Below are 70,479 nucleotides of genomic sequence, written 5' to 3' on the forward strand. Positions count from 1 at the left end.
GTGCTCTCATTACCCTTCCCCTCACAGCAGGTGCAGAAGACACTTACACAATACCAACACCAGTTGCCCTTAACCGCTCACCAGGGGTGGGGTAGCGGTGATCGCCCCCGTCGCCCCGTCCTTTATGTTAAACACACCTTAACACACACTCACCTACTGTATAAGCCTAACCTGGATCTTCCACAAAGACAAAATACCCGTGCCGTGGCTATTTTCGTCCCCGACTAATACCCCAGTGTTTACTCTCCTCCCCCGTCCGGTCACACCTCTCGGCTCCGACCGACCGGCTGATCCCTCCTCCGCCGCGCTCACCCTACTTTCAGTCCCCGACACCTCATTACAAGAGTGACGGCTCACTCTGCCCTCGCCGTCGGGCCACCTGACAGCACGGACGCCATCCTAATCTGCACCGTCCATCTCTCTTGCGAGAAAAAGGAGGGGGCAGCAGCAAAGTAAGAAGTGGGTGATAAGACAGATGGAAATCGAAGCGGTGCAGTTACAGACTGTAACAAACACGCACACATATATATACTGCTCAAAAACATAAAGGGAACACGTAACACAATGTAACTCCAAGTGAATCACACTTCTGTGATATCAAATTGTCCACTTGGGAAGCGACATTGATTCGTTTTCACTTGTTTTAAGGACATTACATCAACGTTCAATCAGCCTGTTGTGTGTTTTTCCACTTGAATTTTGATTGTGACTCCAACTCCAGACCTCCATGTGTTCATACATTTGATTTCCTATGATAATTTTGTTGTGCTTTTTTTAAAGCACATTCAACGATGTAAAGAACAAAGAATTGAATGAGAATATTTCATTTGTTCAGATCCAGGATGTGTTATTTTGCTGTTCCCTTTAATTTTTTGAGCAGTGTATGTATGGTTTTTGAATTGGTGGGGTCATTGGGTTCGCAGCCACTAAATTTTCAAGAATAAAGAAGGAATACTGTAAAAGCATCCAACAATTTGAAATAAAATGACTCTTCTTATGACTGAAACACAAGGTATTAACCATCTAATTTATTCTCTCCAAAGTTTCAAGAAGTTTCAAACTCCCCCCGTGTCTCTCCGTCCTCACACCGCTCCGGCTCTAGCCTAGGAAACCAACAAACCCTGGGAGGCGCACCATCCCCTGCAGATTACAAAGACTAGATACATAGATTTCATCACCCGAGCCGGGGCGAGAGACTGCGGAGCTCGCGGTGTGCTCCGAGGCGTTCACTGCGCCTGTTTTTCCAGGCCGGTAATTGATTTGGAGCTCTGCCTTCCCTCCCTGCATAGTAAGTTTTGATTTTAAGGAGAAATATAAAACTCGTCCTCCCTTTCGTCTCCTGCAAATGATTTAGGGAGGAGGGATGAATAAGCCGGTATTCATCGGTCTGTCGTCGCGAGCCTGAAAGCGGGTTCCTGTTGCACAGCCGAGCCAGATAAAGTGTATGGAGGACAGATCCTTACCCTCCTGATTTCAGCCAACATTATAATTGCTTAAAGAGATGATTCTGATCTGATTTCCCAAGCCATTAATTCCTTAATTTCATCCAGAGTTTGTTACAGCACAGCAGCATTTTTCATCACTACATCTCCCCCGGGGGGAATCTCCATTTCTTTTTCGGTAAAAAAAAACAAAACAAAAGGAGGCAGAGACTGTTTTGTAATTGTGTGTGTTTGTCTGTGTGTGTGTGTGTGTTTGTGTGTTGGCATTGGTGAGCATGTGTGCACGGGTCGGCTCTGCATGGGCTCATGAATCACATGTCTATTTTGGTATCGGTGGAGACGCAGCGCCGATGGATTTAATCTCTGCAGGTTGAGCCCAAATATACGTGTGCGCAACAACAAAAAGAAAACCATTTTTTAAAAGTGCTTTATGCAGTTTTCATGACAATCCGTTCATTTAACTACCCTTTTGTCCAAAAATATTAGTTTTGCAGGGTAACTAATTACATTTTTATTGCAGCTTAAACCCCTTTATAATCGCCTTCTCTCACAATTAGGTCACATAGTAAAGAATAGTCTTTTGGCTTCCGCCGCATTGGCCTTTATCGTTCCCCACCGCCTTCATTTACGGTGAGTTAAGGATGATTAAGTCCTCAGAAGGTCCCCACTTTTTTTTTTTTCTTTTTTAAAAGCCCGGTCACCAGCGGTTTGAAAAAACCTTTCATGTAACGGCTTAGTTTTTCCATCGAGGAGAAGACCACTCGCTTTCGCCCAACACCGAGCGCTACGCGATACATAATGTATGGTCGGGCTCTGAGACCGACTCTTGACGACTGGTAATCCGGAAAACATGACATAGAGCGGTGGAGCCTATAATGTCAAGGGAGGGAAATGTCACAACCTTCTTAGTAGAACCGGCCTCTGTGTCTAGGCAGCCCTGGAAAGGCCAGATCTGGAAATGACAAAATCAGGGATCCTTTCTTGAACCAGCAGTTCAGAAGCTGCCGGACTCGAATCTAAAATCCACACAATCAATTTGATGTCTCTGAGGAAATGTTGGGTTACCTCAGTGAATCACAGTCTGTTGAGGGTTTCAATGTGGCTCAGTACGTACAATACAAAGGATGGGAGTCTGTATTTTAGTTATCTTTCCCCAACTTCTCAATTCCTTATCAACCATTTTCTACCAGGAAGCAATTTGGGGTTCAATGTCTTGCCCAATGCTGACTGGAGGAGCCGGGAATCGAACCGTCAACCTCCAGTTCAGGGGGCGCCCGCTCCGCCAACTGACCCCCCCGATATTTGTCAATATATCTGCCCCACTGAATATCCATCTGGATTTTCAAGATCTCCACTTTCGGATACAAAAGTGTTTCGACCGTGATGCAGAAATTGCCGACAAATACGCTTGTGCGCTTGTCCCATTGATCAATCGCCCTTTTTTCAGCGGGTCGAGAAGAACCCTATTCTTAAAGCACAACGGTGGCGTCACGAAAATCAGCGCCTTGAGAAGCCAAGTAATGATTTCTGGGATGAAAAGGGAGCCGTTTACTGTGACTGAAAAGCTGGTAATCAGACGGTAATAGCTGTTTCCATTATATATCTCCACAGTGTTACGTCTGATGTGAGGTACTGTGAGGTATGTACTCCGTAATTTACCAGTTTCTCCATTTGATTTCTGTCATTTTACGAATTGCACAAAAAAAATTCAACGTTAATGTTCCTTGTTAAATCTGTGTTTTTTAACCGAACTGCTCTGTTGTCAAACATGCTGGTCAGGGGTCACGGTGCTCATGCCTGGAAGGCTACAGAACCGACGTAACAGATTCCTTCTTGATCCTCTCCCTGCTTCCCGAGCTTACGTTCAGCTAAGCACTGTTGCCTTTGGGGATTTTCGCTCAATGTTTTATTCAGTGCAAATCTTGTTCATTTACCGTTGTGAATTGTGCCACATAGACGGAGTTGTCTCTTCTCTTCAGCTGTGAAATTAAACCGTGGAAAAGATAAAGTGACCCAGACGGCTGTCACGGACGGGTGATGACCGACCTTACTTGGCCACGTACGTCTCCGTCTCCTCGTGCATATCCTTATCCACGTCTGCCGAACTCCAAAATTTCTTTCATATTTCATTCTTTTATACTGTATCACGGTGTTTGCATCTGGCGCAATGATACGTTCCGAAAAACTATGCATTTTTGTAGGAGCTAAGTTGAAGACTGTGATTGCGGATATAGTTATATCGTCATCCTGACCTTTATTGGTGGGACCCCCATGGTGAAAGCGGCAGGGGGGCAAACACATTCTGCCTGGAGCCGGTGGCAATGGGGGCAAGGAGGTATAGTTTAGTCGTGATTAGCGCACAGCTAGCCTCAGTTACTACACACAGCTTGCTTCCGAGCCACCGGAGGAACCTGAACTGACGCTCCTTAGATGCAGACATCACATCAGGAGGAGGATTCTGTTCCATTGAACCTGTGATAGAATCTAACATCTTGTGCATTTGGTCAAACAAGACTTAGCAAACACAAACTTCCAATTGCAACATATTATCACTCGTCTCTGTGAGTTCCTGATTCTCCATTCTATTTGTCTGCTCTCGTCTCCTCTCCCCTCTCTTTCAGTCACACTCTCCGGGATGCGAGAGTCAGCGTACAGATTGCAGTATTTGAACAGACCCATTTCCTGGTTGCATAGTCACAGAAAAGCTGTCAGTCTCAGTATGTCGGATGTTATAAAAGCAAACCATCCATTAGAGCAATCAGACATGCACCATCCGCGCAGCTTCGTAAACAGACTCTGCACCGCGCAGGATTTCCTTTGACTTTTTGTCAATATTTGCATGGATCAGCCTTTTGCAATGTGATGCAAACACGTTTGTAAAATGAAAGACATTTTAAATCATCCTCACTCCAGCTCTGACTGTAATGAGGTGATTCTTCAACACAGTTAAATGTATTCACAATGTAAATTGCATGTTAAGTATGTGTGATGTGATTAATGATTGATGTTACAATATGTATTGACTCATACACCTCTCTTTTTTACCGATCTGCTGGTCGGTCCGTCTGGAGGGTTGACAACTAGATAAGACTCCATTGTGACGTACACTTTATAGAACGGGGGCCGAGGGGGTTGTCTGGAAAGAAAATCACAAAAATTGGGATTGCGGATAAGCGAAAGAACATTAAAAAACCCATCCACGTCTGAGTCCTCTAGGATTCCATGTTTAAAATAAGGACAAAAGAAAATCACAGGGAACAGCGCCGGCATTAAATGCAGACGTTTTTTCCACTGAGCCCCTTTAAGACAGAAACAAAGGGATGAAGACAAGCTGGGGAAAAAAAAGAAGAGTTCAGGAGAATTTAAAAAAGAAAAACCATCTTGTCTTTGCTTGCTTTGAGACAACCAGCTACCCCAGTGGGACAGGATGAGTTTTTTTTGCATTTTTTCCCACAACTATTCCTATTTCTTGCAGGAGTTCCAAAATTATTGTTTTTAAGTCAGTAAAACAGTTTTATTTAAGTTTGTCTTTATTCAAAATCCATTGGGTTATAAGCTTTCTATATCTTGAACCAAACATATTCTACATACTAGAAATGTGTTTGCAGTTCGGAAGTGGCTAAAAGAAAGAAGCTGATGTCTTATAATCCATACACAACTCAGACACACATAGAGACACACACACTCTATACACATAGTGTACACGTGCACCTGCTCATACACACACACACACACACTGACAAACAGTACACACATACGCATTTGTGTACATACACGTAATACACAAATACATATTTGTACACACGCACATGCATATACACATGAACATACACAAATACATATTTGTACACACGCACATGCATATACACATGAACATACACAAACACACACATACACATTTGTACACATGTACATGCATATACACATGCGCAAAAATGTACGCACACAGATACACATTTGTGCACATACACGTAAACACACAGAAACATTTGTACACATGTACATGCATATAAAGATGAACATACACGCACACATGCACATTTGTACACATGCACATGCATATACACATGCACAAACACGTACGCACATACATACACATTTGTACACATACACATGTTCATACAGTACACATGCATACACATTTGTACACATATACATGCATATACACATGAACATGCACGCACACACACATTTGTACACATGTAGATCCATATACACATGCACAAACACATACGCACACATACACATTTGTACACATGCACATGTGCATACAGTACACATGCACATACACATACACATTTGTACACATACACAAAGAATCTAATCCCCTTTCCTTCACTCGGGACTAAAGACAACTGGATTAACGCTTGGACTTTAAGGATTCTTCTTCCCACTTTGCAACACCTGCAAATACAGTAAGCGTCATCTTAAATGACCTGGAATATTTCGATGAATTTAAGTCAGCTGGCATTCATCAATGGACAGAAAAACATTTGCACTGACCAAGAGAAACAATGAAATTAGATTCCGTCTCCCTGAGATATCCCCCCCACCTGGTTCCACCACGTACTCGACTTGGATGTGAGCAGAACAGTAAAATCTGCTCCTCAAAGGCGAGTCGCGGGAGATCAAAGCAGGCACATTGCTGCAGGAAAGCAGTAACCAAGGCAGCACAGGATGTTCTGTCTTGACACACATGGAGGCCATTGTCCTAAACACACCAACCCCTCCTCATGCATGTATCTCCTCAAAAGCAGATGCATTCGAGCAGTGCGACTCCAAAAGGGAACGCTGCCCAGTTGTTGCATCTGTTTCCTTGCGTCGCGTGCACATTCTCTTGCAGATGATCTGAGGCTGTTATCGGGCAGATGGCAGAGATTGTGTAGCGACCTTTCGTTTGCGAGATGAAATGACAAATTTGTGCAAAGGTTGCACTCTTTTGTCGGCAGATCTGCGTAATAGCTGGCACCGACACGTAGCAGAGAGCGAAACAGAGAACAGAGAAGACGGAGGTGGGGGAAAGATAGAGATGTGGAGATGCTGTTTATTGGACGAAATGGTGTTTGGCTTCACACTGTGTTTCATTTTAGAGTTACGGCTGCTGTGATCAAGCCGAAGAGCAAAGGTAGAGCTGGTAATATTGCAAAAGCCTTTGTGTTTCCTCTGGAGAAATCCATTCCTAATGAACAACCATGAAGCTCAAACAAGGCTCATTGGCTGCTTTCAAGTCCATCGAAATGAAGCCGGCTTCACAAAGATCTCTCTTTTGTTTTCATCTTATCAGCCCAACCCCACAGTGGCGTGAGCGTGACTCTGAAAAGGGTTAGAGCTGACGGCGCTGGCACCCAGTGCCATCTGGCCTGTCTCCACAAGGGCGACACAGAAATCAGTGAATGACAGCGTGTGAACAGCCTCTGGTGGATTTAGAGGGATTGCGCATCGACAATAGGCCGCCGCAGACACAGGACATCTAATCAGGCCAGGCTCACCGTGAGTTTGTTTTTGCACAAGGAGAGAATAATGTGAGGAGGGCACTTAAGGACATTCTGTTCCCTGGTCTTTGACTTCAGCGATTCGCAGGGATCCGTCTCCCACTCCCGAGGAGAAAAGATATATGACTCTGAGGGGCAGAGTGGCTCAGCTGGAATCTCCGGCTAAGCAATCAGCTGTGTGATTAAAAACATACGCATCTTTGCCGACTTGTAATCCAGGGCTTCCCAAAATGGAGCTCCGGGGGTCACAGATGGGGGAGATCGTCTCCACAGATCAGGTCGAATAGGTGAGCACGGATCTGGCCGATGACACAGAGGAGAGCCGTCACAACAGGAGAGAAAAAGCTAACTCACAAACAGTAGGTGACACGCAGGCCATCACTGAGGGTGATGAGGAGATCAGAAAAATACCAGAGGGAAGAGTGTTTTTCAGACACTGTTGGTGAGTTTGGATTGATGAGGAGCAGATAAGCCAGCCTGCAGCTGCAGTGAGGAACCAGGGGGTCCTATCAAACAAACAAGGATCCAGACACGCCACACAACTCAGTGGAGAAAGGATGGGAAAGTCAAAGTTGTAGCAGACAAAGGAGAAAGGGGAGGGGGAGTATAGTAATCCCAACGTTTGCACTGTATTTCACAAGATAGTCACACAAAAAAAAAAAAAAACGTCAGGAGCTATCACAGAACTTGGTCTATTAAAGGCTGCACTGTCCTTTCAAACAGAAGTATTCTGCCTCCTGCCTTCTACATCTATGATTTGCAAATGTAGATGATAATGGGTGCAGAGCTGGATGTCATTTCCCTCGTGATGCTTAAAATTCTTATTTCGGGTCCCAAAGCCCACTGGATGCACGAGGAGGGAGATTTCAGGCAAATTTTTGTCTCCAAAAAAAAAAAAAAAAAAACAAGGAGAGATGTTGGTTATGGATTTCAAGGAACACAAGCAACTACAAAATATTCTAAATCTTCTCTTTTGGACTGTTTCCCTCAGGGTTCACCACAGCCAGTCATCTGCCTCCCATCTGCATCCTCTTTTCCTACACCATCTAACTTCATTAGTCTTCCCATTCATCTCTGGTCTTCCTCTAGTCCTCCTGCAACTTCAAACTCAGCATCTTCACCATCCCTCCTCTGTCAATGTCCAAATCATCATAGTCTGACTTTATCTCCAGAACATCTGCCATGTGCTGTGACTCTGATGGACTCCTTCTCCTCCCCACTCCCAAAGAGAGCCTCAATAACGTAGCATTTTTTGCCGGGGAAAAACACGGTTGACGGTAAAACGTCTGTTTGATGAGCAATAGCTGCTGTTAGCCACAGCCAGGTCACAGAGCCTGCAATATAACTAACTTTTCCCGCTCAATTCCGGGTTAAAAAAAAACAGAATTCACTGCACCCCAAACTGCACCCACATCATTCCCAGCAACCGCAACATCACACAGAAAACAACCATCAACATAAACACCAACATTCGGGGCTCAATACAATTGTGCAATATTTGCTATAATATTTTCATCTCTTCTTCCCGCGTTTTCCACAGTGTCGCTGTCTGTATGCCAGAAAATGGACCGTTTTGTTGCAAAGAAAGAATAAAATTGGTTAAAATTACATTTTTTTTTATTGTCATGAGTCTTCCGGGTATTTTATTTTGAAAAATCGTCACTTCCGCTTCCGACTCACTCCGGCGATTGACTCAAGCATTGGTTTTGGTTTTCAAGCTAACCCTCGTCTAAATGGACCTCGAACAAATGTCACCGGTTAGCTTATTTATAAAAGAGAGAAAGAGACAATAATGAAACATCAGAGGGGTCATAGAGAGCCGGGAGATGAATATTTGAAATAAATTACCAAGAATCCCTACTTAAAACTACGGGTCCATCGCAACGGGTGATTCCCCTGCGCTGCGCCACACACGGGATACAGCTAAATGATCAAACTATGAAACCCTCAAAATTACTTACGTTAAAAGACAAGGCCTTGGATTTATTTCGAAAGATAATAAAACGTGAACACGAGGGACTTAAACAAGTGTAATGGGCCAAAACTAAGTTTATAATTGTTTCTTCAGGTGTCACCGTGTATTTGCGCTCATTGATTCAGCCTTATGGTGAGTGGATATTGGTGTGATAATCCTTTAATTGTTGTTAATATTGAATAATATAAGGTGTAGTGGTAGCATTTAGATTCCTTTTTTTTTTTTAATGACACCTGTTGTCTGTGTAAATGAGCATTGTCACTAAAAGCTATCTGACCTGGTTTCTCAAAAAATCTGAAATTGTTAAATGTGTCTAGTACAAAAAGAAAAACACATTCACAATGATTGATTTTGCGACAAACAACATATATGCTGTGGTTATAGGTGTCATTCATAAGGAGGGAGAACATCAATTTTATTCCAAGGTTGGACTCACAGAGAAAATACTATTAATAATCATTTAGGCCTAATTTTTCATTGTTTCAGTTGTTGAAGTTTCGTTGGATGGAAAAGTGCTGGATGCATCATTGAGAAACACCGAGATGTTGCATTTCTTGGATGTCTAGATGACATTTAACTGCAGAACGTAGCTGTCACATTTTAGTTTCCCTTTGCCTGGATGTTTTTTCTTTTTTAGCTGCTGGATAATCAGAGCAGGTAACACAAAGTAAAGAAATAGGTGACTTGCTGTGGCGACCTGTGAAGTGAACAGCCAGGGGGAAAATAAGCAGACCGCGGTGATGTCACTCTATCATCTCCAGGTACAAAAACAAATAAACACATATCTTCTCGCTCTTTTAGCTCTTAAACTGACTTGGCCTCAGTCAGTGTTTCTGCCTTTCCATTACTGGTTCAGTGCCGCACACGGTTTGAGGAGTCCTATTCTGTGGCGAGTACAGCCGATGGCCTTAGCTCCCCTCTATTTTACTTTGCAATCTCATTTTCCCCTCGCCTCCCGCTGGAACAGTTTGATCTGAATGCAGAACCGAAGCTTTCTCAGTCTCAGCCTAACTGCAGGCCATCTTTTAGATCAAGGCCTTTTGCTTTTTCATCTTTAGACAAGGCTTCTTGACTGAATGGTGCTCGGAGCTGCCCCTACTCTCCCCCCACCGGTTTCACCCGGCACATCATCAACAGATAATGAAAAGGAAAAGGATCAAGAAATACTGTCGAGTGAAAGACAGAGACTGGATGGAGGTCCCGGCGGAGGCCGGCGCTCTTATTTGTTCCACGCTGATGAGTCACAGAAAAGATTTGGGAGCTATCCCTGTATCAAAACCTTGCAGAACTGCTCAGTCACCTGTGAGACCGCATCCGCATTCACATCATTTTCTGTGAATAAATTCATGAGTCATGAACTTCGTGAAACATAAATAGTTTTCTCTTGATCCCAGGTGTTAAGAGCGTGGTCTTGAAGTTTAATAACTCGTCACAATGTTCCTCACATTTTCCTCTGGTGGTTTTGAATAAGCATAAAATCCAACATCTCAATGCTAATTGCTCCTCACCCTGGTCACCCTTGCAGAGATATCTGAGAAATAAACTTACTAAGTCAGAATTTATTTACATGGCACTGATTCACAACACAGTTTTGTTTTGACACTTTGTATGTAGGACAAGTCTGGACCACACTGCCTTTGACCAAGGGGCAGAAACTCGGGACGGATTCCAGCTCGATGTGGGGCGGCCTTCTGCCTCAAACCGCTTGGGATTGAAAGAGTGAGTGACAGAGTGATAGTCAGCTTCATTGTCAATATTGCCATATGTTTCAAACATACTCTGAAGTAGCATTTCTCTAAGACCCACATTGCAAGTACAAAAATTATAAATATCACAGACAGCAGCAAGTTGTGACGAGGCTGCAAGGTTATGGCGACGTCCAAAAAAAGTTAGAGTGCAAGTGGTTTTTGAAGTCACAGCAGTAAAAAAGTGCTGGTTCAAGGAGGGGAGGCATGAGAAGTCAGTTGAAATGGGTGGAGGAAATGATTGAAGTGGATCATGAGATATCCTTCCACAAAACCATAACCAGCCCCTAGTTATGGTGGTTTAAGAACCACTTGCACCCTAACTTTTTTTTGGACTTCGCCGTAACCTTGCAGCCTCGTCACAACTTGCTGTTGTCTGTGATATTTATAATTTTTGTGGGCTAGCCTAGCCCTAACTGTAACCTCTCTCAAAAACGCCTTTAAATTTTTTTTCTAGCCGTTGTCCCTCTTTATATGTCTCAATCTGACATTTAATGTCAGTGTTTGTAAATTGCTTGGTGCAAAAAAATAAAGACAAATACAAAATTTTTAATGTTTAATGTATACCACAGGATAAATGCTTTTGTCATGTTGCTTTAGCCTGTTTTGGTCCCAGTCAAAACATTTGCTATATATTCAACGCATACCCTGTATTGAATATTTTGTTGCGAGAAGTTCCATCAGCAGATGTCCTCTCAAAGTCGGCTTCCTTTTGAAGTGACTTTTTCTCCTTGTCCCAGACAGTTTAAAAGTTGTGGAACCATGGAACCTGTAAAGCGGAATGACAACCAAAGGTCTTTTGAGGTAAGAGACCTCTTGTTAGTAGCGATCCAAAACGTGGAATGGAAAATATTTGTATGTTCAGGTATTCAGTGAGGGAGAAAGAATATATGGTTTTATCAACGCATCTAAGTATTTATTTAAAAAAAGAAACATGATTAGATCAAAAACCTTTATGTCTCGTACTAGTGTGGTCTATAGAATTAAAATGTGTAAATTAATATTCCATCAAAACTCCTTATGAGTCACCGTAGCGCAACGTAAAAATCACTTGTGTTTTCCTGCTCTGCTGCAAAGAGGATGATGACTAAGAGGATGATTGAAATATGTAAGTCCAATACCTCGCGCCTAAAAATAGATTAACTTAACTCACCCAAGTCTCATTAAGCTGCTTGCCTTAGTTAAGCATATTGCAGAGAGCAACAAACACTCATCCTCTTTCATCTTATTTGGCCTGCACACTCCTCAGGCAGTGTCCCCCCGGTGCCTCTTCAGTTGATAGTTTGCAAACACGTATCAGGAAGATATGAAACTTTAGACATAAATTCTGCGTTATGTTCATTGTAAAAACATTGAGAAACAGCGCTGGGAGGAAACGGGCTCTAAACACTGGTGGGGTGTCGAGCAGCGTTCGCTGTAGTTCAGCACATCTGTTATTTGTCAAAAGCGCCACCCATAAGGGGCAAGAGGAATTTTTCAGATTATGCAGAATGCTGCCTTTTTAAACACCAACCACTGGTTGAATGTGCTTTCTAAGATAAATGATGGCCCTCAAAGAGTTGGGATGTAGACCATCAACTCTGAATGGACAAAAAAAAGAATTTGGTTTTAAGCATGGTGATCAACAGATAAAATGGAAGCAAGATTGAGGACTGTGTCCATCTAGTGTTCAGACATGGTAAGTGAAAGACCATTCGAGGGAATCAAAGTGAACCACTCAGTATTTAGTGCACATATGGGACCACAGATTGTTCTGAGGCTTGTTATGACTTCATTTCACTAAAGCTCTGCGTGCTCAGCAGACTCAAAACAAACACATCGTTCTCACAAGCGAGCTCGGTTTCGACCATTTTATTTGGCATAATTTAAAATCATCTCACTGTTAGTTCATTTATACAAATATGCTTTTGTTATATATAAAACAATTACAAACAGATTTCTACAAATCAAGTTCCCAGTGTAAAAGCGTAGTACCACGCAAAAGGCAGCATACAGCTCTGGGACACAGACACAGAGAGCCCACAGTTGTATGTTCCACTTCAATAGCATTATCTGAGTGAACGAAGGACATGGCAAGGAAAAAACATAAAACAGAAGCTCACCACAGTTGACAGCCTGTCGTGCTGTGCACTTACATTCAACCCTCGACACATCATCTGGGAAATTATTTTCACACTTTTCGCAGATCTCAAACCACATTATTGTTATCACATGAAACCCTCCACTCGTAGAACTTAAGGTTATGCTGGACTTCACACAGGTGACTCACGTCCCACTTTAATGCGCAATGACTATTATAAAAGGGTTGAAAGCACAAACAAGCGACCGGTAATCACTAGAAAAATATTTTATAAAATGTGTACAATTCCTCAAGACTTGACAAGGCACCTTTCCGTCAATGATGATCTTGCTGGGTGCACGCGCAAGTTGTGCTAAAGCCTTACCCTCATTGCACCATGCAATGAAGTGCTATAAACCACAGTCTGAACTGTGGGCTGTGAGCGCTTCTGCACAGATGCACAGACTGGCTGAGTAAGGCATGAGTTAAGCACCTGTCTCTCCACAGAGTGTGTGCTTACTGGCAGCGACTAAGGCAGAACCAAAAAAAAAAAAATCAATCAAAAAAAAAAAAAAAACATACTTGACACCCAGAGGTGCTCCAACCTGTATTCAAAAGTTCTCATGGCATTACGCAGAGAACCTTTCGGAGCACAGCTATGGTCTTTGGTTCGTATAAGGCACCTGACCAAATTTAAGGCTCCTTTTATTTTGTAGAATAACTGCTGTTGTATGATAGAGAAATGCAGGGCAGTTATGTAACTCGTTCTGCAAGGATGAAAAGATATTCAATTAAATCAAACAATATAGTAAAAGAAAATATATAGCCTAGCACAAGCCAGTAAAAACATTTCTGGTATTCTAAGATATACTGGTCAATTATGCAGTGGTCATAGTCTGTTGACCTTAAATGCAAGGCAGTAATGAAATAAGGGTGCTATGGAGTTCTGGTTTAACAAGTGAGTATAAACTACAACACAAACATTTTACTGATCAAAAAAACATAGGCTAGTACAAAAAATATATTCCACTTTGGCCATAACCGCACTTGTACGTTAAAAACATTTGAGGATTAAATTTACAGAGTAAATTCAACACAATTAGACTGTACAGTCTGTCACTCCACCTGTCAAAAGTCATTTTAGGCATGGTTTTAATTGTAGAGGAGCTGCACAACCTGATTTTCTGACTGAGCTTGAGAAGTCAAGTACCAGTGTGGTTTTTAATTAGGCAGATACCTCATGCCACCTGCTACTCTTTTACTCAAGAGGGTAAACGGTTGGCTGCTTTTAGCTGGTCCAACTATTCTTCAGCGACCTTCTGGCTCTTCTATGCACGGCCATGAAAGAACAGTGGGCAGGCTGGAGGGACAGCCTGACAGGCAGCTCGAACGCGCCCATCTGGGCACCAGGAGGCCAAAGCGCTTGAGTTTAAACCCTAAATTGTTTGCACTGGTTTAAGGGGCCTGTCGCTTGTCCGGGAGTCGCTGCACCTTTTCAGCAAACGAGCTGCTTTCAAATACAACTTGCTCACCCTCTAATTTATTGTGAATTTCCTCGTAGTAAGTATCATCATGTTGAAGTTGCTTGAGACCCATGAGATGCAACCTAGGTGAGAAGTGTGAGGTAGCCATTATTTCTCCACCTAAACATTGGTAGATCTCCTCTCTCCAGTCAAACAGGGCAGCTGGCTTTGTTGGTTTAGATGGTATTATGGCTTATGATAACCGTGATCAGCGTTTTTTTTTTTTTAAGGCAAAGCTATAAATCTAGAGAAGATGTGAAATTGGAAGAATGTGTAAATATCAAAAAAAGTTAAAATGTAAGAAAAATAGCGAGATCCGATCTGTTTGCCCTCATTCTGACATAGTCACTTTGGCGATGATGGCAACGGAGTGAAGTCCTCCAGGAGATGAAAAAGGAGGGGAAGAATCACCGAAGAGCTGGAACAAGAAGTCTTAAACTGCTGGAGGTGGTACAGAGGCAGACAGCTAATGATCTTCGTTACTTCCTTTACACCCGTGGATCTCCATCATCCCTCTCCGCAGTCCAACCTTGTGAACCATTCATTACAAAAGCACACACTTCTTGGTGTTCTTTTTCGTAACTGGATACAACACTGCTCTCACGGCCTCAGCAAAGACCTCCCTAACACCTTCCTGAAGCAGAGCAGAACACTCCATGTATTTAACAGCCCCAATTTGTTTGGCAAGGGCATTCCCTTGCTGTTGGGTCGTTGGAGCCAAACCTTGCTCCTTCAGCTTCTTCACTGTTTCAGCATCACCCCTCAGGTCTCTCTTGGTGCCGACCAGCAGGATGGGCACATTGGGGCAATGGTGGGACACCTCGGGATGCCACTTGTGTCGGACGTTGGCGTGGGAGGAGGGGCTACCAATGGAAAAGCAGATGATGAAGACATTGGTCTGGGGGTAAGACAGGGTGCGCAGGCGGTCGTACTCTTCCTGGCCAGCTGTATCCCACAAGTTGAGGCTGACAGTGCGACCATCCACACTCATCTGGGCACTGTAATTGTCAAATACTGTAGGGATGTATTCTTCAGGGAATGCATTGGTGGTGTAAGATATGAGAAGGCAGGTTTTCCCCACCGCCCCATCACCCACTACCACACACTTTATGGTCTGCATCCTACCTACGACCACTAGGGCTGCAGCACCTGGGGACACAAAAGGATACCTGGGGTCACCACCGACCGCAAAAGGCTACACTCCTGAGATGCTAAAATAGGTTGCGAACGACATGCGACGTTATTCTACTTTGAACGGCATGCGTTGAAGTTCCAAAGTTAACTTTATGCTTTGCATCCAGTTAGCAGACGAGCTAGCCGCCGCCAGCTTTAGCGCATCGTCGTATAAACTTCACATTGCTTTTCTTCCGTTCCAGTAGGCGCCTTCTGAGTGAGTTTTGGAAATATCCGAATACCGGGAGTGGACTAGAGGGGAACGAGTCAAACGAGGACGTAAAAGTAATCTAGCGCGGTTTATTACCTTTCACTGATCACAAACTAGGCGTTCCCCACTGGCTACCAGCAGGCTAAGGAACTAGCGCGTTTTAGCTAACAAGCTATCCAGTTAGCAAACAAGTTTAAAGTACATTTTCAAGCCACTTCTCAAAGATGTCGGGTACTGAGCTGACGACTTCCGGTCACATATTCAATTACTCATATTACATTCTACTATATATGAAGTTGTAATTTACTGTGACAATTAAATTTAAAGGGTTTTGTGACTTACCGCCACTTGGCTTGCGAGCTCTTTTTGCCTGATACCGTCAATCACAGCCGTATCCGGGGAGCTGTCCATTACGTAGTCGTCACGCTCGGAAGCAGTGCATGCTGGGAATTGTAGTTTGTTTGGGGAATTTTTACCTCAGTGACACTACAGATGGCGACGTTGAGTTGCGCATAATTCTGGGAAGGTTAAACTCACCTCTAGTGTTGGTTATTGTTTCAAGCCCATGCAATTTAACTGACTGACATTGCATTAAGATGAGGAGATGTCACTTGTATGAAGGGATCAAATATATAGACATATGGTGTGGTGCAAGAATTTTCTAAAAGTACAAAATGTCCAGAGCACTTTGCATGTCAGGGTGATCATGGAAAACTTTGTAAAAGTATAGAAGACAGTGGGAATAATCACATGAAGTAGCTGTAATGGATTATATAGTTGTCAAATATTATTACAAGGACCTAAAATCTGCTCTAAAGTTCTTTGATGCAATGCATTCTATGCCTCTTTCCCCACTATTTAAACAGAGAGATGTAGAGTGGTGTGAGTTTTGTATGCATTTATTGGCATTCATGTCTTTCAAAGGAGCAACAATGATGAATGGCATATTTTTACAACCGCTGGACCCGATTAACTCCTTATGGTCAGCGATTTGTTTCCTTGACTGAACTTTACTTAACATTTCAGCCAGAGGACGGAGGGTGTTTGTGAAGTTAATCGGAGTGGATGCACCTTGACCTTATGATCTGCCTTTACACTTTCTCTTGAGTTTTCCGTCTCCTTGGTACAGTCTCCTTTTTTTTTTTTTCTCGGTTGGGCAGGTACAAAACTAATCCTGCCATCTGTCTTTTTGACCACAATCTATTTTTGCCAGGCCTTTGTGCTAATCACTCACCTTCAGACAAGTCATTTTGACTTGGGCGATGCTTTCAGATTCACAATGAATAAATAAAAGGGGCTAAAAGAAAGATCACTTCAGACCATTCATATCTAAACCCCTGGAGAGCTGTTGATGTCACCACTATACACTTCACGTGTTCAGGCCAGTGCCGACCTGAACAACAGGCAGACACACAAAAACCACACAAAGAGGCACCGGTTTATTGCCTTTCCCAAGAGGTTTTGGCGTCACTGTGGTCTATAAAGAGAATATTCCCACTGGGACCCTACAACTAAAGTCTGCCTCCACCCCAACCCTCGCACCCTATTTTTTTGCCAGGAGATTCCCCGGGATGTCTGTGGTATTTCCATGGCAACAGCCACTGACAGAATTGGGAGCACAATGTCAAAAGATGAAGTAGGGATGAAGTAAAAGAGGTGCGATTTCCTTGGATGGAAAATTGTGACAATATCAGAAACATTGAGTTGAAAGAGGAGCACCATCATCAGCAAGACAATGTCAATGTTCAATTCACCACCTTTATTCTTCTCTCCTTATTTATAAATCCAAATTACACGGTGGACACTATTCAATTAAGTTATAGAATCTGTTGATATGAAACAAAATTACAGTAAATATCTCCTTGTGGCCCCCTGCTTTTGTTTTAAAAGTGCATCAGAAAAAGCAGGCTCTTTAAAAAGAGGAGACACAGTTCAACATTGTACCAAAGTGAGAGTGTAAAGGCAGCGTGAGAGCACAATGGTCCCTAAGCAGAAGGGTCACAGTTTTCACTATCTTGAAATTAAATGCCAGTGAAAGAAAGTGTCTTCCCAGATAGATCTGACTTGGCATTCAATAGGCCACATGTACTTGGACACCAATGACGTGTTTACTTGTTCTATGTGTGCACAGTGCTTATTGAAGTATCCTGTTGCCGGCAAAGGATACGAATGCATGTAAAAAGAGGTAGGATTTAAAAGATCTGCTGTTGCATGGAACACGAGACATGTCCCCGATGTAGCTCCCTCATATATTAAAAATCTAAACACCTACATACACGTTCTATGTAAGCGGAATTCATGGAGACCAGAACAGAAGTTTGATGATGCTCAAACTGCAGCTCTGTAAATATTTGACTGGTATCTGCGAGGTTGTGAAAAGCTTGTACTTGTCGTACAAGCGTAGCTGTACTATCACCTCCACAGTGGTTGAGCTGCTGTCGGTCGGGGCATTTTGGGACCAGGTATCCGTGAAGCTGTGGGAAGTTTAGAGCTTGTAGGGGAAGCGTTTGTGCTTGTTGTCTTGGCAGATTTATTCCTGGCTGCAGATATGACGGCTGTGCGTATTGTTTTGGCTGTGGCCGAGGATGGGCTGTCGGAGGAGCGGGGCTGCGACAGATTCTGAGTCTCGGAGTTCGGGGCAACTCGTTTTGACACGCGGACCGGGCTCCCTCTGACGAACGCCGGATGCTGGGCGCTACCTGAGGATTTTTCGGGCACAGCTCTGTCTGAGATCCGACGTGTCAGGCTAGACTTCCCGTGCATCGCTTGCTCGCTCGCAGTCTGTGTCCTCTCACGTGTGCTGTTACTTCTTCTAACATCTACTTGAGGCGCAGCAGGCTGTGAGACGGGAGAGCTTCGCATGGATGCGCTGCGAATGGACGAGAGGCGGCTCGGGGCGGTCGGGTTTGGTGGCGTGGAGACATTTGATTGCTCTGTTTTTGAGCGCACTCTGGGAATGCCGGTGCTATTCGATGGTCCTGCACGAGACACGAGTGTCCGCTTGGCTCCTATTCCACTACGTACTGGAACCTTCATGCTTCGAGTTTCATCCTTCGATGACGGAGACCCTGGGGTCGCGGCCGCTCGAAGGTCAACCTCCCTCTCTTTCCTCCACTTGGAGCAAAGGCTCGGAGCAGGTCGGGGGAGTGGCGATGACGGAGGTGACAGAGTGTCATAAGATCGAAGGCCTTTCACCAGAGTGTGGCACTCAAGTGTTTCAACAACACGGGAGTATGACCTTGCCATCTCCCTCTCAGGATTTGGCAAGTCAGCATACTCCCCTGGCTGGGACTGGCTGAACTCTGGTAGACTGGAAGGCATCCAGCTCTCCTCTAAAGGTGCAGACAATCCTTCTGTGTCTGCCGGCTTTGTAAGACCTTCCTCTGGTAAAGGCATCACGGCGCTTGGTGTTTGGCAAGGTGTGCCACTGTTCCGTGGCTTCAACTCAACATGAACCGGAGCGTTGACCTGTGGTTTTCTCTCTGATCTCTGATAACTGCTGTCACTGTGAGTCAGTATTCCACTTTTATGACCAGTCGGAGGCGCATGTTCATCATCTCCACAGCTACTGGATTTATAATTGTGAAGGGTATGGTTGTTGTATGCTAGAGGCAGGCCAAAAGTACGTCGTTGAGTGGAGGTCTGTTCCTTCACACACACAGCAGGTGTAACTGTGTGGATGCTGGGTAAAGATTCTGGCTTCATTGAAGCCGTGTGTTCTTGAGACACGCCCATATCTTTTCGAAGTCTGTGCGTTTCTGTCGCGTTCAGTTGATTTTGCAACACATAAGAAATTCTGTCGGGTCCAAACTGCTTGACCGTGAAACCGTGTCCAGTTCGAGAATGACTAAATGAAGCGATGTGCGAATCCTGAATGGCTCTCATAGTCTGATTAGTTACTTGGCATTGGCTCGGCTCGGCTCCTTTATCTCCGTGCAGAATACTTCCTTGGTCAACAGAGGAACACGTGTCATCAGTCTCTGGAGAGCTACAAAGCACAGTGGAGGTCTCATGGTCAGATGAGCTGTTAGAATGACAACTGGTTGAAGTTGGGCTGCTTCCCAGCTCGGGGAAGCTTTTCAGCATCGATGAGTTGTGGAGAGGGGTTTCGCTCTGGACGTGGTGGCTGTATCTGCGTGACTCGGAACTTCTCAAACTTCGGCGATTCCAAGTGTAGCTCAAGTTCTTCTCCAGAATTTTCTCTAGCTCATCTTGGTTTTCCTGACTTTGAGGCTCTCTGGCCAGGCTGAGGTCCAGCCCGGTACAAACGGCCAAAGAACGACGCTTGTCGCCCATTACTTGCTGACGCTCCAGACGTTTCTGCTCCTTCCGCTCACGCTCTGCATTTTCCTACAATGAGGAAGAGATTCGTAGGCGTTACTACTTAGTCCTTCAAAAATGTTTTTTAGAATATTTGAATTCATTTTTGTCTCTCACCTGGACAGCTTTTTGGAAGCGATGGCAAAATGAATGGAAGATCCTGCAAGCTTCCTCTAACTTGAAGGTGCTGTCGTCCTCACAAAAAAACTCCACCAAAGCCTGACTTGACATACTCATTCCCTCAACTTCATCTTCTGCCTCCTTAAGCCGCTCTTCAGTCACCTGCAAGAAGACACATGTCAATTCATCCACATCGTGCAATTCAGCGAATATTTTCACCATTAAAAAAAATAAATTAAAAAATCACACACACAGCATGTACTTTTAAAAGTAAATATTGGCGGCTTGGATGTCATTTGAAGAAATGATGCAATATCGTTTATACCTCCAGGAAAGTCTGTGTATGCTGCAGAATCTCAGACTCAGTCTGGATGTTTGCCTTCAACGCAGACACCCTACTTTTAAGCTTGGATAGGTCTTCCAGTACGGACTCCTCACACAACCTACAGGGAATAGATCATTGTAATTGGATATATAGTTTCTTGTTGGCACAGTGGTGAAATATAATTGGTGGCAGTGACCCTAGAAATTAACCTATGTAGGAATATTGTTAATGGGGAATTACAAGACAGTATTTTATTTATTCATGTTGGGAGGTTATTCAGATTTGTGGTTTACTGTAATTTAATCAGCGTAAATCCTGACGTGAGACCTCATGAGTTTCCTTAGAAGTCCTTTCATGCATGTAAGCTCATGAAAGAACAGTTTTCTAAATTTCCCTGCATAATTCTTGTAGCGATTTCCCTTTCTGTGCATCAGTGAGCCCTAGTGGCAGCAACATCTTGAGCAGAAAAAGCCAAGAAACCCCTTCCGGGGTCACAAATTTAACAAATATATTTTTTGCATTCAATTTTTCACCGTCACTTAACAAGTGATCCTTGCTTGACCAGCCTGCTAGCAGGGAGACACTGTAAGCCGACCCCTTTTTAATCACAGATGCTTTTGCATTTTGGTCAAGTGGCCTTTTTGAGTGCATTGAGCTTTAATATTCCCTGAGACTGAATTGCCATCTGATATGATGGGGACCAGCTTTTGCAGAGGAACTGACCTAGAGGCGGAGCCAACATGGCCTAGTTGGCTTGGAAATGACAGTAAACTCTGGTCCTTTTTCACAGCTTCCTGCGGAGACAAACACAAATGATTATCTAGCTATTGTTCGGACGGACGGAAAATGTCATTTTCAAATGTGCACTGTCGAGCAGCCTGGAAGTTTGAGCAGTAAGATAATTAGGACAATTGTTTCTTGCATTTAGCCTAAAATGTGTCAAGCCAGAAACAATATCTTGTTGATTTAAAGGGTAATGAATACTGACTGCGACCTCACATTTGTTTAAAATGATCATGAGACAAGATAAAAAAAAAATCTCAGAAAACATTGGGTGAAATTTATCTTATTTACATTGGTTCATGGTCTATTTAAACGCTATTAAGTTTCGTTTTCATTTGTAAGTTCCCTTTCTATCATTATTTCTGAATTTCAGATCTTACCATAGCGACGAAATGCAGCAGATTCATGCCTGGTTTATTGGCTTTGGTATCAGCCAATTTCAGCAGCGACGAAATTCGAAAACCGGCTGCATTGCCCGCATAGCCGCCCTGAGAAATCACATACAGAGGTCAGAACCACACATTTAAAAACATGTTCACAAATACAAAAACACTCAACTTCCAACATCTGGTTTATTGTGCAAATTAAATGGCTCCATTTTCTTTTGTTGGACTCAATAAAAGAAAAAGTAAACACTCACAGCATTCATGTAGTTGCCAGCTTTCAGCACCAAACGTAGGATGGAGTGCAGTTCGGGGCAGCTCAGCAGCTCTATCAAAGACAAAAAGGTTTAAGAACCAAAAACGCTTCTTTGAATAGGCTGATAATGAATTACAAAGTTGTGTAACTTTAGACCACGGCTGTCAATGTCAACATGATAATCTCAGACGAAGTGGATTCGTTATAATGCATTGAATTTTAAAATAGTCGATCTATTTCTATATATGTATTGTGGAATAATTATAATCATGTAAAATGTGTTTGCGCCACTCACTGAACTAAAGATTACACTTTTAACATCTTTGTAAGGCATTTTACGTGGTTTATTGATGAAAATCTGGTGGAAATAGTTTCAAGGTAATACAAAATTACTGAATGGTGAACATGATTGTAAATAATGATTGGAAAATGACAGATTAATCAGGCATGAGAGAATCCAGGGGGGCAAAACAGACAGATTTGCTCTTGAGCTGTGGAGTACGTCTCTTTCTGGTGTTACTTTACCTCTGGCTGCCTCTCTCAAACATCTGGCTGCCACACACAGAGAGGTCACGGCGGGGTCAAACTCTTGTTGCAGGATCATGGCGTCCAAACGTTGACGAAAGCTAATGTAAGAGGGAAGGAGAAGGACAGAGAGGTCAGAGGCACAGTGGTGAGAGATGACGGAGACGGAAAAAAAACCCACTTGTGACGGATCATCACTTAGAGAAACACGTGTCACCGCCATAGCGGCGCAAGAGTCACGAGATAGGAAGATATGAAGCCGAGAATATTGATATGGGACGACAAAAAACGCGTGTGGGGGTAAATGGAGGCATGCTGGGTAATTTCATCCAATCGAGGGCGAAGGTGGAACCCACCTGGGGACTTCCACCAGCAGCAGCATAAAAAGATCAGGCTCTCCGAGCAGACCGCGATCCCCGCTGAACCTCCTCAGGCGAGATTCCTGACAGAGAACAGATGTTCGGAGAACGTCTTGAAAGTAATCTGGATTATTGAAGCCAAGATGCAGTTAACAGTTACATTCAACATGTTTCACCGCGGCTCTTCTCCGGAAACAGACCACATCATACGACATGGTGTAATGGCAAACTTTTGATCATCCTACACAGAGCCAGACGATCTCGGGGTGGGGGTTGGCGGGGGAATATGCCCGTAAAGGCATTTTACCTCCTCACTGTCAGGCAGCAATTTGCAGAGCTCTGTGAGCCTCTCTGCTCCGTAACGGTCCCCAGCGCCGTGCCTGATGTCCTCAACAATCTCCTTAGCAGGCCTGTGTAAAAAGCAACCAAACAAACTGTAAGTGTGTTATCATATTTAACATGCTACTTGTTTACCATGAGTGGTCCAGTAATCATTACCTCCCCGCACACACACACACACACACACACACACACACACACACATTCAAACATCACTAACTGTTATCCTGTCCTTATCAGCCACTTTGCTGGCAACAGGCGGTGAGTTGACGCCGCGCTGGCGACACTAAGTTTCACTTGACAAATAAGAGGCAGGCGCGGAGAACATGTCTGAGGGGGCTTTGGCATGTCAAGGTGAAAGAGCAAAAAATTGAGCTGGCTAACCTCTGACTTACTTCTTTCCAGTGACACATCTGTCCTTTAGTCCAGCAGCTTTCCATTATCCCCCCCTTCTCCTCATGTTACAACCGGAGGGACGCTCAGACACGCACTCACACACTCATGGGTGCTCGGCCTCTGCTTCGCAGACTGGCCTTCAACCCATATCTAATTTTACCCGAATTACTTTGAAATGAGCAATTATTTTGAGAGCATAATACAAAAACATTGATTGAAAAAATAAAGAATGAGAGCGCCTCTACGGCGAAACCTCATTACAATGGCAGAAGGCAAATAAGCTCCGACAGGACAAACGTCGGCGGACAAATGACGCTCTCTCACATCACGGCTTTTTCTACATGTCTTGACAAATCCGATCTAACAAAAGCTCCGCTCTTTGAACTGAGGTTCATCACAATTCATCGCAAACAATTCATATGTGCATGTCAATATAGCAAGCGGAGCACTTCCCTTCTTTTATTTCCCTCAAAGATAAATATGTCACGATTCATCAATGGAGACACCCTACTGTACGCATGGGACACGTCTATTCATGATGGGAGCCGCAGCTTTGTTTGAGAACATGCTAAAGAGGCTTTCACGGGTTAATGCATATGAAGGGCATCAGTGAGGTCTCTCACTGGGTTGCTGCCTCTGTAGAGTAGTTGCTTTAACAGCGGGGCATCATCCCTGGGCGTCAACTCTGACTCCCAGTGCTAGAACTTGTGTCCGCAGCCCTGTTCACGACCCTGGTCCAGTTGCTCCAGAGCCCCTCCCCTCCACCTGTGTCATGCAATATACCCGTGTCCCTTTCACGCTTGTTTTCCCACCTCGGGACTCAAACTGCACCCGAGTCATCTTTGATACCTGGTTAAACTCTGCACCTCAGGCGAATAAAACTTTACCCCCGGGGAAAAGCTGAGGACACGACTGTTTCCTGCTCTTAGCACCTATTGACTGATGGCTGACCGACATCAAACAAAATGCAAAAAAAAAAACAACGAAAAAAACAGTGGGGGGGTTACGACTGTAGTTTGTAGCGACTGATTTCATGCCTGATTAATGTTTGGAATACTTGGTGAGATGCTAAAGCACTAAGATATTGACATATTTTCCAACTTTGGGGAAACATTAACGACAATCAGTTTATCTGCCATTCGATTAATCTTCAACTGAGAGTCAAGACTGGAAAATAAACAACTTTTGGATTTAACATTAAGGATTTTTTATCCCGAAAAAACAAATTTGATTCTGCCAAATCGTTGGCAACTGTTATTTCCAAAATAGAGAACAGAAAACCAAAGTCTCTATTATTTTTCTGGGAATTGTTATATGTTAGACATTGGTGTCTTTTGGGTTTTTGAATTAAGCCTAATAGTTGAATAACACAATTTAACCCTTATTTTCTTCACGGGCGAGACGTTCTGAAATCATGTATATTCATATCAAGCATTTATGTTCATGTTTCTCTTCTATCTTGAATGCGTAAATCATGGCAGCAGACACGTTGAAGTTTTTCAAACGTGATAATTTGTTGTTTTTTTTAATTTTATCTTAAAATCTGATTTTTCCTCAGGCTTTGAAAACCATGATAAATTAAAAATTTCCCCCTTTTTTAACTTTTTCGGAAAAAATTATATATATACACTTTATATAACTTTATATATATATATATATTATTTTTACCAGAAATATATAATATATATATATATATACACACTTTTTTATTTTTATTTTTTATTTTTTTAATTAACACAACTTTGACTGCTGAAAATTTCCCCACGGTCATGATTAGAGACTCTAGTGAGCTCACGTTTTGAACTGGCGAAGGAATATTCCGATGTTCATGCTGCGCTTGGAGTCCAGCAGGCAGATCTGCAAAGAGGACGAGACGCACGTGAGGACGCGTTGGTCGAAGAACATCTAACTTTCTCAAGTGAGACGATAAGACAACATTTTCCTGTCCTCACCTCCTCTGAGCTGTCCTGCGGCGTCCTGCAGCGCAGCAGAGCAGAACGCCGCCTCAGGGTGGTGCTTCTGTCTTGAGGTTTGCTCTCCTTCTGGCCAAACAGCTCGTCCAGAGAGTGAAGATCTATGGGGAACTCATCCTCGCCCGGGGCTGCGCCGCTCCACACGCTCTTCCTTCCCTCGACCTTCTCTTTGGGGATGCGCTCCCAGTTCAGTTTCCTCAGCCGGCTTCTCCGGGCGCTGTCCGCTCTGCTGAAGGGCGAAGGGGGGAACGAGGGCGGAGGCGGCAGAGGCGGGGGCGGAGGCGGGGGAGGCGGAGGTGCCGAGGGAGGCGGTTGAGGGGTGACCAACACCACATCCGAATCCATGGCTGTCACTTCCGCTGCGGCCGAGAGGGCGGGCAGTGTTCCATGAAAAGCACGAGATCCCCCGACGGCCACAGTCAGGTTGATGAGCATAAAGGGCCCCCGATCGTCAGAGAGAGGAGGGTGAAGGGTCCCTTTTCAGCGAGTGACGTCTTTGGCGGATTCCAGCGAGCCGCCGTCCAGTGGGGTCCGCCGATGATTCCTGTCTGGGAATCAGGACACAGACGAGAAATCAAATCTCATTACCGAGCACGGAGCGAGGAAGGAAGTCGAGGTCATCCAGGGGTTTTTGCGAGAACCAGCCCGGCAGACTGAGGGGTCGGTGACCTCACCTGAGCGCTCGGACCCCTTTCATTAGTGACGACCGCAACTACAACCTCTGCCTCAACTTTCTGCACGAGTTCAAGGCATTTTTGGGAAAGCACGCACCGGGCAAAAACCAGCTCTTCTCCACTGCGGGCCATTTGAACAGCTTGTCTCATCCTGTTCGGTTTCACCTCCTCGCACGCACACACAAAAAAACACACACCTTCATCGTGCACATCTTCCTTCTAATTAGAATATATGGAGATACCATCGGGAATTGAAAGGGGTGCAAGTGCAAGTGAGGAAACCGCAGAGTGAAAAAGAAGGTGGTCTGCAGCTCTGTTACACACACATACACACACACACACTCACACACACTCACACACATACATTCACACACACACGGGTTTTACAGCAGGATTAGTAATGCAGTGAGTCAGATCCTGGTGCTTTGTTCACGAGAAAGTCTACTTATGACAAAGTTCTCTTATTTGTCCAAAGAAGCGCATCTGTGCTTTCGTGCTCCGTCTCTGTGAATCACAACTTTCCTGGAAACTTTTTGAACGTAGAAAGTTGCGGCGCCGCGCAAACGCACCGCCGCGCACGGGAACCGCAGCCTAGGATCTGCGATCACTGACGACTAGCGAGATGACAAGTGCGCTTTGTAGAGGAAAGATGGGATGAAAACAGTAAAAAAAAAAACAAAAAAAAAAAAAACACCAAGGCTGATCATTCTGATGTCTGAAAAAAGCATCCCTCAATCGTGAATGGCTGAGAAAAAAAGTAATCAGGGTACTATTTAAACCAAAAACTATCACGTACTTTTCTTAATTTGTTTAGTAAACACCAAACAGCTAGTTAAAGTTACTAAGTAAATTAGAAGATGACCTGTTGGAGTTGTTTAACTCACCTGCTTTGGACCTCCACACTGGAATATCAATAAATATACAAATACACTCCCGAGGCTTTCTTTTTCCCAACTTGTTGTTTTCCTGTTATCCCGGTGACTTGCAGCGCTGTACTCCCCGCGGCAGCCTTCTATCTCTCCCCGTCTCTCTCTCTTTCTCTCTCTTTCTCTCTCTCTGTCACTGCAGGGAAAAAAAGAAAACTTCCACACGGCTTAAACCGGACCGCGCATGCGCGCTGTGGAACCCACCGATATGGCTTTTCTTGCGTCCTCCCCGTTTTCCCATGGGTTGATTCAGAGGTTTTCAGGTGGTACTGAACTGACTTAAGTCCGCTTTTTCCTTATCGATATACTTGATTTTCCACGTAAGTCAAATATAAAGTTTTATAAAATCCTCTTCCTGTGTATTTCGCCTTGTTCCACTCACTTTTCGGCTAATATTCTTGGTAATTCTTTGGAATCCTTGCATTATTTATTGCAGGTCCGTCTACTTCTGGGCAGGTGATGTGAGCGGTCGTACATTAGGCAAACAATACAACTCTCTATTTCAGACTAATCATCATATAGGCCTGGAATCTGATCTGTAATTGGTGCAGAAGGCCTTGATCAGGCTAAGAAGACTCCTCTATTGAAAACCCGAGAGGGAGCAGATGGGTATCAGATATGGGAAAACGCCATCCGCGTCGTCTCCCCGGACGGCGATCGCCCCGTAAAGGGAGATAAAACGGTTGAAAATCAAGAGGCCAAAAGTCACCCCGGGGTGCTGAAATGGCTCAGGTGCTGCGACGCGAACCCACAACACTGACCTTTCATCCGAGGTGCCGGAGCGCTCCCGGCCCACGTCACCTGGCGCTCCCGGGGCCGGCTCAGGTAGCCCCTTTCACAGGCCACGCTGACAAGCCACTGTCATCGCCTCTTGGACTGCGGTAATTAGGGGTTATGACCCTGTAGATCTGGCTATTGTTGTGCCTGTGCAGCAGGGCATGTTATAGTGTACCCGTGCCAGAACAAACCTCTCACAGGAAACTTCATTCTCCATTCAGTCACTCACTTCTCAGAGTACAGTGCACCTCTCAGAATACAAGGAAATGCCACTGCTGAGAGATGGCTACTTTATAGTCCATAAAGGGACTGAACAAGGCTCCGCGATTTCACATAATCTGCAAGTATTCTGTGAACAAAAGCCTCGTGACACTGATTGATGAAAAGCTAGAAGTTAACTTGGCATCCTCGACGTGTTTCGCCGGACTTAAACTGCAAGAGGCGAAATGTCTGCGATGTGTTTACAGGCCCACTCCCAGCTTGTCCCCCCTTTGCATAACAGAGAGCTTCAGAGCCTGAGCTCCATGCAGCCAATTCTTCATTGAATGAATGTGCATGAGGGTGTTCATGTGTAAGATTTGTGTGTGAACCAGTGTAGCTGTAGGAGGGGATCCCTGGCATCGGACTGATAATTTGTCAGAAAAAAAAACATTTTGGGGGAAAAAACATTGCGAACTTTAAGTTATCGGGGGAATATTCCTGAGGATATCTCTCACTTTTGGGGGGGAAAAACACAAAGGGTGTCTGCTGCAGCAGCGCATGAAGAAGGTGTTCTCTGATCGGGAGGTCTCGGCCGTGCACGGAGCATCAGCCCTTTATCGTTTCTTCTGCTTAATCTCTCTTTGAAGTTCCACAAGAGTTACATAAAGTATTAGCCCCCCCCCCCCTTTTCCAAATGCTTAAACACTGATTATCATAGGCGCGCTCACATACACACACCCACACAGCAAAACAAAATTTACTTTTGCTTAAATAATCTCATTCCGTACAGTAGAGACGAATGAGGTTATGCAGATGTGACTCATTCTTTTGCCTCAATTTCCCGGATTTCTAGAAGTGCTTGAAAAACCATCTCACGTGAGACCGAAGATAAAACCGTACGGCCGTAATGTTACTCTGCCTCTGGCGACTCTGGTTTTCGCCTTCTGGGTCTCGCTCGTGTCCATAAATGTGGAAGAAATAGGTCAGTGTGACTGTGTCTCTGTGGGAGTCGAACATACTGTGTGTATGTGTGTGTGTGTGTGTGTGTGTGTGTGTGTGTGTGTGCATGAGCAAGTATGCAAACATACACACACCTGGCTCTGATCTCAGACTGTGACAGTAGGTCTGGGGAGGTAGTCCTAATCAAACCCAGGTTCCACAGATCTCCTCTGGTTTCCCAGCTGCACTTGGATCACGTGCAGTTACGGCCTGACAAGGATCTCTGGCTTTGGTCAGACCACCAGCCTGATAAGGAGAGACAAGAGGAGACAGACACACTTGGCCTATCCGAGTGTTTTTCCCCCCCTTTTACTCAAATTCTTTCACACATAAACACTGACCCACGCTCACGCAAACCCATACAGCGCCGCTCCGGAATATGAGAACCGACTCCCACACGGTTCTACATGATAATAAAAGACACAAGGGGAGACCTCCACACTCTGTTTGTGCTGCTACTTTGGGGGTTCACAGACAGGCCATTCAGAGATGATATAAACATTATGGAGTCACCGAGATGAAAGAAGAGATTCCGGGTTGATCTGGTGGAGAATGCAAAACATTTCGGCGAGGCGCTTTCCCTTGTTCGTCTTGGTTGGAGATGACTTTGTTATTTCTCCTTTTCCCTCAAGCCTCCGACGTTGACGCGGACGATTGTCATCCGTGCACGTCGGACACTACTGTAGCTTCTTCGCGCAAATGCGAAAAACTGAGAGAGCAGTTGACCGGCGCAGCTCAACCCCCCGCTCCTTACGGTATTTTTTTAAGTTCACAGCTGATGTGTTGCCATGTTTACCTAGCTGTCTTACGTCACAACATTTATGCCTCCATTTACGAGCGAGGGGGACGTATGTCATGGTGAATTCCCCCGGTCGGCCGGGATGCCTAGCGGTCAGTTGTCTTTTGCTTTGTGTGTCTTTGGAGAGGTGACGGGGGGGTTAAATTAAACACAGCGGGGTGAAAGGGAGGCTGGGATACTTGTGGTCAGTCGCTCTTGGGGGTTGGGTAGACTCTGTTTGTCTTTGCACATCTGGCCACAAGAGCCACTTCCGAGTCCAATTAGGATTTCCTGAGACTCAATAAAGGGGATTATTGGTCTGCAAAAACACAAGCCCAGGCTCTCCCGCCCTCAGTCACCTTCCTGCCCCGACCGCTACGGTCCTATCAGCGGTTGCACTTCACTGAACCAAACGATGACATAGCGGCCCGGAGCACTCATCCCCTTCTTACTGTTTACACATTTTTAATTAATCAAATTTCCCAGCTTAGTCGGAAAAGTGAGGCGGAACAACTTTTTACAACCAAATGACCGGTGAGAGACCCCCAATTGTCTGTAAACCGGGCTGTGGTTGGACGAAAAGCCTCGGAGCGGACGGCAGGGGGGCTGCGTTGCATTGATAGGGGGCCGGAGCAGCAGCTTGTGTGGCAAGAGTGATCACACAGTTAATATTCAAAGGGCCGGCAGTGTTGTAAAGAAGCCACTAAATAGGGGTCGACAAACCGTACAAACAAAGGCTCCTCTCTAAGTAGGCTGTGTATATGGCACAAGTGCAGTGAATGGCGTGCTTTGCCGGGGTGGTCATGTATGGAGTCTATAGTGAGTTATTAAAGCGGGGTGTGCATTCTTTTCCTCCCCCAACCAAACCCCACCATGCACCGACCGTGCACCCACTTTTTTTTTTCCAGCCCTGCGGCTTCAATGGGTTTGGTAAGAGGACCCAGGCGCGGAAAGGAGAGACACGTTTTCGTCCCTTAGATCGCTGTTTGGAGTATTGATCGTCACATGTACGTGCCACACGGCGAGGAGAGCATTGCGAATTCTCTTCTGCATCGCCGCGCACACACTCATGGTTACTTCAACCATCTAAACCTAATTGTTCCCTCACGCTTCTCTGTGCCAACCAGTGATGTCACTCGCATTGGAACCGCGGAGGCCGTTGGCTCGGTGCCGAGAGGATAGGAGGAGGAGGAGGAGGAGAGGTGAGGAGAGAAGAAGAGAGAAGAGGAGACGGGGGTTTACCAGGAGTGGAGAGGTTAGAAAAGTAAGTATATATCTGTGTGTGTGTGTGTGTGTGTGTAAATCAGTCCGTTCACTGCTGGACTCCCGGAGAATGCAGCCTCCTCCTTTCGGCTCCTTCTCCAGAGTATTTAAAGCTGAAAGCAAAACACCGGCGATGTCTGAGGGCCAAGCCGACGACTCCCTCCCAGATTAACCTTGCTGCTCCTCTCTTCCCATCACTTCCACCGGCATTCACTGGGCCTGTGCTGAAACCTATTCAACGGTACCAAACTGTTGCATAACAATGTGGCCTGCCTTTTGCTGAAACACAGGGGCTGTTGGTAATACAAGGAACCCTCAGGCCCCCTAACCCAAGACTCACTTAATGTTGCGGAGGAGCCTCGGCTAGATGGAGCTGCTGTGTGAGAGACAAGAAGTAAGAGAGGATTATCAAAACGAGGGAAAAAAAATTACGCTAAATACACCCTGTTGGAAAATCAAAAGAGGTAGACTGATAGTAGCTTATATCTGCCAAATTTTTATTCGGCAGATATTGGGAAGAAAGTAAGAGAAACAATGACGTCCATATTTTCCAGGCCGTTTTTTTTTTTTTATATTGCCAGAAACTTTGCTAAAAACACATGCTATTTTTTTTTGTAATGAAAAGGAGGCAGTGCAGTATGTTTTTGTTCTTATAAAATCCAAGAGAAGCAGTGAAATGAGGGGCAGTGTAAGTGGCAAAATAAAACTTTAGATTCAAGATTCAAAGCGTTATTGTCACATGCACAGTGTAGAAACATGTTTCCCTTTACAGTGAAAGTCCTACTTTGCTGAAAGGAGGAGTATTATAAATGGGATTATAGATATGAATATGAACGGTGCAATAGAACAGTGGCAGTGCAATAAGTCATTCGAGTGCATATATATTTATATTAAGATAATATAAATGAATGAGAAAATAATAGTCATAAATAAAATAATGAGAAATTATACACTTACTATGAGCCACCTGTTTATTCAGTATTTCTCATCTGATATTTTTTACATTAACAGCGGCATTTGCACTTATAAGAAGTATAAAAGACTGTAAGCAAGAAGCAGCTATATTACACAGTGGTGTCCCTGCTCAGCGTGTCTTGTTTTCCTTTTTTTAATGACAAACAAGAAAATAGGTCTGAAATAATTTTCCACAAAACAAGCACAGAATGAATTTGCTGGCAAAGACTCAGCTGACACCAGCGGACCCCCCTCCAACCCCCAGGTGACGTGAAGCACAGCGGCGTCACCACTAGTTGTTCGACATTGGCTCCATTGTGTTTTTGGTCTCAAAGCCAGCGTTGAAGTGGGTCAGAAAACAGAAAGAAAATGACTTAATGAAGGTCATAGAAGCGGGAGGACAGCATGGGGTATGAGTTGGCCCACTGGAAATCATGTGCAACCCCCTCTCTCCCTTCCTTCCTCCTCTCCCTGACATAAGGAGAGCTGGCATGTTTGGCAGAGGGAGAAGAAAAAAAAGGAAGGAACAAAAGGATGAGTGACAAATGCAGAGTTGGGATGGTCAGCTGAGTTATTTGGTCAAAACCCAGTAAAATGGAAGGACAGGCTGTTGCTAGGCTGTGCTGTGAGAAAGGGAGAGCACTCCGGCTGAGCTCATTGAAAAGAGCCAGGCCTCTATTTACTCACACTGTTACACCACTTACTAAGCACTGCAATAACCACCAATTAGTATTATTACCAGCAATTACTTCCTATCAGTCTCTCAAAGGCTTCATCAGCCACTCAACCTGTCGAGGGTCTCTTAATTACTTACCAAAGGACTGGAAAAGATGCTCAGTGCAAGTCAGCTACCTTTGCAGAAAATAGTAGGCATCCAACATAAATGGTGAAGAATGGTCACTTCCTGCATCATGTCATTGCAAAAACATAACATGCGTGACAAGCTGCTTACTAAATATGACATAGCATACTCGATTTGACCCAGCGTCCGCCGCCTGTCTGCGCCCTTGCAGTAAATAAAAGTTGCATGTCTCGTAATTTCCGCAAAAGAAACAACAGTGAAATGAAATGATGAAAATGTAGAAACTCCATTTAAACGACTGCAGATTCTTCGGAACTACTTTTGGTAACATCAATAAAAAAGAAGACATGATTTCATTTCATTGTATTTCATTTTCTTAAGCGCTTCATTTTTTACCTTTAAAGCCAAAATCATCCATATAATAATCTTTATAGTGATTAAATTATTGGAAATGATTTCAAGCCATTTAATCTTGATGCAGTTAAATTTAAAAAAAGTCTCTGTACATGAATAAAGTATTACCCTCTCCTCACATTTACCACGGCTTCATCAGGTCTGGCAGGAAACAGACAAAAGAGATTATCTTTTGGTGGCCTGAACATAAATCGGAAAAAGACAAGAGCGAGAGTAGACGGGACCCCGGAGAGGGAGACAGAAGGGAAAAACTGACACGGGGAAAAAAAAAGAAAACCATCAGGGTTTGTGTTGAATCCCTAGAGGCCAATGTCTTGTTTGAAGAGCCCTGAGGTTAAGGTCAAAGGTCACAGGTTAGGCTGTGAGGTTATCAGCGAACGTTTGGGGTTAACTGTAGATGACCACTTATACAGTTAAATGGATTAACCCGGGTAGAGGTATTTAGGGGTTAAAACCGTGGCACGATCCCGCGTCCAGCCAGCGGACCGACGGATTCACACACACTTTTTTCTTTTTGTACACACACACTGTGTCAAACGGGATCCTTAGATCGTAACTCTTGTTGCGTTGGGTGTGGTCAAATGTGGAACCAGGGTGTGAGAGGAAGTCGCCGGGTATCAGAGGTGTCGAACCTTATCCTGTTGTCGGTGGTCACACCTGCCTGTTGTTCCCGATGAGTGTTAAAAGTTAACGCGTGTTTGTTTGACTCCGGTGAATTTCGACAGAATAAAAACAATCATCCCCACAGCGGCCACAGATAAACATGGAAAAAAAATGTCTGAGTTATTTCCGGGAGAGTAGATACTCCTACAACAGACACAACAATAATCCCTGGTAGGGGCGCACACACACACACACACACACACACACACACACGCACACACACAGACACCCCCAATCACACATTCTTGTGCACACGCATACAGACTCACACCCACCCACCCACACACACACACACACACACACACTCACACTTGTGAATGATAATAGCAGGATTTTCATTTGACGCCTTCCTCATTTAGCAAGCCGGGGGGATGAACCATGGCGCATTCTAAATGGTCTTCCAACTGTGACCTGAGCAAGAGGTGTGGAGAAGGAGGCGGGGGTGGAGGACGTGCTCGCGAGGGGAGGCCCAGAAAAGCCTTTGCCAGAGTCATGCCAGTCTGCGATTCAGTCTTTTCATCGAGGTTTTGAGTTTGATTTTTTTTTTTTGAACGAGTCGCATTCACCGAGTATCGCAATCGTGACTCATCAGTTGCGGATAAAATGCAGCCATGTCTCTCGACTTCTGTTCTGACGCAGAGAAGTCGCATGTGAGACGCGGCGATCATGACGCATGGCTTAGCTGGTGACACGCTCTGGCGTAAACACACCACGGCTGATTACTTCTTTCGTTCTTTGCCACAATGCAAGAATCAAAGTAGGGAGGTGCGACACTTTGTACATCCGTGGTTCTGGGCGCACAGATCAGGGCTACCAACAGAATTTCCATATGCACGTCCTGAAAGGAAAATTGATTCATGACTTGGAATTTAGAATTTATACTTTATTAATCCCTGGCAGGGAAATTCCCTCTCTGCATTTAACCCATCAAGCATGAACCACGAGCTGTAGCTTAAATCCTGAAACAACTAATGTGACCCTTGGATTTCAATCTTCTCGTCATACAATGTAATATTTCACCGATCATATTTAGACTTTATCTGCATTTTCTGCAGATGCATAGATAAATACAGTATACCTCAAAGGATGAAAGGATTTCTAATGACATGTCTGAGATGATGTTACTTCTCAGACTATTTCTCACCAGGTGTTGGATATGAGTAATAACAGGGGAGGGCCTCAAATTGTACAGTCATAGTGTTCTATGGTCGTAATAACAGTGCTCGCATAAAAATAGCAGATAAACTGAGATTACTTCTCAGTCCATAAATGAAATAAGCATGGGACACTTTGTCAATTATTTTTTCTCGCCGGTATGTGACTGTTAACTTTTGATGGAGGTGAAATATTAAAGCAGTTTCCTCAACATTTACCTGTTCGTGTTCAGAAATCTCATCCACGCCCTTCGCCTTTGCAGATGATTCAAAACAAGCTACTTTTGAAGTTCGGGCTTCATGCTTCCGCCCGAAGCTCTGCCAAGAGCTGGCCTTGACATATTGCATGCAAGTCTTGTCTGAATTGCAGGTTATGTCACAATATTTTTTCCCACAATGCAACAGCGAGTCCAATTATATTTCTGCTCTCTGAATTTTGCAAAACTCGTTTAGTTGCAATCTAATTACCAGGGAAAATTAAGATGAACTTAAAGGATGTTACAAAAAAGAAGCAAATTACATTCGACGATCTATAGTTCGACTGTGCCAAAATGAAATTACCTTCAAGCCAACCGCCCGGTGATACGTTAGAGGGCTGCTTGAGCGGTAAAGTGTATAATTACAGATATAATGATGTAATATAAAAGCTTTGACTCATCACACTTATTTCAATTGTACTGTTTTGAAATCCGGTGCTGGGTTGTTGAGAACATCGTGTTTTTGTCGTACTAAATGACATTTGGCGCTCCGGTCAGACAGCGAAGCCTGGAGGCTTGAACTCCATCTAGACTTTCCCTCCACAGCATGCCGGTCTGGTTTTGTGCATGTATATTAAGACATGTCAGTGATTGACTGGGTGACCCCCACATGCCTCCATTAAATCCATTTGTTTGATCGATCGATTGGCCCGATGCATACGCACTGAGACGGCTGACAAGGAAAACACAATTTATTCCAATCTCAACAAGAAAACGAAGGATTTAAATTATTCTTTCAGTTCTTTTTTCGAAATTCAAGACTGGGCTAGAAGATGACAGAAGAAACTTATTATGATTTTTGTTGTCAGACTGGAAACTAGTGATCTGTGATGTAATTTAATTGTTTCAAGAGCAGAACTTTGATGGGAGCCATGTTGCTATCTCTACATGAAGCCAGTATCTTAAAATAAGTGAATGACAACGCAGGATCGCAAATTAGGAGATCATGCACCAGGCAACGCTTTCCCCTTGAGGGTTTTTCTCATATTCAAGGTATGCTTTTTCACAAGCTGTGAATCAGCCAATGGGATGATCTCATGCATTCTAAAGAAATAATAAAACTAAAATAAGAAAGAGGGCCAAAGAGACTTAATTATGAGGGTGGCAACAGTTTTATAAATGTGTCAAATGAAAGCCGTTGGAAAGGTGTATTAAGGTGGGCTTACAAGGAGGATACAAGTGATATTATCACAATGAATTATTATCATATTTATATAAAAAAAGGGAGTGTTGTAAAGTAAATTTTAAGATAAGCTTTTTATCCATTCCAAATGCATTGGCTCATTTATCAAACATGGCCTCAATACCACGATGGCCAAAATAATAGGTTTATGTATGCCGTGCATATTTAGAGTGGCCAGTGTTGCCAGCATTCTTCAGACTTTACGATTGTGTTTATGTCTTATTTTTTGGAGAAAATGAGCGGCCCTTATCTCCAACAAACATGTTCTCACGTGGTTGAGTCAGTACTGCACAATGGGCCAATATCAATTTCTTATTGCACATGGACTTCCCCTCCTGGGTTTACTCAGCTCTCCTCTGCAACTTACCCTTCCGAAAGTCCTGCAAGGGCCAGCTAGTCCGATGATATAATGCCCGTGAAATCGACACCGCTGAATTTTTTTAACGTTGACGAAGCCATTCAAATTAGTCAAGGTGAACATTTTATCTTTATTACTGTTGAAGAAGAGCTGTCAGTTCAGGGGCCACATTCTTAAGCAGACTTGACCAGCACTAAGTATTGGTACCTCTGTCCCCTTGCGATTATTGCAGCTGTCGCTGACATTTAAATATTGTAGCCAGCATTTATTTATTTTTTTAAATTTTATTCTGCCGAGGCAGGTCTGGTTGTATTTGATTAAAGGATTTACTCCTAGCCACGCGGGACAAATGCTCGGAAAATGATGACAATGATGATGAGCAATGATCTTGTGCTCTGGCACCCTCTTTTCTGAAATCTTAATCACCAAGCAGTGACTTGTGGGATAGAGTTAGTCACAAAGAAAGCTGAAAAATCCACATTTCAGGGAGTCTTAAAAATGGGACAACCATATAATCTCACTGTGCTGCATTCGTTTTTCGGTCTCTTTACTTCGACTGAAGGGACTGTTTACCTACCTATAAGCCGGTACTTGTTTTAGCGTATTTCGTCAGTTCGTATTGAGGTTAAAATTCTACTAGTGCACTTTAGATAACTTTATCAGATTAGGCACAGAATTTCTGTTAGCACATTGGTGAAGAAAGGGAATCAAAAAGCGAAATCAAACCTACCTGTGTTGGTCCTTCAATATATTGATTAAAATGTGCTCTTCAGAACATCTGAAGACAAAGCAGTGATATATGTATTGCAAAGATATCTGCAAAAAATGTAAACATGTTGTCACACAAGTCATCGTCTGTCCAATCCCATGTCACCACACTTAAATTCAAGAGGCAAGAGTGAGTCAGTGTAACAAAGTGTGCCTTGTCCAACATAACATGAGAAACACAATTCACTTCCTGTCCCTGGATGTGTGATAAAAGTTAGATTTGCCAAGAGAGGTGAAGCAGCAGCACATTCAGGTTTAGAAAATGAACCAGTAATATTAGAAACTCCCATGACATGAATGACAATTAAAAATGGATCTAGTTTTCCCGCTTTTGAAAAGTTATGTCATCCCACAAATTGAAATACGAGTGAATGGAGAGCGTCATTTAAATGTGTTTACTAGTTGACATTTGATTTTTTCTAAAGAGAGCAGTGGGAGTCTTCTTTGGCCTCTTTGGCCTTTGCTCTATTACACTCTTTACTTTTAATTAGTGTGGCGTACTTTTAATTAATATGAACCAAAAAAAACAACTTTTTCCACCATGACAGGTAAAGAGTACTTTCCTTCTGTGGACAATCAATCCATCACATCAACAAAAACGAACAAGAATGCAATATCCGATCTAAAGATAGAGAGATAAGTGATTGGCCTCTCACCTTCAAGATGAGATTAGGTTGGACTATTTAGACCCAAGGGGAAACTTAAGTGTCACATTGTAATCCTGCTCTTTCTTTTATTATGAAATTCCCCATTATTGCTGAAATTGTGCATTTTTTGCTAAAATGTCTAAACTACAATGAAATGATTCTTGGCTGTAACTGCTTATCATATCCAAAGAATATCGAGTAGATGGGGTACGGTCTACATTGTTAATATTGTGTAAACAATAATGTACAATATCAGTTCAACCAAGTGATCGTGATCTATTTGCATGTTGATTTGTTGTAAATTCAAAGATATAGTCCGTACCTTTTCAGGTGGTATCAGCTAACACTTGAGAGTTTGCAGTTCTGTGGCTTTTGAGGCCAAAGGCCACCCCCATATTCGCTCTGACTCCGACCTCTATTCCTGTATCAGTGACCCTTGACCTTTTACACCAAGTCCCCCCACCTTTGTCTCATCTCCTGAGGCTCGAAGTGAGGGCGGTGGGGGGTTCTTGAGAGAGGGTTAAAGATCATCCACCACACATATACGCCAATAACGTGAGAGGTCAAATTTGCAAGTTTTATTTTATATACAAACTCATAAACACTCATGCATATTTCCAGATCTATGACCTATTATAAAGCTGTTACCATGCATCAGAAAAATACTTTATGCACAGAATGTAACTGCATTAGGAAATGGCTTGTGATCACGTGTAAATTACCCAAACACTTTAACATCTTGAACCAAGTAAATGGTAAAACCTTCTCCTCTCTTGTTTGTCTTTGACACCTTTGACCTGATGACGGAGCAGCTGCGCCTGAATGTTGTCCCACTCCGTCTCAACAATGGGTATAATTACTGCGGGACAAGAGCAGTAGAACCGCTTCCTTGAAATAATCAAAAATCCTATGCAACTGAGAGGGGGGGGGGCACAGGAACAGCTGATTCATGTTACCCTGGGAGATAACTAAAAAGTCCTTCTCTGCTGTAGGGGTGCGGGACTCACAGAAGTCTGTGTGAGCTCATAGGAGGGAGTTCACAGTATGACTCTGAGGAAACCGGGGTGAAGGTAAGTAAAACCAACCCAGTCCCCAAAAGATTAGTCACTCTTCCTTAATTTTTCTGTCCGTATGTCTCAGATTCAAATTAAAACCATAACCATCACTCATTGGATTTGAGGAAAAATTTCACAGCCTTGTGAATCCACAGCAATCACTGTCATTGATTCCTATATGTGTGTGTGTATGTGTGTTCCATGTGGGTGTGACATTGTTTCCAGTGTATATTTTATTGCACCCTGTGGCTGGAATAGTGGATGTAGTGGTCGACAGGCTGCAGTTACGCCTTTTCCTCTGGACTCCTTCCCTTTTCCTTCCAAGCCACTGCAGTACAAACCGTTTCCGACTTGAGCTGTGCATAGAAAAATACAGGCACGTGGAGAGACATGCGCTCCACGTTCATTACAATCATTGCACAAAAAATGCAAAATTCAAAACAGCTCGATTTGGCATTTTAAAGGTCCCGATCCTGAGAATGAGACAAACTGTTTCCTGCTCGTATGCACCTAAATCACGATTGCACCGCGTCTAGAAACGAGTCCCGAGTTCCGCAGTATTTCTGTAACCGTTTCATATAAACAGGATACCCAGAGAGGAAAGAACAGGGTGGGAAAAGACAGAGGAAGGCAGAGTTCGGAGTAAACCTGTTCAAAACAACTGTTTGCCAAACAGTCAGTCACTGTATGATGGGATGTGAGGAATAAGCAAGGATGAGCAACCCAACAGGAGAATTTCAACTCAGCGTGCTTTACCTGGTGAACAAAGTCACATATCCACATGGAGACGCCAGAGGAGAGAAAGTCAGCCTTGCACTGCGAGTTATTATTACGAGGGTTATCTTTTCAAAGTCGGTCTAATCCATTATTGTGGCATAGTGTGCGGTTACATAACTTGAACCTGCATCAATAAGACAGCAAGGAAAAAGTTCTCACACACACAAGAGGACCATAATTAATTGCCCGTGACGTATGGACCATCAACCTGTAGTGTCAACAGGTGCAGTATGAAGAGTTCAAACTCAAGGCCCGCCTCCTCTTAAGCTGCTTATATGAAAGCAAAAAAGGGTAGATCATTGGTTTGAGGGTGAACAGAGCTGTATTGTGCCCTGAGACCAAAAGAGGCTGATTTCTACTCTGTGGCAGTGACCTTCTTTCCGCACAAAATGTTCCCTCACCATAACTGACTCACAAGGTACGGCCGATTACGCAACCCGTGGGAGGAGATGGGCTCGAGGAGGGGAGCGGGGTCACTGATGGACGATCCATTTTTCTGGATAAAAGGTTCTGCAAAGTTTTCACACAAGTCCTATTTGCTCAGGGCCAGCCTCAGCTCAGCTGTTGAATGGCGTCGCCGTCACTTGCGAGGAGAGCGATTTCGAAAGCTGTGGACTAAATCCTCAGAGAAAATCAAAGCAAGGTTGTAATTGCGAGATTGTTTTTTGTTATGGGTGTGTGAGCGCCTCAGAACCACAAGCAACGCAAATCTTCCAATGAAATTACTTTAATTTCATTAATTTCTCGAGCGTGCACAGTAGTAAATACAAGCTTAATTTGCAAGCCAGAGGCCACAACGGTAGAAAAGAGGGTGTAGTCAACAGATGAGGTAGTAAACATGTTTCTACTGCTCTGATGTGGAAATGCATGGTTGGAACATGTTATATTTCATGAAATGTTCACATCTTAATACCATAAAAGCAAATAAATCATCTGATAAAATCTCAAATAGACACCAGTCAAAGCAAACAAGTAAGGAAATATTTAAGATGAGCTATTTTGCAACAAAATGCCAGTACATCTGTTAGGGCTTCTCTGATCTGAGGCTGCACGCAGGTTCAAAGGGGGTGAAGTCCTACAAAAACATCAGAAATCCAAATGTTCACTAAGCTCCAGTGAAGACACGCAGCGGAGGATCCAGCCAGCCAGGGGGAGTCTCCTATAATCCGTCCCCACCCCAGACATCCCGTCTCTGGGGCTGTGCACCACCTGATGCCCCTTCAGGAGGATCTAAATGAGATCTGGCAAAGCGAGGATCAGTGGAGGATTCTATCTGAAGAGAATTTTAACATGGGAGATTTAATTTAAACCCTCGGGGGAAGCCGGTCTCTCCATTTGAAAGTACCGTGGAGTGGATCGTGACTGATATTTGAAGACGTCCTCTGACGTCTTTCGATATTAGCCATGAATCGGTATGGCTGTTTGGTGATCCACTACCATCCAGGAGAAGGAGGGGATACACATAGGGCAAAATAGGGCTCTATCTATGCGAGACTGATGACAGGACGAGGGATCGGCGCAGCCATAATGGCTGGACATTCCTAGAGGATGAATAGACAAGGGTAGGAGAGGATGTCAATCAGCCGCTGTAAACAGCTGCTGTCATGAGTGGTGTCAGCAAGGCCAAAGCACTAGGACCATATCTCACCTTCAGCACCCCCGCCGAAAAAAGCTTAAAAAAGGAGGTGTGGGGAGGGGGAAGTAAGAGGGGTCAGGAAGTCAGATGGACAACAGGTGATGAATGCAGAGATTTAGCCAGACAGGCCCTGACACTCAGCAAGTCAGCTCTGACATGTCCTCCTCTCCCTCCCCTCACTGACACCAGGGTGGATGTACAAACCGTCTGCTCCGAGATCTTTGTACTAAATGATTCATATGAAAGAACCTCCAAGAACTGCTCTGTGATTTGAATGGTGTTTCACAAGATATCATTGAAAAACAGATTTTAAAACTCTGGCAGGCATCAGTATCGAATGTATGTAAAAAGTGAGCTGCGTTTTGTATTTTTCCAGCGGGGGGGTGGGGGGACTTCAAACAGAATCAAGCCTTAGTTTTTATAGCAAAACCTTTCCTGCATAGCTGTTTTGCTCAGACACAACTTCTAACCACAAAATGCGCGGCTATAAAACATCAGACTTTTCACAAATGTCTCAAGGCTAGGGGCGTTAATCAAACAGCGAGCGTCGGATGATTAGGCAGGCTGGCGGCTACAAAGTCATGATGAGTGACTGTTTCTTGCTGCCTGTGTTTTTCACATGATGCATTGATTCTCAGCACAGCCGGCAACTCACGTCCTTCACCAAAACAAGGCATTTCATAATGCTTGTCCATTAAGAATTCTGACGGCTCCTACTATGCAGGATCTGCTGTAAATATGTCAGTAAAATTAAGCATCCTTTTATAAATGCCATTTGTCCATTTCCCTGCCAATGATTTTGGTGAAATCCATGTTCTCAATTAAATTGCAGTGTTTGGACAGCAAAAACATCAGCAAGTCATAACATGTCAGCTTTACCCTCTGATGTTGGTGTTATAAGGAAAGGTTTTATTATTGCTATTATTATTAAATATGAAATCACAAAGTGCTTCACTCAGAAATACAAAAAAACAAAACCAAAAAATACAGCCGGGGCACATTAAAACATTAAAAAACAGAATAAACAAAATAAGAACAAACAGAAAAGTCTCTCTCTACTTTAACTGCTTTTTATTGCTACTACTACTACGACGACTACTACTTCTACTACTACCACTGCTATTAAAATAATGAAACTGTTTTTGTTATCTGTAAAAGGCACCAGAAAACACTCCCATTCCATTAGATGGAGTTATGCAGTTTTGTTTTTGTTTCATTGCTGCTGTACAGTCATACAAGTTACCCCATCCGCATGTTCATCAGCTGTAGGGTTTTTTTTTTGTGTGTTTGTGTGTGTGTGTGTGTGTGTGTGTGTGTGTGTGTGTGTGTGTGTGTGTGTGTGTGTGTGTGTGTGTGCTCGTGACAGCACATTTATTTACAAATATATATCAGAACGGAACTCATCTTTGCTATTGCATCTTCAATGAAAACCAAAATGAAATCAATCAGGTTTAACGCTAATAATGAGCAGAGGGCCTCTAAAGATTTGGGGATTAATAAAGTGCACTGGACCATGAATGTTTTCCCAAATGTGTGTAAGCATGAGAGCTCAACAAGTGTGTCAGTCCACACGCACAGTAAAACCTCATTCCGCTTTGAGTTACTGGATGGAGTACAACAACAAACTAATGAACTCCCTCTGTACCCTGAAGCGACCCTATTAAAGTATCTAGGAAAACATTCCTAAACATCACAAATAATGTGGCTCATCAGCTTGGATTGGAAATAAATGGGTTGAAATAATCTAGGTCGCTCATTTGGTTGCAGAATACGCTGGCCCTGCAATTAAACAGCATAGCACCCTCTTGACATTCCCAAGCTATGCTGAGATTTTAATAACTATCTGTTTAAATTGACCAGTGAGTTAGTGAGCCTCTTGCTCTCACGTGTTTCCTAAAATAGCCTGTGTGAAAGCACGGTCTGTTGTAAAGAACTGTCACCGGCCCTTTAGGCAGAGGAAGATGTGCTCACCCCGACTGCCCGGCCTGTGATTACAGCTTGCACAAAGATAAAGCATGTCAGATGCAATCGCCATAGACACACTGTGGCCATGACATCATTCTGTGTCCACTATGTGAAGAGTGAGAGCAAAGGAGTGTGTGGAAGAGCACACAAACCCTGCTCCCAGTACGTGGTTTCGACCACCCTGTGTAAACCCCAAGATGAGCAACCATATCCACCACTTTCTCATGGTTGAGCGGGATTCGCAAAGTGGTTGTGAGAGCCACCGGGTTACGTGACGGAAAGAGGATGGGTGATTTACATTTAGTAATTATATTTTCTCAGGATATTCGCCTGATTGAGTCCAAAGACATGAAAAAAAAAATGCTTTGTGCGAACTGGTGACAAATGACTTCATCATTTATTACATTTTCAAAAAATTCTTGAAACTGACGTGGGGAAATTACCCAAAAATCAGCGCCCTCCTCAAAAACAACTGTTTACGTGTTTAGGGGTTATCTTGATGACCCCTCACCTCATAACATATGAGACTGTGCCCATGCTTGAAACGCTCAGTCGGACTTTTAAAAAAAACCTGCAATGCTAGAGTAAGTTCACCATCTAATCTTATTCTCTGTATTCTCTTCTCTCACACCAAATAAGTTCATGTCAGCTTTCACTACATCCATAAATCTTCTCTTTTGTCTCCATCTAGGCTTCCTGCATGGCAGTTCCAACCTCAGCATCCTTCTACCAATATAATCACGATCCCTTCTCTGTGTACGAACGAACCATCTCAGTCTGACTTCTCTGACCTTCTCTCCAAAACATCTAACATGTGCCTCCCCCACAACTGAGTCATTCCTGATCCTATCCATCCTCGTCAGTCCCAAAGAGAACCTCAACATCATCTCTGCCAACCCAGGCTCTGCTTCCTGCCTTTTCTTCAATGTCACTGCTTCTAAACCATACAACATTGCTGGTTTGGTTGATACTCCTTTATCACACATGACCCCTGACACTTTTCTCCACCCGTTCCAACCTGCTTGAACTTGTTTCTTCACCTCTTTTCCACACTCTCCAATGCTCTGGACTGTTGACCCTAAGTACTCAAAATCCTCAGCCGTCTTTATCTCCACTCCCCGTAGCTTCAGCGTTCCGCTTGGTTCTCTCTCATTCACACACATGCATTCTGTCTTGTTGCGGCTAAGCTTCATTCTTCTCCTTTCCAGAGCATACCTCCACCTCTCTGGATGTTGCCCCCCAGATCCCAATGTCATCTGCAAACATCTTAGTCCTTGGAGATTCCTGTCTAACCTAACCTGTCAGCCTGTTCATCACCACCGCAAACAAGAAGGGGTTCAGAGCTGACCCATGATGTAGTCTCACCTCCACCTTGAACTTCTCTGTCACACCTCACTCACCGTTGTCCCACAGCTTGCATACATGTCCTGCATCAGTCTAACATACTTCTCTGCCACTCCAGACTTCCTCATACAGCACCATAGTTCCTCTTTTGGCACCCTGTCGTATGCTTTTTCTAGGCATAATATGGCTCCCTCCGACCTTCTCTCTACTTCCCTACCAGCATTTATAAAGCAAATACTGTATTTTTAGTAAGCTTTCTAGGCATGAAATCCTACTGCCGCTCACAAATACTGACTTCTGCTCTCAGTCTAGATCCCCCTACTCTTTCCCATGACTTCATTGTACGGCTCATCAACTTTATTCTTCTGCAGATACTATTGTGCACATCTCCCTTATTCTTAAAAATGGGCTCCATCGTCGTCTTTGATATGTATACAAATTAATATCGACTTGTGAGCTGAATTTAATCTGTGATGCTTGCCATAGAATTTTCAGCCCTTTTGTGAAAATCACAAACACAATTTTCATAAAGTTGCAGTCACAGCCAGCGTTACATTGAAATCTGGGCTGCAAATCTTTCCGCAAACTCTTGGTAAATTTACAGATGTTGCCCCCTGCTGGCCTGTCTGTTACCTTTCTTCCATCTCACCAGGAGCCTTCACAGGCCTACTTTGAGAGTTTCATTTTCTTGCTTGACCTGGGGCTAAACATTTTTTTGTGTTATTAAAAAGCATCCATAATTAAAGAAGTTGCATTAAGTTTATGAACATTACCATAAACCTTTAAACTAACAACTTGTGTGTTTTGCATAATTGGCAAACAAATTTGGAAGTGAATACATGTTACTTTGACAATAAACTGGAGTGGTCCATAAATACAGAGGCTGTCTACAAGAAGGATCTGAGCCTGGTCCTTTATTTGTATGTAACAAGATGCTTCAGATGTTTTATCAGTATGCTGTTGTGTGCTAGGTTGCAGGCATCAAGGCAAAGCATGCCATCAGACTAAACAAACTGGTCAAAAAGGCAGGGTGCTTCAGCAACAGACTCTTACAACCCAACTGTCTCAAGCAAATGTTAAAGGAGTTTGTTCCTACCTGGTGCCATCAAGCTCTTTACTACACCTGCCTCTGCCAGACCTGTGGTCACTTCACTGGTCTAAACTGCACTGCAATGCACTTCCTGTGTATTTTGTGCCACCTCTGGTTTTCTTATTGCATTTTTTTAATCTATCTATCTATCTATCTATCTATCTATCTATCTATCTATCTATCTATCTATCTATCTATCTATCTATCTATCTATCTATCTATCTATCTATCTATCTATCTATCTATCTATCTATCCACTTGAGCAAAAAGATGATTTTATTCATGTAAATTTTCTAATGTTTCTAATATGATTGTCAGTGCATGCCATGCGGATGTCCCCGATGATTGACACCTGTCTGCCACCGAGATCCGGCCTCCGCGGAAGGATACATCGTACTCACGTTGCGGGCAACGCACGTCCGGATCTTGTCTGCACTCCGTCTGCACCACTGTGCACTTCCGCGCCTTGTCATTCGTCGTTGCTATTACATTCAAAAAGGAATCTTACGAAGCACGATTATGTAAGAGAAATAGAAACCACGCTATGCCGACGTTTATACAGCAATAGAATCAAGTCGATAAGTTTGGATTTGTTTTTTTTTCGTTGTAACGTAATGCGGATCTAGTTTCCCCACAAAATATAGTCCCTCCCATTTCGCCATTTTATGTTCCAGAATCGCTTTGTTGTGGGGGAGCACATAACGTGCGCAGAAAGATACCGCGTTTAATGTAATTCAGAAATTGGCTATCGCACCTTAGTGAGACGACCGTTTATTATTACAGTTGCTCTAACCATAGCTTTCACTACGCGCCGAATGAGCCGGGGGGGAAGAAGAGACATCTTGGGTTAGTCATTGAGCTCACAACGTGTTTGCTCGCCGTCGAAAGGCTGCCGCCGCACATTTCTTTCTGGAAACGTAACCCGACAGCTGGCACGTTGACGACCAACGCGCAGGAAACGAAGACCGAGGAGATGGCGAGCTCCGTGGGGAATGTAGCCGACAGCACAGGTTAGTTTCCCCGCCAACTTTTGCCTGAGAAATAGCTGGTCGAGTCTTGTGATAAGCTCCGACGAGACGGCCTCTTTAAGGAGGAAATACGTATTTTGTATATTGTTGTCCAAAACTGCCATATTTTCCTCGAAGACACATTATGTAACAGTGCAGGTGTTAGCAATCTGGGCCCGGTAGCTTATATCCCCCTCACAGTGATGTTAGCAAGACACCGCACTGTAACGTTAGCATGCCTGTAACAACTCCCGTTTAAGCTAGCTGATTTAAAAAAAGACCATATTATGCTTCGTAGACGTTAACCTTGCTATCAGCACCGGCTACGTATTTTATTGGTATACGTTGTGTCGCCTTCTGAAAGGGGGCCTTCAACGTCCTTGAGATAAAAACCGCGGTGCTGACAGTGTAGCCTGGCTCGGACTCTCACTCACTGATCTGCCTTTAGGATTTCAGGAGATCCGGTGGATCTGCTGTGTGTTTCTGGTCACAATTTTGATTTAATTAAACATTTCTCGCCGTGTCCGCGCGTTTCGAGGGAGGTGAAGCCATCCCACCCCCATTCACATCCATCATGACCTGGCAGTCATGGATGAATGAAACCTGCACGGCGACCCCAAGCAGCACTCGATGTCTTTTCTGTTGGGTTTCTTTGCCTCTCATGTGATTTTTGTATTTCATGTGATTTGAATATGATGCGTATGCTTAATGCCACACCCTCAATAGCTGACTGAAAATGACGTTACAAATGAATTTGCTAGTATGAAAATGAAGGATTGTCAACGTCAAGCTCGGTTATGACAGTGTTTGGTTTTACAGGAACAAGATAACTAAACCGATGTCAAGGTCGTAATAAGCCGTATGATGGATGCAAAGATCTTGGAGCTTTGCACCAAAAACGTACCTGTATTGTCATCTGTTTATCCCTCCAAAAATGTTTTGTTTTGATCATCCCATTCATGCACTTTTTTCATTCTGTCAGTTTTTTGTACAAGCTAAAGGACACAAACACTTAATTCACAGTTCCTAATTCTCTACTCATTTGACTTACTGCCTATCAGCTCAACCGGAAATAACTCGACTGAAAATATATATATTAAGGCTCTGTAAAGTTTAATTATTGTCAATTAGCTGTGTTTTAATGAAATGAGCAATTCAACGACCAAACATGTTTTACCATGCATGTATATACAAAAACGTTGATTTTTTTTTTTTTTAATCAAATTCTGATTCTAAAAATCAAGATTGACTTCCCACTATGAACGAATTACATTTATAGGCACTTTTTTTGCCATTTCCTTGTTTTCTGTTCAGTTAAGCCTGTATTTCATTGGAAACAGTGGCATCATCTTTTTATTTAATTTTTGTTTCATTTTCATTTGTCTGCCTTATTTTCTTCCATCACCTCTAACATGTTGTTTCCCCCCTCCTTGGGCTGTGTTGGTGCTCCAGAACCGACCAAACGTATGCTTTCCTTCCAAGGGTTGGCTGAGCTGGCACACCGGGAGTATCAGTCAGGGGACTTTGAAGCAGCAGAGCGCCACTGCATGCAGCTATGGCGACAGGAGCCTGATAACACAGGCGTGCTGCTGCTTCTGTCCTCCATCCACTTTCAGTGCCGAAGACTGGACAGGTGAGGCGTGGAGGCGCAGGGAACAATTGATCTTCCTGGGTGTTCGACTAAACAACTGAATGGTCTTCTGGAAGTCCTGCTGTTCAGCAAATTATCCTCCTTTCTTTCCTTATCATATAGTTTTGTTGCAGTAATCTTGTTTTAAAGGGGCTGTACAGACACTTTAAGTCATGATGAGTTGCAGGGTTAAAGTTAATCTTGCATCCTCTCTTCTGTTGTTTTTCATCAACCAAAGATTATCCATCAACTCTAAATTCATTTTATTTTATTTTCATGTGAGTTATAGGTGATAAAAAAATACACGTTCATATTTCAGTACCAAAATGTGGCGGTTTTCTTGCACATGGACAGGACTAAAATCTATTTGGAACTAATTTAGTTCATGGTTAATAGACCAGGAGTCAGAAATTGAGTATGTCATTGATGTAAGTTGAAAAAATAAATATTCAAATTTATTTGAACCAAAGTTTTCTTTTCGAGGTAATACAATTATAGCTTATAGTAAATTGTTTTTGTCTGTATAGACAAGTCCAGATTAAGTTCAAGTGCACTGTTAATATAATACATTTGTATGTCTAATCATATATAAAGTGGATAGATGAGTTCATAACTTTTGAAATTTGGCTGCTTGTGGATTGTTGTACGAAGTAAAGCTTCCAGTAGTTTATGGATAGGTCTTTTTTAGTCATTGTATTCAGCAGAGTTTTTAAGCTCCAAGTCATGCTAGATATGCATGACTTTTCTTTCACTATCATGACAATCAGGTCTGTCAGGATTGTGATCATCCTACCAATTCTGATTCTACAGGTCTGCCCACTTCAGCACCTTGGCCATTAAACAGAACCCATTGTTGGCTGAGGCCTACTCCAACCTGGGCAACGTGTACAAAGAGAGAGGTCAACTCCAGGAGGCCATAGAACATTATCGCCATGCACTGAGACTGAAGCCAGACTTCATTGATGGATATATCAACTTGGCAGCAGCTCTAGTGGCTGCAGGGGATATGGAGGGAGCTGTGCAGGCTTACGTGTCTGCCTTGCAATACAACCCTGTAAGTAACTTACTATTTAGTAGAGGCAAATAACTGATAAAGCAAACATGCCAAGATCATGCACATTGGTGTCAAGGCTATTGTAGCAGTATGACTATATTTGTTGATGCTTTTACTCCTTAGGATCTTTATTGTGTGCGCAGTGACTTGGGCAACTTGCTTAAAGCACTTGGACGCTTGGAAGAGGCCAAGGTATGTTGCAGTGGGTCGTCGTTTTAACTGATGTGGTCTTTTTTTTGTTTGTTTGGTTTGGTTTTGTTTTTTTCTTTTTGAAGATATTATTTTTTTTATGTCTTTTTTTTTTTTTTAAGTCTCCCACAGTAAAATCATAGGCTTTTCTCTTCTCTGACTCCTATGAATCACTTGCCCTTCCCTTTTCACCACATTGGCCAAGTGGAAGACAGAGAAAGTAGTTTTTTTTTTCTCATTTTCAGACTAGAGTATCACACCTTAAACCTATCAAAAACCTTTGACTATATTCATACCCGTATGAGGTAATCAACTTTTTGGTATTTTTTTGATATACTCTTATAAATTATTATAGATTCAAACTTATTTGTTCTTAATAATTTGTTATTTGGAACAGACATCTGGCATTTATTTCCCCCATATCACTCCTAGTTCTGATATCCTTTGCTTTGCCTCGACCTTTTAATAGAGGTCAGCCCCTCCCCCATTTCAGGAAGAAAGGCTGGATTTTTATCATTGAAACACTTGATCTCAATTTTTCCACCCACTCTTTTCATAGTTGATTATGGAGGGAAAATGCTGGCTCGATCTGTGAAGAATATATGAACTGATGAGAAGCTAGTTTATTTTTGCAGTGCAAAAGATAAGATGGTTTGTAACCTAACCACGTCCCTCCAGTATTAGCTAGTGGTTTAATACTAAACTTTGGTTCTGAGTTTACTGTCAGAACAGTTGTATGTGGTTTGTCTCTTTTCTCCTCAAGGGTAAAGTGTCCATTTGCCGCAATTTAACTTTTGTACCTCTTAGTTGGGGGTCCCAGGGTTGGGTCAAATCTGGAGATGTGGAGTTGTCCCAGTGGTTACAGGCCATCTTATTTTGTGCCAGAGGGGGGTAAAGGAGTGGGGAGGAGCATCAGGGAGTGACCAGCTCCCTCGCTCTGTCGCTCCGCCCCCCGCGCGCTTGCAGAGGACTGGTGGAGTGTGCGCGCCCAGAGCTGTCTTCCTGACCTTGTAGCTATTCCCACATAGTGTTCGAGAGCACCTCAGCAGTGCTTTGTATGAACACACAGCCTTGTCCCCTTTCCTCTGTCAGTAACACAAATTGTGCCCTGATTCATGAATTTGCCATCCAGTGTGAATCCCCATGCTCTTAGAAGATTTGAATTTCAAGTGCCTTACAAGGTCAAGTGGTGTCAAGCAGACAGCTCACTATTTGTACTCCACCGCCTGCGTCAGATGCTGGGTTAGAAAGACAGAGGCATGCGCAGCAACAGCGATGACTTCTTTATTTCAGAGCTGTGGAGGCTTCTAGATACAAACAATTAAACCACAGACTTTTCTCCCTACCCCATTGGCCAGGATTCAAGAAAGCAGGACAGGATAAAGAAAAAGAAAGTGTTAAAATACTTCCTGAAAATGCAAAAAGAATCTAAGTAAAGGAATGATTAATATTTCTTCTATCCTCCTTCAAATATGTAATATTATCCCAAAGAAATGGGATCAGTTCATTTGGGCAAGATCAAGCCAGTAACTGCCGTCCTGTAATTAGAAAATCGAATCCATGGTCTCTCTCATTGATAAGCGATTTACATTCACACACTAAAGCCTTTCTTCCATCCCAGCTCCCTTTTAAACTTTTTTTTTCTTCTTCTTTGAAATGGACCATTTATTGCATGAATGAAAACTAGGAATAGTTTGTTTTTATGTTTGTGATTTGGAAGAATCCTGTTTTATTTTCCATATTTTAAGACAAATGTATTGTTTGAAAAATTTTACTAACGATCTTGTTTCTGATTTTGTCTCTTTTGGTTTTTCCACAACTGATATTGTTATTTAGAAGGTTTCAGGTGGGTGACACTATTCCTGCGTAGGTGCCCGGCGGAAAGGAACACTAGGGCAGCCTCAGTCTTCTCCTCTTCTTCCAGCCAGCCGCGGCCACCACTCTGACAAAGTCCAAAAATATGGTAACGGGTTTGTAACTGCCAACAAAAGAAAAACCACCTCACTTCATGCTTGAGTTCCTCTGTCTTGTGGCATCTTTGAAGAGCAAAAGAAAAAAGTAAAAAGTGAAATTACAGTAAGCATTTGTTAAATATGCTTATACTAATTACCGAATTCTATATTAAGTTTAAAAGAAACTTGGATTTGGAAGCAATAATCGTGAAAAACAAGTAAGAGCCCTCTAACTCTTATATGTTGGTTATTTTGTCCTGTTTTGTTTTATTTTTTCCTTCTTTATTTGGAGTTGCAGCGCTCTGATGATGATGATGCAGATAGTGCGCTGTGAGTCTGCAGTAGCGCAAGGGCTGCGCAGCGATATCCCTCCAAGCAACCAAAACGGCGGAAAGCGCAAGCATGCGACCCCTACCCCACTCCCTGTGGCCTGTTGGTTGTGGACCTCTCCCCAATTGAAACCAGTCTCGCTCCCAAACGCCCCCAAATCTCAGAGAATCATTTTATTCAGCAACAACAAGTATTCAAACGCATATTGGCTATCTTCAAATGTTCCCTTGACTACAGAGTTTCCAGAGTTGGTTCTTCAGCTGCCTGCAGTGCTATTTAACTGCTGTTAATTTCTTATTCTGAGAAACTGGGGGTGTGAGTGTGTGCCAGTCTGGTGCTGCAGGTGTTTTACCTGGGGGTGTTGGTCTGCAGCTGGTGCACCTGGCCACTCAGCGAGCGCAGCGGCAAAATAATGACCTGTGTCAGGAGCAAGGTCGTGCAAGCCTTCTATGATGCATTGTGGTGGTGATGATGGCAATACACACCCGCGCGCTCGCGTGGATTTGTTGCGCATGCATTGCAGGGACCATCACCTGCACTACCTGTCCAGCATCCCAGGTTGTGATATATCATACCCATTTAAAAATGCATCCGTTTATCATGAAGCGATAAGTCAAAAGTTTGAAACTTTAATTTAGTCTTGCTTCTCAATGGTGTTACCAGCATACTGTAACATTTACTGGGTAATGTAGCCACAATGTTTGGTGACAGTGTGGTCATAACTGCAAGATGCAGGCCTGCGTGTGGGTGTTGGTTGGATCTGCGCAGCGTAGGAAAAAGCAATGCAGCTTAGCGCGGCAGACTGGTGCGCAAGCGAGCCCATGCTGCAGACTCACTTTTTGTTATCACGGAGAATTGCCACTAATTTTGCTTTCTCTGCCCTTTTTTGTTTTTTTCTTACTTTTATTCTCAATCTTCTATTTGTTTTTATTTTACAATCCCTTTGTCCTCCCTCTACACACTATACCTCTCCCTTTCTACCTATTCTCTTCCTTTCCTGTGGTTTTCATTGTAAACACATTGGAGGCTTGTTACCTGAAAGCCATTGAGACTCAGCCCAACTTTGCAGTAGCTTGGAGCAACCTGGGTTGTGTGTTCAATGCCCAGGGAGAGATATGGCTGGCCATACACCATTTTGAAAAGGTTAGTTGGGTTAAAAATTGCTTATCATGTCACATGTTTTCCCACTGTTGATAGTGTAGTGTCCAGATTTTGATAAATGTCTTCTCCTTTTTAGGCAGTAACTCTGGATCCAAATTTCCTTGATGCATATATCAATTTAGGAAATGTTCTCAAAGAAGCTCGTATCTTTGATAGGTGAGTAAAAATCCTAGACAGAACAATACTCATGAGTGTGCTTTGTATTTCAAATCAAAACCTTTGAGCATCCTGAATGAGTAGTACTGTTGTTATTTCCTTTTTGACATAAGGAACTGCTCGTTCATTCACCCTGTAATAACTATTATCATGGGCAAGGTTAGACGTTACCTTCCGAGGCCTGTGATTTGCGGTCTGCATTTAAACTGTAAGACTGTAAAATTTCCCTTAAGGGAACAAGGTTGTTTCGAACTCTGTTATCTACAGTTTTAAAGCCTCTTAAAATATAGAGATAATAAAACATTAGGACTGTTGTTTTGAATGTTATCCAAAATATATGACTGTAGCACCTTCTGTTTTAACAGAGCTGTTGCTGGCTACTTGAGAGCCCTCAGTCTCAGCCCCAACCACGCAGTTGTCCATGGAAACCTGGCCTGTGTCTACTATGAGCAGGGCCTCATCGACTTGGCTATTGACACCTACCGCCGTGCTATTGAATTACAGCCTCATTTTCCTGATGCCTACTGCAATTTGGCAAATGCCCTGAAGGAAAAAGGCAATGTAAGACCCCTCCTTATTCTCTTGTAAACATGCCTGGTCACTGAATTAGTAATTGAAAAAGAAAGTTAATGGCATGACCGAGACCGAGATGGCGGCAGAACAAGAAGCCTCATGTGAATGTGTCTTTCACCTCAATGTCTTGTATGCCTACTATATATTATTATCTTTAAGAATTATATGAAGATAAAATGCCAAACTTTCTCCAGGTTTCTGAAGCCGAGGAATGCTACAACACAGCCTTGCGCCTGTGTCCAACCCATGCTGACTCGCTTAACAACTTGGCTAATATCAAACGTGAGCAGGGCAACATTGAGGAAGCCGTTCAGCTGTATAGAAAAGCCTTAGAAGTAAGCATAATTTAACTTTTCTAATTATTATGACCTTAAGCATTCAATGATCTAAATGAAATTGTATTTTACTTGAATTGTATGCATAATATCCTCTTTATTGTCCACCAGGTGTTCCCAGAATTTGCGGCAGCTCACTCCAACCTGGCCAGTGTCCTGCAGCAGCAGGGCAAACTCCAGGAGGCTCTCATGCACTACAAGGAAGCGATAAGGTTTGTACATTCATGCCATAGTGACAATGTATAAATGCTGTCTAAGAGAAAGGGATTATAAACTACCTCTCATCATGGAACACACACTGCATTTAATTTCAGTATTTAATTTCAGAAGCTTTGAGTTACTTTTGCCATTTGATTTTAGAATCAGTCCAACTTTTGCGGATGCCTACTCAAACATGGGTAACACACTAAAAGAAATGCAAGATGTACAAGGAGCCCTGCAGTGCTATACCCGTGCCATCCAGATCAACCCTGCCTTTGCTGATGCTCATAGCAATCTGGCCTCAATTCACAAGGTAGGCACGATTTCCAGATTGTAGTTGTTGAAAAACTGGGTAAACCAGTGTTTTGTTTTGAGGGTTTTTATGTCTGTTTCCTGCAGGAGATAAAATGATTCAGCAATGATTGTCATGAACAGATTTGCCTTGTTTTTTCATGGTGGTGTTGCTTTTTTATCAGGTTAAACTAAAGCATTATGACTGAATGACAGAATTATGATTTTAATAGTAGCAAGAAATGATTACATTTATCTTTTCTCTGTGTTAGTATGAATGATCAAAATGACGGTCTAATGTATTTTAATGTTTGTTTATTGTTAGGATTCTGGAAACATCCCAGAGGCCATAGCGTCTTACCGCACAGCCTTGAAACTCAAGCCCGATTTCCCTGATGCATATTGCAACTTGGCACACTGCTTGCAGGTTCTTTTTCCCTCATTCGTTATCTGTATTGCTTGTTCTACTAATGTGGTTGACGGGGTTTTACAGGCAGCTCCCACTGACATTCTTACATGGAGACTACTCTTATTTAGAAATGGCAAACCTGTTAACTTCATCAATATTTTAATACACAGCTAGAATCTTCTAAGTGGTTTCATAAGGTTTTTTTTTTTTTTCCTGTTTTACTTGAAGTACATTTTCTCCCTTTTGCCATTTTTCTTGCTTCTCAGATTGTGTGCGATTGGACAGATTATGATGAGCGGATGAAGAAGCTTGTGAGCATTGTGGCTGACCAGCTGGATAAAAACCGCTTGCCTTCAGTACACCCTCACCACAGTATGCTGTATCCACTCTCTCATGGGTTCCGTAAGGCTATTGCTGAACGCCATGGAAACCTTTGTCTGGACAAGGTACACACACTTATAAAAGCAAGTAATGTTTAATTCATTTTTGGTGGGGAGCGGGATGGCGGAAGTTCGCTTGTTATAAAATGGCTGTATGCTTGGATATGGGGTAGGTGAGGTAATGAATACTGTGTCCCATGTTTGGAAAATTTTAGCTGACGGGGAATAAATGGGTGGCTTTGCTGAGAAGCGGTCATCATGTACATTTGGAAAAGGTTTAAATAAAGGAACTGATTGATGTAGCATCAGTCTACCTGGCTAAATTGAATAACTCGCACCTTCCAGACTTGCCAAATTCAGTCTTATTCTTACGCCCTTGCTCACTTCACAGATCAATGCACTGCACAAGCCTGCTTATGAGCATCCAAAGGATCTGAAGGCCAGCAATGGACGCCTGCGTGTTGGCTACGTCAGCTCTGACTTTGGTAATCACCCGACTTCCCACCTGATGCAATCCATTCCTGGAATGCACAACCCTGAAAAATTTGAGGTACGTGCTCCTTACTTCAGAGATGAAAACCTGACCTATGCTTGTCCTCAGTGCAATATTTGATCTCTTGGAAATCGTAGTTTTTCTACAAATGCTTTTATCTGGTTATGAAACGTAACATGTTTCTTGTTTGCCTATAATCATTTTTCAGATCATCATGACATTTATTCACTGATATAATGGGCAGCTATTGTTCAAATATTTCATCTGTGCAAGTCTGATTCTCAACTTTATTTTTTGTTTTGTTCTTTTTCCACAAAGGTGTTCTGCTACGCCCTCAGCCCTGATGACAGTACCAACTTCCGAGTGAAAGTTGTGGCAGAGGCTCACCATTTCACAGACTTGTCACAGGTAGCTACCTTCATTGCCATCAAATACTTGGCTTATCTCTACACAATATGAAGTCCTGTATAAAAAAAAAGCTCAAACTAAAACTTTTCTTTTCATCAAGATCCCTTGCAATGGAAAGGCAGCTGATCGCATTCACCAGGATGGAATACACATTCTGGTCAACATGAATGGATACACCAAAGGAGCCAGAAATGAGCTGTTTGCCCTCCGTCCTGCACCTATCCAGGTAAACTATTAGTCTGATTTTGAAATTATGCAAACCGGAGGATAATCTCATTTGTACAACCACTTATCTGCCAAAGTTGCACTCCTAAATCTTTTAACATTACGCATTACAACAGGCTATGTGGCTAGGCTATCCAGGAACCAGTGGGGCTCCCTTCATGGACTACATCATTAGTGACAAAGAGACTTCCCCATTGGAAGTAGCTGAGCAGTATTCTGAGAAACTTGCTTACATGCCCCATACTTTCTTCATTGGAGATCATGCGAACATGTTTCCCCACCTCAAGGTTTGTCCTGCCTCATTTCACATTTTTAAGTATTAAAAAAAAGTCATCAGTCAAAAATCATAATTGGAAAGTGATTCTTTTTGTAACATTTGTTTTCTTTTGTCACAGAAAAAGGCAGTGATTGATTTCAAATCAAATGGACACATCTTTGACAACCGCATTGTTCTCAATGGTATTGATCTGAAGGCTTTCTTGGATAGTCTGCCAGATGTGAAAGTGATAAAGGTGGGTAATAAATGTTTCATTTTCTTCCAGGCTTGTTTAACATCCTCACGGATTTTACTTGTTTTGCTGACTTTTATAACTGGTACTGTGTTTAAGGCACTGTAGTGAGCAGTATTTCTAGATGGTGTTACACATTACTGTTTCCAGGGATTCATGTTCATATTCAAGCATTAAAGTTCAAATTTCTGTGGCAGATGAAGTGTGACAACAACCAAGAAGCTGCTGGGGACACAAACGGGGCTCTATCCATGCCTGTAATTCCCATGAACACGGCAGCTGAAGCCATCATCAATATGATAAATCAAGGCCAAATCCAGGTCACGATCAATAACTTTATAGTCAGCAACGGCCTTGCCACCACACAGGTATGAATAATGCAGTAACACTTGTCTCTGTAGATGTAACTGAGTATGGCAGTGCAGTGTAAAGAAAAGGACTGCAGAAGCATTGTGACAGCATTAGCTGTGAAGCTAACAGCTGTCAATCAAATGAGGTTTAAGGCACTATTTCTGAACTTCATATTATTTTTTGGATAATATTGAAGACCTGTCACGCCCATGCTGCATTTAGTACCACGCATTTAAGCGTTGTGGCCCCACTTTCCCAATTTTATTTTTTCCATTTTTAGATTAATAATAAAGCTGCCACAGGGGAGGAAGTGCCACGTACAATTGTTGTGACAACCCGTTCCCAGTATGGTCTCCCAGAAGACTCGATTGTCTATTGCAACTTCAACCAACTTTACAAGATTGATCCCCCTACCCTTCAGATGTGGGCCAATGTAAGTTTGAAAAGAATTACTGCTCCATGTTGCAGAGTGTACATAAACTGTTTTCCCTTGGTTTAAAAAAAAAAAAAATCCTGAATTCTCTCCGGCAGATCTTGAAACGTGTACCGAACAGTGTGTTGTGGCTTCTTCGATTCCCTGCGGTGGGTGAGCCCAACATCCAGCAGTACGCTCAGAACATGGGTCTCCCTGGCTCTCGCATAATCTTCTCACCTGTGGCACCAAAAGAGGAGCATGTGAGGAGGGGCCAGCTGGCTGACGTGTGTCTCGACACCCCCTTGTGCAATGGTCACACCACTGGCATGGATGTTCTGTGGGCTGGAACACCCATGGTCACCATGCCAGGTGAGGTCTATTAAAAGTGCACATTGTCATGCAGTGCAAATTAAAAAAATAAATGTGTTCTGAAAAGAAAATTGTAGAAATGGATTTCTGTTAATTCTTAATTCGACAAAAATCCCTTTTGTGAAGGTGAAACGCTGGCCTCTCGTGTTGCCGCCTCACAACTCAACTGTCTGGGCTGTCCGGAGCTAATAGCCCAGAGCCGTCAAGATTATGAAGACATCGCAGTCAAACTGGGCTCTGACATGGAATAGTAAGTTGAAATAGTTTATTTTTTCAAAAACCCTCTTTTGTCTGTAATACTAACTTACAACTGTTCTCCCACAGCTTGAAGATGATTAGAGCACGTGTTTGGAAGCAGCGGATCTGCAGTCCTCTTTTCAACACCAAACAATACACAATGGAACTGGAGAGGCTTTACCTACAGATGTGGGAGCACAATAGCAATGGCAACAAGCCAGAACACCTGCTCAAAGTCCAAACAGTAGAAACCAGTGAGAGTGCCTAAACTGGAAGCACGCTGACTTCTTCCTTCTGTCCCGCCATGCCCAACCACCTACAGCAAGCATTTTTCATGTTCATCAGAAGCACCATCACTTGAATGGCCCACTCTTGCCCCTCCTATCCACCCGGCTCCACCTCTGCCTCCATCATGTTTGTCTCTGCACCATCATGTTTGTCTCTGCACCATGGCTGTGTTTCCTGAGCCAGATAGAGCCTGAGTCCTTCAGGCACCTTTTCTGAGACTCTTGCCCTAAACTTCAGTATATTGGCGAGCATGAGAAGATTTGAGTGCCCCCTACCCCTTGATTACTTGGATCAGTGGATTTATTATTTTTTTCTTATTTTGTGTGTGTGCGTGTGTGTGTGTGTACAGGACTAATTGCAGCTTGTGAAGACAATACCCAGCCGTCATTACTTGTTGATCTATTTATAAATGGATTAGAATGTTGTATGTTTTTCAAAGGACAAACGTTGCACCATGAGAATTGTAACTGACTTAAGTTTCATCAGCTTTAACATGGAATTGTGAAACATAGATTGCAACTGCTCTTTAGTTTGTCTCAAGCTGTTATTAAATGACTGCGATAAGTAGATGTGCTAGTTTTGAGGAATAGATAAGGACTTCCCCTCACCAAATGCCAACTTAATTCTGTTGTCAATAATGGAATATGTTTACTAGCTGTTGTCCTGTTATGTCACACTTGTTAAATGACTGGACAAAGGAACTTCACGCCATCGGAAATTTCAGTTTAGCTGCAAGAGCTATTCACAAATTGACCTTGTTTTTTTTTAATCACTCAAAAAAAGGAACGGCATAGGTAAGTATTTTCTAAAGCAGTTTTTGTATTGTCTGTTTACTGTCTGCTGTCAATGATGCCACGTGGCTCTAAATATAATAAAGAGATGGCAAAACAAACTGCATACATGTGTCTGTATACTGCAAAAAACTATTGGTGTAGTTAAAGGTCAGTGGCTCTCTTTCACACTCTTTCCTTCTTGTTTAAGAGAGCACCATAGTTTCTGTGTTTCCCTTAGTGTTTGTCACAAGTATGTCCATGATCATTGTTTTGATAAGTCTTGCCCCTTTTCCCCTGATTCTCCAAATTACTGTCATGCGTTTCACCTTTTGCTTGATATTCGTGAGCATATAACATCCTGGTTACAAAAATGTTCCTACACTTTGGAACTCCATCAAAACATCCCAATTATTTATCAACATTTTTGTTATAAATTGCTCATTCTATCACAGTAACACAGTGAAAGTCAATAGAACCCATTAAATTTCAGCCACACTAATGAGCAAAAGAGTTAAATTTTAGTCTCATTGCAGATGTATTCAGCGAGCACTTTCAACGGTCATAAAAAGCAACGTCATCTTTCAACTCCAGTGCGCTAGGGGGCGCACTACATGTTTTACGACAGGATAACAGAAAATACACGAAGAAGATTAATGACGTCACCGACATCGCCGTCTGTGATTGGCCAATTGTGTGTTTGACTCACCTCCGCTGGGATTAACTTCGAGTTTTGAAATTCCTACCGCCATTGTGTGTCTCTGCTATATTACATCGGTCCTTTTAATTTCTAACCTACGTACATCACCAGGCAGAGAAATATCAAGTAAAATCAAGCTTTTTTTTTCAAACGATAACCTCATGTTTAGTTACAGATCGTGTCTTATAAGTAGTTAAAGACCAAACGTAACATCTCCAAACTAAGCTAATGCACTGGACGTCAAATTAAAGAGTAGCTTGTCCGTACTGAAAGTTTATTCTAACATTTTTTTGTAAAATCCTTTTTTGTGAACAGCCACCATAATCGGTCTTTTTTTAAATTGGTGTTCTTTTGTTTTTGTCCAATATTTCCACCAGACTTTAACGGTGGTTGACTTCATGACTGCTTGTTTACTGTTTTCACAGAGTCATGAACGATGATACCAACAAGCTATTTGATCGAGTTGCTAAAAAGATAGGATGGATGGAGAACGGCGGGCTTGACGCAGCAGAGAAGAGGGTTTGTTAAAAAATTCTACATCTAGATTTCCAGAAACGATCTTTGAAAACTGTACCCATATGTCCTACATTTCGTTTCATCCCAACAAAATAATATACATTGTCATTGAGGTGCTAAGGGTGGGGTTAATTGTGATTTGTGACTGGATTTAAGTCTGTCATGCGGACCTTTTAAGCTAGTTATTACTCAACATAAAGTGAATTTAGGATATTCAAGATGGTTACCAAAGAAAATACTGGTAACTATTTATTTGTTTCAGACTCCATTAACTTGTAACATTTGTTCTGGAAGTAAAATTCCTAAGAACTTTTAATTCTCTAGTCCACCCACCCACCCATCCATCCATCCAGGATTGGTACAAACATATCTGTGTGTTGCAGCTGTTAAATGCAATCGGAAAGACTCGTCACATGGCCCAAAGTGGCTTTACTCCTGTGGATCCATCAGTCCCCTCTGTCCAGTGTCTACCTGTTGAAAATGAAGGCGATGAAGTGAAAGAGAACCAGATGTTCAGGAGCAACGAGTACAGACACACGGCTGTCATTGACTCCAGTGATGATGACTTCGACCAGTGTGAGTTTTTAAATTGGAACTAGTTTTGAGGAGCAGTTTTTTGATTATACGACAAAAAGAAATTGGACCAACTTAATGCGGTGCATTTTATGTGTTTGTTCCACAGTTCTCGTCGGGCAGGCTACGCCTAAATCCAAACATACCGCACAGAGATCATGCAGTGCTGTAAAGGGAAAAAAGTATGTAACATTAATTGGACAGTTTGTGGGGACATTTTACTGTGCCCCATCCAGATAAGTGAGATAGCAGCTTATCCTATTTTTTCCTCTTTGTTTTAAGTTCAAATATTGTGGTGGTCTCTGATGATGAGGATGGGAGTTTTGAGAAATGTGAGTGTTTGGTAATTTTTGCTTTGCAATAATCAAATTTCATTATTGGTTAGATAAAGAGTAATGCATTTTCCTCTTTCAGGTCACAGTAAAGCTAATGGCTCTTTGTATTTTTAGTTCTGCAACAAATAAAAACGCCTACTACCAAGTCCAAGGAAATGCCTGAGGGTGGGAGCAAAGACAGGTGAGTTTTGTATTTTTAATTTGATTACATTACTGCTCTTGGTAAAGCTTGGTTGTTTTCTTTTTGTAAACAAAATCTCACTGTTTTTTCTATTTGTAAAGCCTCAAAAACTTCATAGTGGAAGATTATTCATCAGATGAGGATTTCATCGTGACAAGTTTGTCTAAAGGTAAGACTGATGTTGTTACGTGCGCGCATCGAGATTCTGACAAGTTTTTTGAGGAGCTTGTAGATTTGTGATGATCGAAATTGTAACCCATGGAGATAGAGAACTATCCAGTGCAATAAATGATAGCCTGTGGTATTTCTAGCCCCTTTTTGAATGTTAAATCAGGAGACATTGTAATTTTCAAAGAAAATTGCCATTTTATTTTCTCTCCAGTTTCTAAAGCAGTGAAGAAGAAGACCAGCAACACCCCTGCTGCCCGGCATCCATTAAAGACGCCACTGTCTCAGTGTAACTCCCCTGTGTTTGTTAGCGACAGTGAGGATGATGATGAAAAAATTGTAATCAAGAGCTCATGGAGAACTCGTCACTCAAAGCCCAAGTCTCTGACGAAGGCAAATAAGAAAAGTACGGCGCTGTGTGATGAAGAGGACAGCTCATCATCACCATTTCTCCTACCATTACCCTCTTGTTTTTCTGGACAATCCAAACAAACCCCACCGTTGCCAGCCTCTCCCAAACGTACGTTGTCAGTTCCTGTTAAGTTTGACGACTCTGGCAGTTCCGAGGAGGAGTTCAGTAGCCTTCTGGAGAGACTTAAAAAGAAGAATGTGTATACGGGAACTCCCAAACCCCCAAAAGACAGCAAAGGTAAAAGTCTAGACAGAATACTAATACTTTCACATGATGATAAAGGATTTAAGTTACTTCTTTTTACTTTGTCAAGAATGCGTTATGGATCCTCCAGCGTCTTTGCCCACCAAGGGGGCACAAACTCCCGTGCCTAAATTGCTCAAGGAAACTCCTCTGCATGTCAAGACGCCAAGGAACCCCACCAATGTGAAGCCAACCGTCAGTCAAACAGAGCCTAGATGTGGACCCATGAGCAGGTACATCTTTGTCATCTCTTCTTTTTCCATTCCCAGGTTGGTAAAAAGCTCCAAATGTTTTGAGAGAGGACGGGATCGTGTGAGCTACTTCTGCATTTCCCTTTGTGTCTCTGTAGGATTGACGTCTAAATGAATTTTTAGCTCCATATTTTTCTGCCCTTCCAGGGTAGCAGTGTGTCGAACCCCAGGCTGCTTCTTAGAGTCTCTCTCGAACTCTGGCTCGAGCTATTGCCGTAATTTTAAACAGATAAAAGAAGACCTCACCAGCAAACTCTACCGAATGTACAACACCACTGTGTTTGACACAAAGGTAATGCACAGTTTCCCTTTTTAATTCCGCTATTTATATCTGCATATTGATCATGAGTGTATAATTATTACGGCTTGCTGTTTTAATAAGCAAATGATGTCCTTGTCTGATATCATATTTCTAGCTTCCCACTGACATGTCAGTGACCTGGAATAAGAAGCTGCGCAAGACAGCGGGCTACTGTATCACCGGGCAGGAACGGGGCGGAGGGCGCCGTTACGCTCGCATTGAGCTATCGGAGAAAGTTTGCGATTCTGCAGGTACATCTTAATTCATTCTGAAGTGAGACCAGGCCGCTGGATTTGTTTGCCAACTGGAAATAATGCAACCATAAAATGAGCCTTCGCAGACATTTTGGATTGAAGTGAATGTTTGTCAGATTAAGTGGTGTCCTTGTTGATGTTCTCTATTAGATGTTCTTTTTAGTGACACTATATGGCTGATGTATGAAACTGCTAAACTATGAATTCCATCTAAAAGTCCTACGTCCAATGTGTCAACAATCCTATTCATGGTTGCTCTCTAGTCTAACTTAACCAGCACTGGATTTTTAATATTGGGACATTTTTAGGAAAAAATAATCCTGATTGTTGTCACAGATGATTCTTTTGATCAACTGCTCTAGACTTGAGTTTAATGCAAAATTGTCAGAATCAATTAAAAAGATAGTTTGAAATTGATATCAGGATCAAGTCAAATTTTGCCTTGGAATTAAAACCATAATTAGATATAGATTAGATATAGATTATATTATTTATCAACATCGACCCCAACATTCTTGACTCGCTACTGTGTCTGTGTGCGCGTGTGTGTGTGTGCGTGTGTGTGTGTGTGTGTATGTATGTATGTATGTAAAATTATATATAATGTTCAGATGTCATGTTTTATGGGCGTTTCAGTTGATTTTTTTTTAATATTTTTATTTATTGATTTATTTATTTTCATAGATGAAATTGCAAAAGTAAACATTTTCACGTTGGCCTGGGTTGATATCAGCCAGCATAATGTTATGATTTATATATTGGTTAGGTGCCTGTTTAAAATAATACATTTGACTTCCTGGTCTTTTGAGAATATAAGTATGTTATGATCGTGTTTGACCGAGTCACTTGGTTACAATAACAACGTCATTCTTTGGCCCACAGATCGTCTCCGGGACACACTGATTCATGAGATGTGTCATGCAGCAACGTGGCTGATCAATGGGGTGAGGGATGGACACGGAAACTTCTGGAAGCTCTACGCTCGAAAGGCCACAATTGTGCATCCAGAGCTGCCAATGGTCACTCGTTGCCACAGCTACGACATCACGTACAAATTCAAGTACCAGTGCGTCCGCTGCCAGAACACGTATGTAATTGTAATCGAAAGTATCGACGTCTTCGTTTTTTACCCGTTTCAAAACTCCGGCAGCGATAAACATCCCTGGACTCTTTTTTTTTTTTTTTTCCGCAGGATCGGCCGTCATTCCAAATCGCTAGACACGCAAAGATTTGCGTGCGCTTTCTGCAAAGGCCAGCTTGTCTTACTCACACCGTCCAAGCCCCGAGCAGCGACACCTTTCGCAAACTTTGTGAAAGAGCACTACGGGAATGTACGGCAGGAGCTGGCGGGACAAAGCCATGGGGAGGTCATGCGAAAACTCAGCGCGGACTTTGCCTCTAAGACCAAACTGAGTCAAAGCTGAGGTCCCGCCTGCAGAAACCTCAGGAAAAAACTTGCAGTTTCTAAAATGCCTCATTGATATGGTCTCCCACTTCGGAGCGTTTCTTAAATTTAATGTGTTTAATGTGAATGTTCTTCCTTCTCAAATCCTAAATGTGTTTGTGTACGTTTACATTATGGTTGCTTTCAAATGTGGCAGCTCATTGAATTATGAGACTAATCATGGTTGGTCTTGAGTTTTGTCTTCTTAGTGATAAATAAATACAACTTGTTTAACTTTTCATAATTTAAATAAATTTGCATTTCTTCCAATATCTGTATGACGACATTTGACAGCACTTTGCATTCAACTGACTCCAAACAGTGTGTATTAATAGTTGAAATCGGCTGTATTGATAAATTCAAAGGAATATTACGTCCTTTGGAGTGCGCACATCAATTGACTATTTAAAAAAAAAAAAATTTAAAACATTTCTCTTAGACCATTCATGTGGTCTTTCTCCTACAGTGAACGATCCCCTCTTACGTCCCTGAAACATAAAATAGATATTTCTTACATGTTCCGTTTGCACTTAAAAGACAGAAAAATGCATAAATGACAAACCATCATATATAATCAGGATCTTTCTGTTCATTATATTCTTTTTATATTTCCTTCTTCCCTGTGGTGATTTGAACATTCAGTCCATCTATAAGTAATCATGTTGCTATTTCTTATGTCTGTAAGCTTAGGAACACCACTCGGGAGATCACATGATTATATTACAGTATTTTTTTTTTCATTGAGCTATTGTTTCCTGCAGTCTACAAATAATCAAATATTTGGATGTCTTTTGTTAACATCTGTATCTAGAGCCACGAGTGGACGAGCATGAACTCGATGAAAAGCACATTCACTGCAACGACCCCTGAAAGGAACAGCTTGAGAGGAAAGAAGGCAGATGCGAACAATCAATGCAGTTAAGCCAGATTTTATCTCTTAAAAAGCACATGGAGTCACAGCTTCCTTAGACAGTTCAATAATGTCGTCAGCTGCGTTTGACAGACATGTTTTTATTTTACTAAGTGTTCGGTCAAGACAGCAGGTTGTTTCAATAACTTCCTGCAGCCACTATCAGTAAACATCCAACATGCCAAGCATGCATTCTTTTCAAATCGATTCTCATCTTAAATCCCCTCCGGTTAATTGCATTTTATGATTTGTTTACCCTCTGAGTGATTCAACTGTTGTTAAGGGCCTTTTTGAAATTTCTCCATGATACATTGAATAGCTGCTGGATTTTAAGTTGACATGCTGCGATGAGGCAGTTATTTCTTTTTAAAAAGTTGCAATTTAAAGAAGCCATGTGTTTTAACAGGCAGAAAACAATGAGTAAAATCACAAAATCCAAGAGTCGTGTAGTTGTCAGATTATGAATGTTTTTCACAAAGAAAAAAAAAAACACTTCAGTATATTTTATTTGTTTCTTTTATGATATGCCGTGTGTATATAACCATTAATTCACCACATCATACAAAACATTGCAGGATACAGAGCAAAACTCACAGACAACGGATGGATACTCAAATATATAGTAAAGCAACATCAGCAGTCATATTTTAAAGCTAGTGGGGAAGGTGTGCAGGTCGGAAAGGTCGGGCTGCTTCCCTGAATATTTCTAGGATGATCACCCCTGGAAGAGGCACAGGCACAAGTCTACAGGTCGCTCTCCCTCCCCCCACCGTCGACGCGTCAACAGCTGTTCAACTGACTGGAAACCCGTACAAGAGCTGAAAAAAGCAACACAAACCAACAATCTCAATGCATAAACATTTAAAATAACACATTGGAATGTACTGTGTTGTCACCATATTCAGGCAGGCACTGAGTAGTTTTATTTTTACAAAATAACATACACATGATCATCAATATCAACTTATTTATGCAAAAGTATGCAGCATACTGAAGAAGGAAACCTTTCTGTGTATCTGAGATTAATCCCTCATCGTTGGCAAGTATATCGCCGCCGGTTGCCCGTCAGGATAGCGCGGGACGGCGGCGCATCATTTGACCCGTTGCATGGCACGACACAATAATAACAAGGTAAAATCCAGAGAACAAAACCTATGAGGGGCTTTACATATCAGACCGCCCGTCGTCCTCGCGTCATTCAGTACAGGCAGGTTTTCTTCATGATTCGCAGGAACTCCTGCTGGTTTACTTCCCCGTCTCCGTCTCTGTCGGCTTCGTTGATCATCTCCTGCAAAAAGAAACAGCTTGACGGGAAGGTTGCTGACATTTAAGCTGTTTGTATTTGACAGCGTTTAAGATCGACCTCTCGGCTCGTAAATATCCGGGACTTTTACTTCCTGTGGGTCTTTTATCGTAAGATTTACGTTCAAGCAGGTGTGTTTTCTCCCGCGGAGGTGAGGAGACTCAGCGGAGTCGTAACAGCACACTTTCAGGGCCACATAATGCCCTATTTTCACACTGACCAAGCGAGCGTTAAATACAACTGCTGCTCAAACTGCAATACTAATAACAGTTTTATCTTTAGATTTCCAGGCCAACTTTGTGATATTTGTAAAGATACACAAATTTCCTGGCATTCTGCAGCAGTGACGTGGGGGGAAGGTTGAAGGTTCATATGGAAGGGAAGTGTAAATGGATGTGAAGTGATCATGAGTGAAATGGTTGACAAAACTACTGAAATGTCTAAAACGATGTACCTTCGGAATATCAGACAAAATCTGGAGGAATTTCAGTCTGCAAAGGGAATTTTATTTCTTACACTGCTGTTGTTATTATTATCATCATCGTCGAGTCATTGCTGTTGTTGTTATTTAGGAAATTCAGATGTTTCATACTCTGGAGCCCATATTATGGCAAAATATTTGGTAATCTTCCTTTATATGTTATTATTTTTATCTTTTTTTACTTTCAGCTTTTCCCTTCAGGGGTCGCCGTAGCAACTCAGCTTCCTCCATCTTACCCCTTTCTCTGTATCCTCTTCTCACACAAACTAACATTATAATGTTATTATTATTATTCTTATCATCATCATTATTGTTGTTCTTCAGGAATTTCAGATATTTTAACCTCTAGAGCTCACATCATGGTAAAATATAGGGAATCTGGACGCGCTTCAGTCAATAAAGGACAAGGATGCACAAAATGATCTGCATTTAAGGTCCTTTGACACACTATGATGTTTGGGGAAATAAAATGGAAAATAAAATGGAAATTATATAATTGAAACTATTTTGGAAAGTCTGAAGAGGGCCTCTTTTCTCTTCACTGACACGTTTTATTTGACATTTCAGCCGTAAGGTGTCCGAGCATCTCCTTAAACTCCTTAAATTTGAATAAACTTTGGCGTGTGAGTATGCTTTCAAGATGTGATAATGGTTCCTTACCTGCAGCTCCTCGTCGGTTAGGTTCTCCCCAAGTTCTTTGGCGACCCTCTTCAGATTCTTGAAGGAGATCCTCCCTGTCTCATCGTCATCAAAGAGCCGGAAAGCTTTCAGGATCTCCTCTTTGGAATCCTTCTCAGCCTAAATGAAAAACGTACAAAATCATGAGAGGCTGTGAATGAAATAGTTGATTGTAAACTGAAGTTTAGGAGAACATGATCCCCTGCAGCTTGTGGTGAAATGGATCTCCTTTGCCGGTCAGACATTGGCTTTTACCATTTTCTGTGTCATGACGCTCAGGAAGTCAGAAAAGGAGATTTTCCCTGTCCCGTTCTTGTCCACCTCTCCGATCATCTTCTTGATCTCCTCTTTCTTGGGCTCAAAGCCCAGAGCTCTCATCGCCACCTGCAACAGGACACACACAGACACACACACACCATTAAGGATGAACACTTTTTCTCACACATGTTGCACCTAAACCAGCATTGATTTACTTTCAGCTCCTTGATATCGATATAACCAGAGCCATCCGTGTCGAAAAGCTCGAAAGCTTCCCTGATCTCCTGCTTTTGCTCCTCGGTCAGCTCCGGCTTGGGGCTCGTCTTCTTGCGCGGAGGCGGCACCGGCCCCTGCAGGGACGGCCTCTTGGCAACGGTCGCCTTAGAAAGAGAGAAAGGGGGGTGGAGAAAAAAAAAGCATCGATCACGGTTCGGAATAAGACCTCGGAAAATGACGCCGGATTATGAAATATTCCCACTCACCATCTGCTGTTAGGTGTTGGACGGGGGGGGGAGTCTTCTGCGGATATGATGTCCAATCTGTGTTTATTTCGGGGCGTTTGAGACTCCCTGACGTGTAACGGTCTCTACTTCACAGTGCGCAAACCTTTGGCAATTATGAATCCCACGTTTATTCAGAACCGTGTATTAATTCCAATAATCAAGCGTAAAATGGGATTTTCTTTAAAAATGGACGCATCTAGCTCATTGCATGCACAGGTTTTTTCGGTCCGGCGGCGGCGATCATGGAGTCTGTGCGCTCGATTTGCTTCACCGGTCCGCCAGGAAGCGCTCGTCCCGTCACAAGTTACGATGGGGCGGCGGAGAAAAAAGTAAGAGGTAAATAAATCGAGCGCACCAGTCGGGCAAATAGCTGATTGGCTGCTGGGAAACACGAGGCGCAAGACACGATCTCATAATAAGAGTCCGGGACTTTTTTACTTTTATCATAATAAAAAAGAACAGAATACATGTATGTTTTCTTTAATTACAATAATAATGTTTTTACTATTTTCGTTGTTTATTATTACCATCGCAATGATTGTTTAACGTTTTTATGAGGATAGCTGTTTATTATTATGATGATTATTAAGATAAGATATACTTTATTCCCATTGGCGAAATGTTTTTGTCATAGCAGCACAACAATGACAATATTAATAAATATGAGTACACGTATAAATAAGAGACAAAAGATAGCACAAGCCATCTACATATAAATAGACAGCAGAGTGAACAACAAGGATAAGAATAGACAACACAATGAAAAAAGACAGGATGTGTGAGAATCGATAATCAAAACGATAACAACAAGGGCAAGAACAGAAACAGTGACAATAACGATTACAAAAATAAACGTGATGCGAGAAGAGTGACGCCAATGAGGATTTAAGAAAAATGAATAGTATTTGGATGAAATGTATTGATTCTAAACTTTGAAACAGTGAGGCCAACTATGACAGTATCCTGATGATTTGTCTGATTGCAAAATGATATACTTTTTGAGCCTGCCTGATATCTATCTATCTATCTATCTATCTATCTATCTATCTATCTATCTATCTATCTATCTATCTATCTATCTATCTATCTAATAAACTTTGAAATACAGTAAAAGTTTCTATTTGTAAAGCGGTGGAATAACTAATTTATTT

The 70,479-nt window shown here is 42.7% G+C and overlaps 5 protein-coding genes across 11 annotated transcripts; 2 read left to right on the forward strand and 3 right to left on the reverse strand.

The window, feature by feature from the left end:
- Positions 1-12,489: 12,489 nt before the first annotated feature.
- rhogd (ras homolog gene family, member Gd) lies at positions 12,490-16,009 on the reverse strand. Its single transcript, XM_086178731.1, has 2 exons — positions 15,963-16,009; positions 12,490-15,385 (listed from the first exon to the last, which is right to left on the reverse strand). The coding sequence occupies exon 2, from the start codon at positions 15,354-15,356 to the stop codon at positions 14,781-14,783; it is 576 nt and encodes a 191-aa protein (XP_086034857.1). The 5' UTR covers positions 15,357-15,385; positions 15,963-16,009; the 3' UTR covers positions 12,490-14,780.
- A 501-nt stretch (positions 16,010-16,510) lies between these two features.
- Positions 16,511-27,097, reverse strand: fhdc2 (FH2 domain containing 2). The gene is made up of 12 exons (XM_086139257.1): positions 26,958-27,097; positions 25,379-25,947; positions 25,222-25,283; positions 22,999-23,101; positions 22,689-22,774; positions 22,333-22,433; positions 21,809-21,879; positions 21,549-21,656; positions 21,109-21,179; positions 20,386-20,503; positions 20,058-20,222; positions 16,511-19,970 (listed from the first exon to the last, which is right to left on the reverse strand). Exons 2-12 carry the CDS (start codon positions 25,832-25,834, stop codon positions 18,033-18,035), a joined length of 3,279 nt encoding a protein of 1,092 aa, XP_085995383.1. The 5' UTR covers positions 25,835-25,947; positions 26,958-27,097; the 3' UTR covers positions 16,511-18,032.
- Positions 27,098-46,737: 19,640 nt separating this feature from the next.
- On the forward strand, positions 46,738-59,939 carry LOC147215778 (UDP-N-acetylglucosamine--peptide N-acetylglucosaminyltransferase 110 kDa subunit). Of its 5 annotated transcripts, none has more exons than XM_086139287.1 (22): positions 46,738-47,094; positions 48,544-48,724; positions 49,532-49,775; positions 49,899-49,967; positions 53,273-53,389; positions 53,484-53,563; positions 53,929-54,124; positions 54,331-54,471; positions 54,583-54,683; positions 54,832-54,985; positions 55,289-55,390; positions 55,639-55,836; positions 56,144-56,302; positions 56,564-56,653; positions 56,754-56,879; positions 56,995-57,165; positions 57,274-57,390; positions 57,585-57,755; positions 58,019-58,171; positions 58,270-58,522; positions 58,649-58,772; positions 58,847-59,939. In XM_086139287.1, the coding sequence occupies exons 1-22, from the start codon at positions 47,058-47,060 to the stop codon at positions 59,025-59,027; spliced, it is 3,165 nt and encodes a 1,054-aa protein (XP_085995413.1). In that variant the 5' UTR covers positions 46,738-47,057; the 3' UTR covers positions 59,028-59,939. The 5 variants fall into 5 exon arrangements, with proteins under 5 accessions (XP_085995413.1, XP_085995414.1, XP_085995415.1 ...); XM_086139288.1 differs by having other exon boundaries at positions 55,639-55,818; XM_086139289.1 differs by having other exon boundaries at positions 46,752-47,094; positions 48,574-48,724.
- Positions 59,940-60,629: 690 nt separating this feature from the next.
- Positions 60,630-65,183, forward strand: gcna (germ cell nuclear acidic peptidase). The gene is made up of 13 exons (XM_086178922.1): positions 60,630-60,643; positions 60,943-61,036; positions 61,417-61,609; positions 61,716-61,788; positions 61,889-61,938; positions 62,056-62,122; positions 62,224-62,291; positions 62,505-62,939; positions 63,016-63,178; positions 63,344-63,488; positions 63,613-63,748; positions 64,634-64,838; positions 64,944-65,183. The coding sequence occupies exons 2-13, from the start codon at positions 60,947-60,949 to the stop codon at positions 65,173-65,175; spliced, it is 1,857 nt and encodes a 618-aa protein (XP_086035048.1). The 5' UTR covers positions 60,630-60,643; positions 60,943-60,946; the 3' UTR covers positions 65,176-65,183.
- A 1,411-nt stretch (positions 65,184-66,594) lies between these two features.
- cetn2 (centrin, EF-hand protein, 2) lies at positions 66,595-69,609 on the reverse strand. 3 transcript variants are annotated; one of them, XM_086178854.1, is made up of 6 exons: positions 69,308-69,590; positions 69,041-69,205; positions 68,823-68,951; positions 68,550-68,687; positions 67,274-67,393; positions 66,595-66,923 (listed from the first exon to the last, which is right to left on the reverse strand). In XM_086178854.1, exons 1-5 carry the CDS (start codon positions 69,308-69,310, stop codon positions 67,304-67,306), a joined length of 525 nt encoding a protein of 174 aa, XP_086034980.1. In that variant the 5' UTR covers positions 69,311-69,590; the 3' UTR covers positions 66,595-66,923; positions 67,274-67,303. The 3 variants fall into 3 exon arrangements, with proteins under 3 accessions (XP_086034980.1, XP_086034979.1, XP_086034978.1); XM_086178853.1 differs by having other exon boundaries at positions 67,258-67,393; XM_086178852.1 differs by having other exon boundaries at positions 66,595-67,393; positions 69,308-69,609.
- Between the last annotated feature and the right edge of the window lie 870 nt (positions 69,610-70,479).

This window comes from Fistularia commersonii, chromosome 31 (genome assembly GCF_037954325.1).
Source record: "Fistularia commersonii isolate RoL2024-O1a breed Wild chromosome 31, RoL_Fcom_v1.0, whole genome shotgun sequence".
NCBI lineage: Eukaryota > Metazoa > Chordata > Actinopteri > Syngnathiformes > Fistulariidae > Fistularia > Fistularia commersonii.

Coding starts and splice junctions, on each gene's coding strand:
- fhdc2 (XM_086139257.1), bottom strand. CDS start 25,834: ATGCTCATCAACCTGACTGTGGCCGTCGGGGGATCTCGTGCTTTTCAT. Junction 21,880..22,332: donor TTTGAGAGAGGCAGCCAGAG/GTAAAGTAACAC, acceptor TGTCTTTGATAG/AGCTGCTGAGCTGCCCCGAA. Junction 20,504..21,108: donor CATGTTGGCTCCGCCTCTAG/GTCAGTTCCTCT, acceptor TATTCCCTGTAG/GTTGTGTGAGGAGTCCGTAC.
- rhogd (XM_086178731.1), bottom strand. CDS start 15,356: ATGCAGACCATAAAGTGTGTGGTAGTGGGTGATGGGGCGGTGGGGAAA.
- cetn2 (XM_086178852.1), bottom strand. Junction 68,952..69,040: donor TCGATATCAAGGAGCTGAAA/GTAAATCAATGC, acceptor GTCCTGTTGCAG/GTGGCGATGAGAGCTCTGGG. Junction 68,688..68,822: donor GCGTCATGACACAGAAAATG/GTAAAAGCCAAT, acceptor TTTTTCATTTAG/GCTGAGAAGGATTCCAAAGA.
- gcna (XM_086178922.1), top strand. CDS start 60,947: ATGAACGATGATACCAACAAGCTATTTGATCGAGTTGCTAAAAAGATA. Junction 61,939..62,055: donor GGATGGGAGTTTTGAGAAAT/GTGAGTGTTTGG, acceptor TTGTATTTTTAG/TTCTGCAACAAATAAAAACG. Junction 62,940..63,015: donor ACCCCCAAAAGACAGCAAAG/GTAAAAGTCTAG, acceptor TACTTTGTCAAG/AATGCGTTATGGATCCTCCA.
- LOC147215778 (XM_086139287.1), top strand. CDS start 47,058: ATGGCGAGCTCCGTGGGGAATGTAGCCGACAGCACAG. Junction 49,968..53,272: donor GACGCTTGGAAGAGGCCAAG/GTATGTTGCAGT, acceptor AACACATTGGAG/GCTTGTTACCTGAAAGCCAT. Junction 57,756..58,018: donor ACGGCCTTGCCACCACACAG/GTATGAATAATG, acceptor TTCCATTTTTAG/ATTAATAATAAAGCTGCCAC.